The 72,089-nt window shown below is 37.6% G+C and overlaps 1 protein-coding gene and 2 long non-coding RNA genes across 3 annotated transcripts; all 3 read right to left on the bottom strand.

Annotated features, from left to right (window-relative positions):
* Positions 1–38,498: 38,498 nt before the first annotated feature.
* LOC141595402 (uncharacterized) lies at positions 38,499–40,675 on the bottom strand. The gene is made up of 3 exons (XR_012522270.1): positions 40,568–40,675; positions 40,363–40,470; positions 38,499–38,578 (listed from the first exon to the last, which is right to left on the bottom strand). It is a non-coding gene; the product is annotated as an uncharacterized LOC141595402 (long non-coding RNA).
* A 5,750-nt stretch (positions 40,676–46,425) lies between these two features.
* LOC141595397 (uncharacterized) lies at positions 46,426–48,596 on the bottom strand. The gene is made up of 3 exons (XR_012522269.1): positions 48,489–48,596; positions 48,284–48,391; positions 46,426–46,505 (listed from the first exon to the last, which is right to left on the bottom strand). It is a non-coding gene; the product is annotated as an uncharacterized LOC141595397 (long non-coding RNA).
* A 5,016-nt stretch (positions 48,597–53,612) lies between these two features.
* On the bottom strand, positions 53,613–68,380 carry LOC141597100 (cytochrome P450 CYP72A219-like). Its single transcript, XM_074417449.1, has 5 exons — positions 68,052–68,380; positions 66,743–66,951; positions 61,223–61,473; positions 59,743–60,124; positions 53,613–54,417 (listed from the first exon to the last, which is right to left on the bottom strand). Exons 1-5 carry the CDS (start codon positions 68,320–68,322, stop codon positions 54,079–54,081), a joined length of 1,452 nt encoding a protein of 483 aa, XP_074273550.1. The 5' UTR covers positions 68,323–68,380; the 3' UTR covers positions 53,613–54,078.
* Positions 68,381–72,089: the final 3,709 nt, after the last annotated feature.

The raw sequence follows: 72,089 nt of genomic DNA, 5'->3' as shown, positions 1-72,089 counted from the left end.
TGCCCTTTCATGTCTTTGGATTTGACAATCATATCGTCGACGTATACTTCTACCTCTTTATGCATCATGTCATGAAGCAAGGTGGTTGTAGTTCGTTGATATGTAGCTCCCGCATTGATGAGCCCAAATTGTATAACTGTATAGCAATATGTGCCCCATTGAGTAACGAAAGTTGTCTTATGCATGTCTTCTATGGCCATTTTGATTTGATTATACCCTGTATACCCATCCATGAAGGACAACAATGCATGATCTGCTGTATTATCTACCAATATGTCGATGTGTGGTAGAGGGAAGTCGTCCTTGGGACTTGATTTGTTTAAATCTCTGAAATCAACACAAACCCGGATTCTCCCATCCTTTTTGGGTACGGGGACTATGTTAGCAACCCAGTCTGAATACTCGGAAACTTTGATGAACCCGGCTTTGAATTGTTTATCGACTTCTTCTTTGATTTTAAGAGTCCATTCGGTCCTCATCCTACGAAGCTTCTGTTTTACAGGTTTGAAACCTGGTTTGATTTGAATTATGTGTTCTGCAATATCCCTGTCGATTCCTGGCATGTCTTTGTAGGACCAAGCGAAAACGTCCTTGAACTCGTGTAGGATGTCGATGAAATTGGTCCTTTGAGTTGGGTTTAAGGTCGTCCATATCCTAAGTTCCTGGGGTTCTAGTTCGGTTCCTACGTTGATGGGTTCGGTGCTCTCTATAACTGGTGCCCTTCCCCCTCTTGTAATATTTCTTTAACTATGTAGGGAGGTAATTCGACTGAGTCTGGGTCAGGTTCATCCTCATTATCATCGTAAATAGAATTGCATTTAGAATAACACAAAGAGTAAGCAGAATCTGATTTATTCATATTAAATTTTGAAAAGAGTTGAAACAAAGAAGCCATCTGTTCAAAGAGTCGGTGGCGGTAAAGGGACATTTCTTTGGGACATTTCCCAAGCTACTGTTACTACTCGACGCTATGCTAGGAGAAACAAGGGGATTGGGAGTGACGACAGGAGGAGACTCTCTAGCGACTTCTCTAGACTCAGACTCTGATTCCGACTCCGACTCCGACTCTGACTCGAATTCGTTGTCTTCAGGCTCTCCTTTGAACATCTCTCCTTCTCCAGTGGTGACTTTGAAGAGCTTTCCTTGGTTGTTCGTCCACTTGATCGACTTTATCCATCCTTTCTGCTGATTTGAACTGGCTTTGGTGATCAATGATGTGGGGTTGAAATGGTCATCTTAAAGTATCATGGTAATGATCTCATCCTGTGCCGCTCTAACGGATCGGTCATCTCCAAACAGAAGGCTAACAGCCTGTTCGTCTAAACAAGGTGTTTGACGAGTTTTGACGGTAGGAACCGTTTTTGAAGGGATGAAGTAGCAATCGTGGAAGACCTCGATTCCAGCAAGTTGCATTCCCTTATAGTGCCAAGGTTCAGGCAACCCGTGAAAGTACTCCTGACTCCTTTCTCTGACGAAGTATCCATTTAGGGTAGGGAGGTAGGATCGCATTTGGATTCCTTTGTTCTTACGGTTTTGGAATTGAGTGAGCATTTCCAAAGCTTCTTCTTTTGTGGGTTTGTATGCCAATCCTAGTGGTATCCTTTTAGAGTTTCCTTCTTTGTAAGGTGCAAAGGTATTCTTTTTGGCAGGATTCAATGGCATTCCTTGGAAGTATCCCTGGGATTTGAGTATGTGGTTGACCACTAAATTGGAGTATGGGTTGAAGTATAGAGGTGCCAGTTCGCTCTCTACAAGGTTTATGCTCTGAAAGCCCCCAAGCTCATATACTGGATCTGTGACTACTTGGTTGCTTGACATTTTCTCTATTACAGCCTTGATAGGTGACGAAGTGATCGTCACTATTTTGCCATCTAGCGGAATCTTAATCTTCTGGTGCAAGGTGGATGTTACTGCTTTGGAAGCGTGAATCCAAGGCCTTCCCAGAAGTATATTGAATGATGCTTCGATATCCACTATTTGAAAATTAACCTTTCGCTCAATTGGTCCTGTGGCTATAGTGAGGTTGATTAGCCCTACTACTTTATGTCGTGTTCCATCGTATGCTCGAACACCTTGGTTGGTAGGAGTCCAATCTGATTCTTTCATGCCTAGCTTGTATGATGTCTTTAGTGGTATGCCATTAACTGCAGAGCCATCATCCACCAAAGTCATTGGCACGTTCTTCTTTATGCATGTGACTGTAATGTATAGAGCGAGGTTATGACTAGCGCCGAAGGGAGGCAAATCCTCATCTGAAAAAGTAACTGGGTTACTTAGTTTAACTGAATCTTGGAAGACCAAGTTGACTACATCTTCAGGTGTAGAGTTGTGCGCTACATTCAATTTAGCCAATGCTTGCAGTAAAGCTTGGCGGTGGGGAAACGAACTCGCAAGTAGTTGCCAGACTGAAAGATCAGCCTTTGTCTTCTGCAGTTGTTTTAGCATGTGGTCAGTAGATGTATCTTCGCCGTCATTTGGGGTGATGACATTGGCGTTAGGAACTGGACCATTAGTTGTGGGACCATTCTGAGAAACATTTTGATATGGACGTCCTGAACGAGTAAGGTGGTCTATATCTTGATCTTCGCTAACCTTGACTATATCCTCACTAACCTTGACTAGATAGTGTTCTGTGAGGTATTCATCTTCATCGTCATCGGCCCATATTCCGTTGAATATATTTAGCTCTCTCAACCTGATGATCTCGGTTTCTAGACTGATTATTTGCTCGACTAGATTGTCAACTACCATGATTACCTCTTGCATTGTAGACTCTCGAGATAGACTTGGAGTTAGTGACGTATTTCCCCTAGGTATGGTGCTTGGATTGCATAGGGATGCCACTACATCTTCCAATTCTGCAACTTGCTTACTCACACTCCTCGCCCATGCGATGAAATCAGCAATAGTAGGAGAAATGGTGGAATATCTCTCTTCTTCTTCAAGAGCATGAATTTCATCTTCGATTGGAGAAATGAGGTGTGAACAATACAAGGTGGATTCTTCATCTCTAATCATCAGAACTCCAAGAGAATTCTGAGTATTGTTAGGCTTACCTCCAGGAGGTATAAGTAAGCGACCATCTTCGATCATATTCTGAAGGACATGTTTCAGTTTGAAGCATTTCTTTGTATCGTGTCCTTTGCCTCTATGATATTCGCAGTATGCATTTTCGTCCCAAAATTTAGATCTCTTTTCTGGGTCAGGTGTAGGTCCTATGGGTTGGAGCTTACCTTGTTTCATCAATCTCTTCAGAGCGTTGGAGTATGAATCTCCAATGTTCGTGAACTTCCTCTGTGGGTTATTCTTCTTAGATGATTCGACAAGGTTAACCTCATCAGTCTTGCTAGTAGAGCCATAAGAACGACTCGTCGAGCCTTGATATCCACGACCCACCGTCTTGGACAAGAGTCCTTTACAGATGTCATCTTCAATTCTTGTCCCTAGTACAGTCAGATCTTTGAAGGACTTTATGTTTTGGTACCTCAAATGGTTTGCATAAATAGGCCTCAGGTTATCCACAAACTTTTCCACAAGAGTAGCTTCATCTGGATGTTCAACAAGTTGTGTGCTAGTCTTCCTACACCTAGTTAGGAAGTCGGTGAAGCCTTCTTTTTCATTTTGGGTAAGAACCTCTAAAGTAAGCATGTTGACTTGGATTTCAGCATTATCCGCGTATTGTTTAGTGAACTCAATTGCAGCATCATCCAAAGTGGCAATCTTCTTGTGCTCCAAAGAGTAGAACCATTGCTTAGGAATGGTGTCGAGAGATGAAGGAAAGATCCTTAAGAACATCTCAGGTTTGATGCCTTTGATAGACATGTAGTCTTTGAAAGTGCGAATGTGGTTCAAAGGGTTTTCATGCCCCTTGAACTTCGGGATGTCAGTCATGTTAAAGTTGGTTGGCAATTGAGCATTCACGGCCTCATACTTGCGATTATTCTCCCTGTAGATGTCATCTCCCTTGAGGTACATTAGTTGCTCCTCCAAGTATTGGAGTCGCTTTTTAGCTTCAGTAGGACCTATTGACGGGTTGGTTTCTTGTTGTCCAACAAAGGGTGGAAGGTTATCATGCACGATCTCGCTAGGAATACCGTTTTCTGCAGGAGGGAGCCTAGTTTCTACAGCAACGATTCGGCCTTCAATAGCGTTGAGGCGATCATAAGCTTGGTCTTGGCTTGTTTGGAGACGGTCGAGCGCAGCTAGGATTTGATCATTACCATTTTGGGGTTGACCACTAACACTTGTGGTACTAGTTCCAGGCATCTTGGAAACTGGATAAGAGATCGACAACGGATCAAAACGCGATCGACCATTCTAGCACACTTACTCAAAGAAACGACTCAACTTGTGAAGTGGGAGTGTGCCACTGTGTGTGTGCCACTGTGTTAAGTGAGGTTTGAAAATGACAAAGTCTTGAAATGTTTGTCCTAGGCAACTGTAGTGTAGTTGTAGGAGTGCTGACTCGAAGTGAGGTTTTGAAATGGGTTTTGAGGCCCGAATTTTGACTAGAGTTTCAACTCATTTTGCGCTAATTTTTAGGCATTTCGAAAATGTTTAGATTTTAAAACGGTTTTTGATTTTACAGAAATTTCGTCATGGTTTGTTTACAAAATGGTGATTACATATGATGCAAGCATTCATACAGGCATTATAACGGTATGCTGAGTGCATTTAGAAAGGTTTTGGCTTAAAAGGTGGGTTGCCATACCAAGCAATCAAACCCTGGTCTGTGGAGAGGTCCGTGCCAAACATGAGTAAGGCCGGTTCCTAATCCATTTCCTCGAGTAGTGAAAGCCATTGATACAAACAGGAGTATGCACCACGGTATGGTTGACGTCAATCGATATCTATCCTTAGGCCCAGATAAGAATTTGGACCGTCCAGACGGGACGATTAGTCAAATGGGTTGGGTTGGGCCTAGGAAGGCCGAATAAAATGACCTAAGAAGGTCGAGTAATGAAAACTGACAACTGTCTCGTATAAACTATTCCCTAACCTTGTTCAAGTTTCAGCTTGGCAACACGTAAGTGTGTATTCCCCAGCGGAGTTGCCAAACTGTGGACATGGGCCACGGGGGCGCTTGGGAACAAGCGTTTGCATTTGTGGAGTCGCCACCAATGTTTATGGGAAATTGGAACCGTTCGAATACCTCGTGTCATGTCAAGACACAAAGTAGTGACATGAACACTAAGAACTCGTACCCTTAACATTCTATGTCTAGAATGACTCTCGTTGATGCCAATGAACACGGATGTTCACAGAGATCTGGAGTAAGGGGGTGAGGGTACGTATTAGGAAGCTCTTTAATCGAACACCTAATCCCGCCCGCCTCGATAGCGGCCTCTACTAATGATTAGGGAAGTTATTCATACATGATATGTCGTCGATTATATGCATGCAATGCAACATCCAAAGTTTTGATCCTAACATGTGAAGATTAACTAAGTCGGTGAACAAATAATTAGTATTTATTAATGTCGAATTAGGGTTTAGAATTAATTACATGTGAAGAGCAAGTAAATAAATCATCCATGATAAAATAAAATAAATAAATAAATTACGATAATTAAAAGTTACAATAAATTACAACGAATTAGATTGATTTCCGTAAAAAATATACTTAAGACGGACAATTTGAGAAAATGAAAGGATAATAAATATAGACAGATTAGTAGGTGATATTACGGCTAATAGTCGATTAATTACGTAATTAAGGGATTAGGGTCAAAGCAAGAACGGAAGTTCAGGGGCAGAAATCACCCAGGAACAGGCGCATCATTGCTGCGTCTCTTGGAAGAGGCGCAGTGGTCACTGCGTCTGTTCCTGAGGTGAGTTCTGGCTGTGAAGTCAGAATTGCGGTTTGTTAATGTTCGTTGGCAATTTTAATGGTTGATTATTGATATTTGACTCGGATGAAAGTGATTTAGCGTATTATTAACATGTGAAACCGTCATAAAAGCAATAAAACGAATTAAAATGGGTTAAAACGAATTAAAAAACGAATTAAAACGAATTATGTCAAACTAGGTTAAATTTATGAATACGGAAACAAACTTGAAAGAACTAGATAAACTGGAAATAAACGGTAAAAATATGTACAAAGGCAAACCTCAGAAACTTGATATGAACAAATCGAGTCTCTAAAAATCCGGGTTTGATTTAATGGCGAAAACCTGCAAATATCGATTATAAGGGATTTAAACCGTAAATAAAACATGATAATTATTAAGAATATGTATTAAAGATTATTATGTATGGAGAAAAGAGACGAAAATAAGAAAGAGAAGCAAAAGGGACGAGCTAACAGAGAACCGAGGAAGAACAAGAGAAGCAGGAACTGCGGCAGCCTCTGGAAGAGGCGCAGCAGATGCTGCGTTTCTTCTCAACGTCTGCCCACTGTTAATCCGTAAAAACAGTTTAATGAAAGGGTTTTAGAAATCGGTTTTAAGCATGCTTTTGACGTAAATCTTACATTAATTACTACAATAAATAAAATACAATAAAAGGATGGGATTTACACCCTGAGACTTACATGTTTGACGAAACGAGATTAACTAAGTTAACATATAGTGATTGCTCGACTCGAATGTATGTAGAAAGTGCCCTCGTTAGAGGATTTAGATTAAGTTGATTGATGAGTAGTGGTCAAATTGGTCGGTCATGCAACGTGACTGGAACTCAAAATGATCTGAGCTTACGTGGTCGATTGATCAAGCATGTAGGCGTCGAAAGCTTAGAGTGTGGTCTTAGAATGCAAAGGGAGAAGAGAGAAGGGCGGACACTCGCGTGAAAAATATGTGGAACGAAGGTCCCTATTTATACTAAAAAATATGGAGAGTTATGGAATGACTCAAACTTTGGAAACAAATCACGGAAAAATCTGAAAACACGCAGAAAAGGGCTGGGGAAGAGGCGCAGCAGCTGCTACGATCCTTCGAAGAGGCGCAGCATCTGCTGCGTCATTTCCCAGATGTTTCCTCCTGCGGAAGAAAGAATTCCGCGTTTCTTTTAGGGAATTGCGGTGGATCTCAACTTCCTTATTCTTTAAAATAAGATTTTCGGGATATATTTTACCAAAAGATATAAAATTAATTTATCAAATAAATATCCGGAATATTCCGACTCGGCATTTTGAACGGTTTCTTAGAAAATGAAGCGGTTTTTGACCCGGACTCCAAATGAACTCTAGTCACTATCAAAACGACCGTATTGGCGCGTAAATGACGACCAAGGGGTAGACACAAGTATTTGAGCTATCACTTGACGATAAACTTACGGACGATCATAAATCGTTCCGTGTACCAAACATGCGGCCCAATCATCACTGGGTGGTTGGCGGGAGGTGCAGAAATGAGGTATCTACACTAATGCAATATGCTGCTATTAACAACATATTCAAAAACAGTATATTCCGACCAATATGCTATCAGAATACGCCATTTACCAAACACATGAAAATAGTAAATTGCTTGGTCAAACTACTAACTAGCCGGAATCTACTAATTTTGCTCAATATGTTGTTTACTAAATAGGGCCGTAATACTTCGGTTTTCTAAGTCTGTTAGTCGGCCGAATATGGCTTACTCGGCCGAGTAATGCGTCGTGTGTTTCTGGTCAAGTTACTATCCAGGAATACTCGGCCGAGTAAACTCTATACTTGACCGAGTACCCGGTCTGTTACGGGCTATTTCCGCGATTTTGATTAAAATGATTAGAGATTATATATAAGTCGGTTGTCAGTTTCTAAAATCATTTCTTCCAAAACCTAAACTAAGTTTCATTCTCCTCTAATAATCTTCATCAATTCCAAGGCAAAGGTCGTCGATTGTGGGTTCTAGCATCTTATTTCGTGTCAATCGCCGTAGTAAGTGTCTTATCCTTGTCGATCTATTGTTCTTATAAGTTAGCAAACCCTAGTTTGGGTTAATTTGGGGGTTTAGGGTTTTGGTCATCGCATGTGTTATTGATTGTTGATTATCGTTGTTGTAGGTGATGATGTGTTACTCGTTGTGCATTTGTATGATTGGCTGCGGCATAATAGATTACGAGAAGGTAGGGTTTTTATACTCGGTTTACTGCTTAATTGATTTAAGATTGTGTGGTAATTGTTTGTACTATTGATATTGTGATTATCTGCTGTTGTTGGATTTGGAGGTTGGTGTTGGTGTTAAGATGGTTGTTGGTGATGTTCGCGAGGTGCGTCCTCGGCTGAGTGGAGTCACTTGCGGGAGTGGCTTCACGCCCTAGTTTCGCCCTCTGTGGAACCCGCCACATTAGGGGATGTGCACATTAATGAACATGGTTATCGCTCGTTGATGAGCGGGGCTTAGGTGAGTACGGCTACGGTCCCCCACTGGCAGGGCTACACACTTTAGTATGTAGTCAGTTACGTGATGGGATTGGGAGTTGGAGGTGGATTGTGAACAGTTGTTTACCTTTATCGTAGTTGTCTTATTTTGATTATGCAGTGAACTGACCCTGTTGTTGTTTTGTAAAATCTGTGTTGATCCATTCGGGGATGGTGAACAGATTGTGACAGGTGATGATGGTCTTTAGCTTGGGGGACGAGATGGGGAGTCATCACTTCGAGTCTAGCATCCGTTGTCACTAGTTTAGCTGTTTAGCTTTCAGTTGTTTGAGTAGTAGTAAACATTTCTTTAGTTTGGTTTTTGGAACTATGTAAACTTTAACTTATACACTTTAATAAATGTTTTGGAATGGTTTCTTTTGATATACTATCCTCGGGCAACCGAGATGGTAACAGTCTCACATTCTAGGGTGGTCATTGGTAAGGCGCCTTGGTATGTGGGGGTGTTACAAGGGCCTTAATCTAAATAATCCATTTGCCACCTATAAACATAAGTCAGAAGACACTAATTCATCTATTTTCCAACAACGATTAACGTACATAAAATCTAGAAGCTTTGGCAAGAGGATGGAGATGGATTGGAAAGAGAAGTAGCTCAATGAAGTTTGATGGTTTGTAAATTTCCCAATCTGATTTTGTTGTTAATTTGGGGATTGTTTTCTGAGATAGGTTTTGTTCTGAGATTGGGCTCTGTTTTGCTCGTTTTTGCTTTGTTTGCGCCTCGCTTGTATAAGGGACCGGTATTAGTCTCGTGTGGATTAGGCATGGAAAATAAAAGGGCGCCACCGGGTGACACCCAATTTGGGCGCCACCCTCTCACATGGGGTGAGTGGGGACCCCTTGAATAAAGAATGGTTATGAGAGGGTGGCACCCAATTTGGGCGTCACCCGGTGGCACCCTATCACTATCCATTAGACATTGCTTTGGGCGATAATTCATGTATGCTTACGATTTCTTTTGATATACGCATATACTTAAATTTTATCAAAAAAAAAAAAAGAGTAAAGAAAGCCTTTAAAGTTCTTAATCAAAATCTCTAATTTTTTGTTTTGTTCTAAGTTACTTTATTACTAATTACCCTCATAAAATTTATGTTTAATAGTTTAACTTAAGGGTTTTTTGTTAGAATGTACCTAATATTACCATTATTATTTTTTTGCCCAAAAGTACCTAAAGTTTATATGTCATTTGTTAACAGGTACCAATTAATGTTTTACGTCAAAAAAAAAGTTAATTTTGGGGTTGGACTTGGCAGAAAATGTGCTTTATTTTATTCTCTCCTTAAATCCCTTTCTTTAAGTGATTTAATCACATAATTTAAATCTAGTAATAAGAGTTGATATATAAGATATGTTTGTCTAAAAAGTAGCGCAGGCACATCCAGAACATTTGAAGCAAAAGGAGACTAGAAGACCGCTTGGTATAACCGTTCTTATCTCTTTTACTATTCTTTTCCTTTATCGTTGTATATATGGAGGAGGAAGGGATTTTGCGGCTGAGGATGTTCCCTTGAGGAACTGTTGGTTGTGTGTCGATGTGCTGCTAGGATTTAGACATTTGTTGCACTTTTCCATTCATGTTATTTCCATTTCTCGCATGCATTCGTTTCACATGTATATATGTGTTGTATTTCTTTCTTGTTGCATTGAGTTTATATATAAATTTTTGAACAAAATTGGTCTAGGAGGGGAGTATGATACTCTCTATGATGATATTGTCTTGGCCGTGTCTTCCCCCTCCTAGTGGCTTGCACCTTGTGACCTCCTTGTTAGGGTATTTGCTTGCAAATACCCAGGAAATGAGGCTTGACCGGGGAGTATTGACCACCCTGTGAGACCAAAGACTATAGTCTAGGCCTAGATTTCGACATAGCTACTTACATGTGAGATTTAGAGCCTTTTTGGGACCGGTACATCTATACCCGATCTCCCTTAGGTTGTGAGTAGGCTCCTTGCGTGACATGTCACATCACGACGCATAAGCATGGCGTCCTTTCCTTTTTGACCATGAGATGTTCATTTTTGTGCATAACTTGAAACAATTCGTTGCATATCATTTTTGAGCCTCACATTGCCAAATAAGCCTAATTTTCGACCCTTTAGACTAGGACCGATTTTGTTTACCCTTTTTGAGTCTTAACCCTCCATTTGGCATCCACAAAACCCACTACATACCATAAATAACCTTCCTTGATCAAGAAAGTTTTCAACATGTTGTCGGTTGTATGAAGAAGGGCACTTGAGTCCTAGTTGATGAGTTCTAGCTAAGCTCATTTGAGTCGGAATAATGGTTTTTATTTGGTTTGTTTTGAATAATGAGGTTTTGAAAAAAGAAAAAGAAAAAGAAAATAGAAAAGAACAAAAATCACTTCCCATGTACTTGTATTATGTATGATTTGAAAAAGCCATGAAACACTCCTTAGTCGTCATTAAGGGAGTAGAAAAAGGCGTTGCGAAATAAAGGGGCATATGATGTTTTTCCAAAGTGAGTCGGGTTTACACAATTTTTGCTTGGTTTGGAAAACCAATTTTTTTTGTTAGGGTGTAGACGTTGCTCATTTGTTGTTATAAGTTGGGAGAAATGGAATTTTGGCAACTTCTTGATTTGTAGCTCCACTTTATCCAATATGGTGTTTGCACCAATCCCGTTTCGGCCCATCACCTAGCCCCATTACAGCCCTTGTTTCATTTTATGCACATTTCCGTTTTTGCATCTCATATATGGTCATGTAGGAGGAAATTCCACGTTAGATTGCAGGCATGTCTCACGAGTCGAGTAGTTGAGTGATTTTGGTTACTTTTGGGTACAAAAATCACCCGTTCTTCAAATGAGTGACAAGTGAAAACCGTGAGGAGTCGGTAGTCTAGGTCCTTTTAGTCATGGGTCAACTTGGTCGAATCTTGAGTGTGTCATGTAAATCTTGAAGGTTAGGCTTTGTCTCCCCCTTTCCCGCCTTTGAATTTGTTTCCTAGGCATTTGGTCGTCACATGTAGGTTGCTTGAGCCATCACTAGGGGGTTGACACCCCGCTAAGACTATGAGACAATATCTCCCGACAGAAACCTTTAGTTTTAAAAACAAAACCCTCCGCTTAGATGAGGGAAGCGGTTGACGTTTTGATTGATGCATCCTATGCTTGATTATGTGCTTGAATGTTGGATGCATCGCCATTTTGGCAAGAGCGACTTGCGTTGCAAGAAGGCACTCTACCTCATAAGTGTCTCGTTGTGAGTTGAAGGGACGAAGGAGGCCCGTTAATTGCCTTCCATCGGATATTATTAGTATAGTTAGACTATAGTTAAATAAGGGTCTCATTTTTGCTCACTTACTTACTCGGGGACGAGTAATGATCAAGTGTGGGGAGGTTTGATATATGATTTATTTACACCATTTCTCCTCTTTATTCTCATGCATTTTGACTCCGTTTGAGTCGCTTTTGTGTATCTTACCTTGCATTTTGTACCCCGATTCCCTAGTCTATGATATCACGTCTGTCTTGCAGGATTTGGGGCAAAAATAGAGGAATCGGAGCAAGGGAGACAGTTCGAGAAGCTAAGCATGAAGAGAAGAGGAGGGAAGGCTGAGAATAGGTTCCCAGCCGGTAGGCCAGCAGCCGGTCAGCCGGTTGGGACTCCCCCTATATACTTGGGCAAGAAAAAAGGTGGAAAGTTACAGCGAACTCCTAGCCGGGCGGGCCACCGATAGCCGGCTGGGAGTGCAAGAAGAGGGACGAAAGTGAAGAAAAGAGTGAATAATCACAACGAACTCCCCGCCGGTGAACCACCGGCAGCCGGTCCACCAGCCAAGCACACTTGATGACTTGATTTCTCCCAAATTCTTACAGAGAACTCCCAGCCGGGCAGACCACCGGCGGTCGGTCCACCGGCTGGGAGTCCCCTTCCGCATTTTGACTTTGCTTTTAATTTCCAACCTAATTTCCCTGTAAACTATAAATACCCCCTCCCTTAATCATTTGGACACACAACCCTAGATCTGAAATTATTTCCCTTATTTATGCAAACTCTCTTAAGCAAGCCTTAATCTTTCCTTAATCAAACCTTAATTACTTGATAAATTAGCTTAGAATTAGTTATTATCAATTGTTTACATTTAGTATTGGGTTGTAAATTGAAGATTGGTAAAGGTTATTTTTCTATTTAATCCAAGATTGCAACTTTGTCTTCAATTTGGTATAATTCTTCTCTTATTATTGTTCATCTTTCTATTGTTTACATTTTAAGTTACTTTATTAGTTTATCTTACAAACATGATTTCCTCTACTTGTTTCATGCCAAAGTCTCCATCTTTCGTGTTTATTGTTACAAGTACGTGTGAGTAGTGTCTTGCTAGGATGGAGGGGGATCGCTTGTAGAAAAGTGGGGGAGGATTAAGACATAGGAAGAATGAAACTATTGAGTTTATGTTTGTTGATTTTATCATGCACACAAGGTGTTTGTGAGAATGCTTGAGTGAGAATTTGGGCATTTAATTTATCTTTCTACTTGTTGGGTAAGAGCTTAACTAGTAATTAGGAAATACATGTTAAAATCAAGTTGGGTTAATTAAGTGAGGGCTTAATCAATCTTATTTTAGGGGTTAGTCTCACATCGAGAGATTGAGTCTTCCTCTTGCATATGCTCTTGGCTTTACCTTTCTATGCTCTTGTCCCCCTTCCCTATATGAGTGAACCCGATATCCTAGTTCTCTTAATCATTGTCTTTTACCATCTTAAGCATTTGGTTGTTTTTCCTATTGTTTTAGTCTAGTTTCTTAGTTAGCTTAAATCAACCCACTTCCTATTCTCGAACTAAACTAGTAGTTTAAACAAACAATCTTAGAGCCATAATTCTGTCTCTTGTATTCGAGCTTTACAAGCTATATCGTTCATTCGTACACTTGCGGAGCTAATACAAATAAAAAGCACAACAAACCCTCATTCTAGGTTTACTCCAAATGATGAATATCTGAACACACATGGAAAATCTGAACGCATGAGAAGTGTGGCAGATGGTATAAAGGATGTAAATAAATGCTATTTACCTAAAATACATAAGAAATATGTAGGATCCTTAAATAATGTGTTAGTTGAGGTTATAGAGACTTCATGTTTATCTGCTAGTTAATAGCAAGAAATAAATTTTAGGTGAAAGAGAAGTTGTGTGTGTTGGGTATTAGCAGTGACTCGACTTCTCTACTCCGTGGGAATGTGATTGAGAATCTTAATAACTTCAGGATTGTGATTATAGCAAGAGATTGATTGATGGTTTGTCAATCGTCTCTAGAAGGAATTGGTCAAAACTCAGTAAGAATGTTACTTTATATGCATTTATTTTTAGGGTTATTTCATGAGAATGATCCAACCTAAGCCTCCTCTTCTCATATTAATCCCAACTAACATTTAACTGAGAATAATCCTATCTATTATACCATTTAACTTACAATGAACTCATGGAAGGGAAACCTGGACAACCGGTTTCCCTTGACCTTAATTAGTCAATTTGAACTTTGACTCTTCAATATTCATCCTTTTATCTCACCAAACACCAAAACCAAAAACCAAAAACCAGACCTCCCAAACCACCTCCATCACAAATCTCCTCATCTCCTCTGCCCACCCCGCCGTACACCCACCACCGAACTGATTCCCCATCGCCCATCTTCTGCCGCTGATTGCAGGTTATGTCAGAAGCGATTCACCACTTATAGTAACCCAACAATCTCCCCCAATTATCCCCCAAATCAAACAAAACCACCCAACCCACCTAATCGAATGCATTCACACCACCAAAAATGGAGGCAGACTACTACAACATTCTGAAAGTAAACCGAACCGCGGTCGGGTGAAGTTCTGCCGCGCACGGTGGTGCCAGTGGGTGGAGGAGTCATGGTGGCAGAGTATTATTTCGGTTTAAGCCTCAAGATGCGTCATTCGATTTCCACTCTCCATCAACAGACCTCCGTCGTTCTACTTCTCTAACCACCACTTATCTCCCCCGCCATCCTTCTCTATCCAAAGGTGGAGTCTCTTTCACACGAACTCCATTTTTCGCTGACCGAGACGATACTATTCGGTGACAATAATCCCGATAAAAATCAGAATGTGGAGGAAAGGGTTGACAATAGTAGTAAGGGGAAGTGGTAGGGTCATCATAAGGTTGAGCGGTAGAGGAGGAGTGGTGACGGTTGGTTTAGTGGTGTTAAACGGAGTCTTTATCATGATGATGTTGATAATGATTATTAAGGAAATAGAAGAATTAAAGAAGGAAGCAGGGAAAATAGAAAAAAAAGAAAAAAAAATGGCCCCACTCCATGACCTATTGAAAAATCGGTTATATCAGGTCAATTGTGGGATGAGTTCATTGTAAGTTAAATGGTGTAATAGGTAGGATTATTCTCAGTTAAACATTAGTTGGGATTAATATGAGAAGAGTGGGCTTAGGTTGGATTATTCTCATGAAAAAACCCTTATTTTTATTATAGTATATGGTTTCAAAGCAATTATCCAGGTTGAATGGTTGCATTATGAGGCCGGAAATAATCCTAAAGAAAATAACCAAGAATGTCCAATTAAGGCTTGTGGAGTTCATATTTGATACAATTTCGAACAGGGATACGGAGTGGGTCAAAACAATTGTTTTCTTGTAGTCAAAGAGTCTTTATTTCGAGGAGTTGTTTGTATGGAAGTGAGTAGGTTGTAATAGTGCGTGATTAATGAAATTTCTTACATTTCAACAAAAAAAAGAACACGTTAGAGAGGCTTGGAAATACGATTTTCATGAGCATTATAGGCTCTTAACACAGGAAAATGCTAAAGTTTTCACAAATATTGTGAGATCAATCGCTGACAACCTTAAGGATAATCAACCAAGGGAGTTAGAAATGGTGTTATAAGAGATGAAAAATTTCTCAACTCTACTCATAAGACTTTATCAAAAGATATAACCCAAGAGGTCATAAGCCATTTAGAACTATTAATTATTAAACATAATAGCTTGAATGAGTGTTTATGTAAGTTGTTGGATGATGGGTTCTAAGAAGTGAACGTTATGATTAATAAAGAAAGTATTAAGGGCTTGTCTAGAACTATTCATAATGGTTTTAGTGAGCCTATATCAAGGGACCCTTAACCTACTCATTCGAGAGTATTTGAGGCACCATACATGCATTCCGGCATCAGAAACCAGATGTATGAGCATGGTGAGTCATCAAGGCCTTTGGATAATAGTCAAAGTGCTTATGGTTATCAGCGCTGTGTATTGAAGATCGAGGTGTTAAGGGAGTAAATCCTTACAATGGTACTTGATCACCAGGGCCAACGATTGATGCCATTAGGAAGTCACCTAATAGTCAAGGTGGGTATCCTACACGAACGCTAACCCTGAAATGAGGAATGAGGGGCTTGAGGTTATTCGTCAAGGGATAACTGCGCTTAACCTGCACCATTTATGAACGATTGGATGGAAATTATAGGTGGACCTCAGAGCCTTAAAATTTCAGACATCATTCGAATGTTGGTAATGATGCTGGATTTAGCGATCCATATATCAATGGGCAAAACCTTAACTAGGCAGGCCTTAACAATCCCTATGCCATAGTAGGAGGCCGGAAACCATTTAACCAATTTTCCTAGGTCAAAATCTTGATCAAGGACAAGCCTATAACGCTGTTTCAATGATATTTATGGCGCAGGTTGAACATATGATAGAAAATTATATGAACGCTGGAAATCATAGGAAAAGGATTCATAGTGAGAAGCCTTATCCTCAATGGGTTGATAGATAATATCCATACTTACTAGGTTATATATAAGAATCCAGATTTTACCTTACTTTATGTGGATGGAAAAGTGTCAACCATGGAACATCTTACTCGTTTCACTAGTCAATGTAGAGAGGCTGTAAACAATGACTATTTAAAATTAAGATTAATTCTTAGTTATTTAACTAAGACAACGTTTAGTTGGTATGTCCATCTAGCGCCAATTCTATTCAAGATTGGAAAATAATGAAGAGTCAGTTCCACAACCACTTTACAAGAATTGATCCCGATATCACTATAAGTGATCTAACCAGAATTCAACAAAAAGCATGAGACCCTATAAATAATATTTTTTTATCTAGTTTTAAAAACTTTAAGATTAGTTGTCACTTCAATTTATTAAAAGGAAAATTCATAAGAATTGCTCAAGATGGATTGATCATTCCCTTTAGGAAACGGTCAATGGAATTAGTTTTAGGAATTTCATGGAACTAACTAAGTTATTTAGTAAGTCTGAATAAGTGTTTAGCGAAGAAAGACAACAAAAAACATAGATCATTCAATTATGTTAATATTGAACAAGAGGAGGAATTGTGTGAGTTTAACATAGCAGAAATTCCTAAAAGTCCTTTGTTTCAATGTATCCCACTAGATAAGAAATAAATTTATGCCTGTGGGGACTTGAAAAACACTAATAAAAGACTTTAACCTTTGACATAGCAAAGGGGAAGACATCTTTAGGCATTTATATGCAAACGATATTATAAGGGTTAATGAAATCATAAGATTTCTTTTGTACTAGAGATTAAAGGGAAAACGTTCTATATTTATGGCATTATACTAGATCTCATTCCACAACCAACTGTTTTGTATTTAGAAATGTCTTGCAAGACCTGATTGATTCTGGTCAGATCTTGTTTGTTAATGGAGAGAGTGTGAAAATAGAGAGGATGATCCATCCTTTCTCAGTATTAAACTTTGGATGCAATATGTTTGATATTAATGTCTTAAGTTATTAACTGAAGCTTAAATTTTTAAGAGGAAAGAGCGCATCGCTGATAGACAAGCACATGTTAGTCTTCCCAAAGATTGACAACAAATAATTGAAAGGCGTCCGTGTGTGGCATATGAAAGAACTTTATACCACCAATAAGTGTCAGACATTTAGGGCTTTTGTGGCCAATCAAGTTCAAAAGGGCAAGATAACCTTGCTTCCAGCAGACGGAGAATCGATGGATTTGGTAGGAGAAAGAAAGATTCAAGAGGGTGTAAAGGGAAGCCTATCAAAGAAGAAAAAGCCTAGACTTCTAAGACTTATAAAGAAGTCTTACTCGCTCATTGATTGATGTAGTTACTTGTTTGTGTGTGTCTTTAAGCTATTTTTAACTTGTTGACATGTGATGATACATATGATATTAATTGTCGGTCATATTGAGGAGCAGAGTTCCATTTCAGGTTAGCTTGATGCAGTGTTGAGGTTGCGGGTTGCGGGTTGCTTAGCTTGCTCAGGAAGGGGAGATCGAGATGACTTGCAATAATGTATCACCACTTAGTTTGACTTTATTATTGAGGTTTAGTTGATGAGTACATTCGATAAACATCTGACTTCCCCTATTTTAAATCAATCTGTTTTGTGTTTTTTTGAAAGAATTTGTAATTTGGTCTTTATTTAACTATTACCTAAGTTATGTTTTATCAATTTGGTATGTACTACCATGGGTTACTCCGTGATGATAACACGTCTTTTTATTCGCAAGTGCCATTTTAAGACTATTGAATAAATGAGTGTATGACAAGTAATGTAAAAAGAGCAAATTTTGAGTGATTTCTTTTTCATTTTAGGTGTTGATAAGAGCTTCAAAAAGTTATTATTTCATCTTACGTCATTAGTGGCTACATTGAAAGGTCAAAATTGATCCTTATCATGCGAATGAGAGCAACTACATCTTATGAGCATGACTGGTAAATAGGTGTACACGGCTTAGTGAGCTGGCTAGTAGTTAGTTACAATTAGTCAACTTGTATATAAACCTTGTGTTTTTTCACTCCTAACTTATCAATACAATAACAAACTTTATTTACCTTTTGTGTTTCCCTCCTCTATATTCTTCTTATACTCTGATAACTCAAGCTTCTTTACACCTTCATCAATGGCGGATCACTACATTTCATATGGTATCAGTCGCTAAGGCAACACGATCCTTCGGCTTTTCCTTCATTTATTTACATTTCTGGTGATCGTAATCTGGTTATTGGTGATCTTTCTCAAGTTTTTTTTCTCGCGTTTATTTTGCGATTATTTCTCTAATTGTTGAGGTAAATAGATCCTTTTCTGTTAATCGCTTCCACATATCTTCTTCAACACGTTCTTCCGCATCTTCTAGTACAAGTTATTCCTTCAATTACGTCTGGTCATTTTGCTTCGATTCTTGCTATTTTTATTAAAATCTTGCTATTTCAATGGCGATTGATTCTGAGAAATTTAATGCTACAACTCCTTCTGCTTATGCTTGTTTTGATGATCCTCTATACTTGAGTAATAATGAGTTAACTTCACTTTCTCTTGTTTCTACCAAATTTGATGGAACTAAATTCTTATCCTGGAAACGTGAAGCATATCTCACTTTAATTGCCAAAAATAAAGAAGGTTTTGTAGACGGTACTTGTAAAATGCCTCCTATTACTGATTCCAATCATCATGAGTGGATTATATATGATTACATGGTGTTAAAGTGGATTTCTAATTCACTAACTCCAGAAATTAAAGAAACTGTTGAATATGCTACATCTGCTAAGGAAATTTGGTCTGATTTGCTGGAACGTTATGGTCAAATGAATAACATTGACGTTTATCAGCTACGTACGGAATTATCTGGTATTTCACAAGACAATTCACCTGTAATAGAGTATTATAGCAAGTTAAAGCATACTTGGAAGACTCTTGATAGTGTTGATCCCATTTCTATGTGTACTTGTGGAGCTATGATTGCTTGTACTTGTCATCTTCTCAAGCGCTTGTTTTTTTAGGGAAACTCAGACCAAATTAATCCAGTATCTCATGAGATTAAATAGGGGTTATGAGACTGTCAAGACCAATGTCCTTTCCATGGAGCCCCTCCCTCCTCTCAATAAGGCTTATGCTCTGTTGCAGCAGGTTGAAAAGCAAAAGCAAGTAGTTGATGTTATTGATGTTCTGGTAGAAGCTAATGCTTATGCTTCTGCTAGACAACCTGATCTTAGACAAGGTCATTTTAAAAAGGCTAAGATTGAAGATAATACAACTCAGACTGTTGTCAAAAATTTTTCTCATTGTAAGAAAGAGGGTCATCTTGTAGAAAACTGTCATAGACTTATGACATGTAGTCATTGTGGAAAGAAAGGTCATATTAAGGATTATTGCTTTGATCTTAGAGCCCTCAACAATGCTGAGTATGGTGCTCAGTTCAATAGTACTGCTCCAGTTAGCAACTTCTTACAGACCATCAAATACATATTACCAGAATGGCAAGAATGTTTACAGACGTGCAGAATACAATGCAGATGTTATACAAGATGACTATTCTCCTTTGGATTTTAATGATGAAGGTTCAAAACCTGTTGCAGATGCCAATCATTACACTGACATTCCTTCCACTTCAAATTTTGGAGCTTCTTCTCTTTCTTCTAATCTTGATCCTGCATTGGTGCAAGGCATTGTTCACTCAATATGTCAGTAGATCTTAAAAGTTATGCCTGATCATTCTGCAAATACATCTTTGAACCTACTTCTCATGTTAATACTGTTCATACTCAGACTAATATGCTCACTTGGATTGTTGACACTGGGGCAAGTAATCATATGACTTCCAATGAATGTCTTTTATATGATGCTAGACTTTTTCATTATCCAGTGCATATTAGACTTCCAGATGGGATAATTAAAATTGTCCATAAAGCTGGTAAATTGAGATTAAATGCACATATAATTTTGCATAATGTTCTCATTGTTCCTGATTTTACAAAAAATCTACATTCTGTTGGGAAATTACTTGAAACTACAAAACTTTTAGTATATTTTACTGAAAATGCTTGCTATTTTCAGGACCTTTCAAGTAAGGTTAATCATGCTGAGGTAAGAAAGATAGCTGGCTTATATAGACTAATCATTTGTCCTGAAGATCTTAAGCACTATAATAAGAGTTGTGTTAGTACCACTGTTGTTTCTAGTTTCTCATGTAATGCAAATAAGACTAGTGTTGAATTGTTACATGTTAGGCTAGGTCATACTTCCAAAGACAAATTATGCAATGTAACAGAATTTCATATCATTTCTATGAAAGATTTTTTTTGTGAAACCGGTGCTTTGGCTAAACATCACATGCTTACCTTTCCTAGGAGTTCATCACATGCTTCTCAATATTTTGATCTTGTTCATATGGATCTTTGGGGTCCTTATAGGATTCCTAGTATCAATGGTGCTGAGCATTTTTTAACCATAGTTGATGATTGTTCAAGATGTACTTGGACATATTTGATGCAAAATAAACAGCAAGCTTATGGCATAATTTCTGGTTTTCTGAAATTTGTTCAAACCCAATTTAAGACTTGCATCAAAGTTATCAGAAGTGATCATGGGTCTGAATTTGTTAAAGATATTTGTGGGGCACTATTTGTTGAGAAGGGTATCATACATTAAATAAGTGTGGTGGGAAGGCCACAACAGAATGGTAGAGTTGAGAGGAAGCACAAACATTTGATTGAAACTGCTAGAGCATTAAGGATTCATGCTGGTTTGCCTATAAAATTCTGGGAAGACTTTATTTTGACAGCAATTTTTCTTATTAACAAAATGCCCACATTTATTCTTCATTGGAAATCTCCCTTTGAGGATTTACTCAAAGAAAAACCATCTTATGCTGATTTAAGAGTGTTTGGTTCTCTGTGTTAGGCTTCACAACTTGTCACTTTCAGAGATAAATTTGGTCCAAAAGCTAGGAGATGTTGATGGAAGGTCTCGTCGTGTCTCCCAATGAAACACATTTATATTCTCAACAAACAACTAGTTAGTGGTTAAGTCGAGGTCGATCCATGGGACGGTGTGCTTTGGGTTCTAAGTCTATCTATCTCAATTTATGCTAGTGTCACAATTGATTTGGGTTTGTAGTTGTGTTCTAGACTAATGCAAGCAATAAAGTAAAACAAGCAATAAAAGAAAGGATGTAAACAAATGACTAAAAGTACTAGGATATCATGGGTTCATATGGGATTCATGGGAGTTGATTATACAAACATGTTCTCAATTATGTAGTAAGCACTTATTGTTGTGATGGCATCGAGTTAGTGTATATCTTACAATCCCTAAGAAGGTTTGGGTCCCGGAGCCGAATCGATTAGATTGTACAATACCTACAAGTCGACTTAGTCCTTCCTATTCAACTATATGCATGGTCTAATGAGACTCAAGTTGCTTTATATGCTTACAAGCGTCATTGAAGAGGTAAAAACAAGGATTCATAGGCTCGCATTTCATCAAACATAACATGTGCATAAGTTGAAATCACAACAAGCAAGCAAATTAATTATGAAGACATATTAGATTAAGTATGAATCAACCCCATGTTGGTTTCCCTTAATTGCCCATTAATTCTAGCTAAAGAACTACTCACTCATTATCATGGGAAATATGTCATCAATGGTGTCAATCATCACAACAAGTATAAACATGATTAAAGAATGAGGAAATAAACAATAAAGAGTAAGGAGTAAAGGAATATACCAAACTTAAGATGATCCAAACAATAAAGCACAGAATAATAGAAGAAAACTTGATTGATTGATGAAGAGTTGTCAATTCTCCAATAATAACCCAATAGTCTTCAATTACCCAATAATAATAAATTTGAACAATGATTGAGGAAAGATTAATGTGGAATAATTGAGATTAATCTATTATAATCTACTCCTAATCTAATCTAAGAGAACTTGATTTATTCTAAGGGAACTTGGTCCTTTTGATTATTACAATTGGAGTATATATAGTAGTACATCATTAGGTTAAACAAGGGTAGATTAGTAAATAACAATGCTTAAGTGTTGAGTAGGGAATTGCAAGTCCCGAGGGAAATGCGCATATCATGTTGCTACTCCTACCACGATCCGCTCGGATCAGCTTGGAGCACGGCCAGTCTGTGAAGGAATCCGCTCGGATTGGCATCGGGACACCCGGATCATAGCGTTCTGAGACGCCCGTCTTGGGAGGAAGACGCTCGGATCATGGGGTTCTGAGACGCCCGTCTTGGGAGCAAGACGCTCGGATCACTGGGCAGAGTGATTCTCTTTTTTAATGTCTAACAATCCGCTCGTCTTTCAGGGGAGACGCTCGTCTAGGGACGCTCTTCTTGAGTCTCAGGACGCGCGGATTGGCGGACAGCTTGTCTATTTAAGCTCGGATTGTAAAACGGACGTCATTTTCTCATCCGGGCTCCTATTGGAGTTATTCAAAAGCCTAGACCACTTGATTTTTTGACGCCGTTTCATCTAGCATACTTTCAGAGCTAAAGGATTAACTCTTGGTTTGGTTCCGAGCAATTTCTTCTTGTAATGGCTTCCTTCTCGTCATCCTTGCTTTTTAGCCTATGATCCTTCTATATACTCTTTATTCCTACATCCTTGGTCATCATTCTTGCCTTCTCTTCATACTAGTCCATCCAAGATCGTCAACAAGCTTCCAAATATGCACGGGAGATGGGAATTCCGCCTCATTATCTCCTTTCCTATAAGACATATAAAATGCACTAGGAAAGCAAAATAGGAAGGAATTGACGGATAAAATGTCCATGAAATGCTATATTAGTATGCAAAATAGGTTCAATTAGGGGACTAAATGTGCCCGATTAAGAGTCAAATCAAACATCCCCAAACCGAACCTTTACTCGTCCCGAGTAAAGAGGTGACTAGAACTAGACCTTTATTTAAACTATCCTAGTAATATAACCGATGTGAGACAATTAGCGGGTCTCACTCCGCCCCTTCAACTCACAATAAGACATCCATGAGGTAAGGTGCCTTCTTGCAAGGCAAGATGAGGCTTGCCAAAATGGCGATACATCCAAGCATTAAGCACACAAAACAAGTAATGGATGCATCTTACAAAAGAATAGCCACTTTCCTCATCTAAGTGGCGGAACTCATCTGCAAGGGAAGCAATTTAAGGGTACACACTCCATTGTAGATATCATTTCTCTAAGCTACTAAGTCTAAGAGGATACCAACAAATCACCTCCAAGTTGTGTCAAACTAGGGTACCTTTGTCCACAATTGCTAAATGCTTTTGTAAAGAGTAGGCTCCCTATGGTGTTAGAAACACTGTAGGATCGCAGAATTCCCCCTCTTGCCTAGACAAGAAGAAGGGTCGTCCCCTCTCCACCATGTAACAAATAAGATCAATGGATAAAAGGGACCAAGATGTTTTTGAGTTTCACATTGGTAGTTTGCTTTTTGATTTGTTTTCTCCCCAATTTCTTGTGGCATTGAACTTTTTGAGAACATTTCTTTGCCATTTTTTATGTTTGGCAATTTCATACTTGGCAATTTCTTTTGCATTCTTTTTGAATATTTTCAAAGTCACCCTATTTTGTAGCAAGGGTACTTTTATTGAAGCATAGGAGTCTATTTTTGCTCCTCTTTTCATTTGATGCATTTTGCAAACATTTGACTTTGATTTTGGTACTTGAACTCAATTTGGAGATTTTTGTGCCCATTCCCTTTTTGTTGACAAAATATGATGATAGAAGTGTTAGAACGGTTGCATGGCTTCAAAGGTCACCTTGGAATAAACGGTAGCCAAGGAGTTATCACACCACAAGATACTCTTGACTAGACCTTAGTTCATGGGTCAAAAGATACTAGTATGACACATCCTAGGGTGTCTTGACGGTATTCTAGCAAACAAAGTCTCAAGGAGAAAAATTATCTACAAGGGCGTTATATACACTTGTCAAGCTTCCCAAATAGGCATTTTCACAAAACTTTTCTAACCATGCAACTACATGCCATGATGCAACTAACATATATACAACTCTAATGCATATGCTTCTATCAACTATTATGCCATATAATCTAAATGCAAAACTCCTAACAACATATTGGCTCATACCGCATCAATCAAAAGATAACCACATTGTCATTAACATATAAAAAGGAGGAAGGAGATTTGGAAAGATCATACCATGCGACCTTCTATTTCCTTCATGCCTCGAATGTGGCGTAGTCGACCCAATGTGATAAGAGTGTGAAAAAATAAACAAATATATACAATATATACAATTCTACACTATAAAGGAAAGAACATGTTTTTGGAATTTTTAAATTTTCAAATTTTTATGGATTTTGTTTTTATGAAATTAAAGAACATATTTTTGAGATTTTTCAAAAAATTTCAATTTTTATGTATTTTGGAATATAAATTCTCATCCCCCACTTTATTTTGGACATTGTCCTCAATGTACATGTAGGAGTAGGAATAAAAATGAAATACATGTTTTTGGATTTTTAAAGTTTTATGGAAATTGAAGTACAAATGCAATGATATGATATGAATGATTGCATGCTCTAACTAAATGCAATTCTATATGACATATATAACAAATGAAAGCAATCTAAACTATACTAAATGATGTATGTTTTCACCTATGATCAAACCTCCCCAAACCGATTTAAACACTATTTCTAGTGTAGAAAAGAATAGGATTGGTCATTAGTGACTAAGCATGAATGCAACTAACTATATGCAACTAACTATATGAATCATTTGAGATATATTACAATGCAACTATACTATGTGAACTAACTAATGTAAATGCAATATGAAATATAATACAAATGCAAGCTAAATGTATATGTATACAACTAAATGCAAGTGTAAATATAATGCAAAGTCAAAGTAAAGGGTATCTTACAAATGGTGGTTTGAGGGAGGACTCCACCAAACTCATTCCTTGTTGCCATGGTTATTGATGTTGTCCATGTTGCTCAATGCTCTCAATAATCGGTCAAAGGCTTGAGCACAATCTTCAAATAAGCATGAATACGGTTTGTTCCAATTCAATATGAAGCTTGGCCAAGGTAGCTTGCCACTTACTCTCTCATTCACCTTTCCCTTAGCACTTGAGCCATTGCAATGCTTCAAACCAACAAGCCCATGATTCTTGTCAACATAAGGTTTGAAGTGTGGTTCATATTCGTCCGGAGACTTCCACTCACCAACTTCTTCTTCAATTTTGATGATGATGATAGCATTTGGATTTATCAATCCTTCAAGAGTAGAAGGAGAATTCTCATGGCATTGATGACGGGGTACCTTTGGAGTTGAAATTGTGGGTGCCAAATCTCCACAAGTAAGTTCATTCGCAAGTTTGTTCTTGTGCTTTTCCACCACGTACCCTTTATATGATGATTTGACTTTTTGGAGAAGGTCCACCATATCATCTCCAACAATCATAGGTTCCATGGTGGGTGCGAAAAGGTCTTCATGGTCAATAGGAAAGAGACATTCATCTTCCTCATGGAAGCATACCTCAAACTTCTCAAGGATGGGGTCCTCAAGTAGGGCAATATCACAACTCCATTCCTCTTCTTCATTCCATAAGTCCTTGCAAGACACATATTCCGCATAAGCTCCTTCCTTAGGCTTGTCATCATCGCTATCTTCATACGAATCATAGATAGGGGCTTTATTCTTCTTCATTAACTCTTTCTCTAACACCTTAATGTCTACATCAAAAGTCACACCCTCATACTCACAAAGGCTAAGAGTATTTGGTTTACTCAACCTCATATCTTCCTCATCAAATACCACACTTTCATACTCACAAGAGCTCAAGGAGATTGGCTCTTCCCACTTCACATCTTCTTCATCAAAGGTAACTCCTTCAAACTCGCATTCATGATCAATGTCTAAGGAATGGTGAGGAGTAGTTACTTGGGCTTCTTTCAATTTGGCAATTTGAATTGCCAACTCCTCACCATGGGTAACAATGCTTTGAAGAACATTGTCTCTATTTTGGCTCTCCTCTAACACTTGTTTGAAGAAATTTTGTTGATCTCCCATCATTTGGAGAACCATACTTTGAATGTCAAATTCATGCTCATCTTCTTGTTGTGGGTGGGTGTGAAAGTGGTTGTATTGTGGTATTTAGAATTGGTCGCAAAGTGAATTTTGGGTGGGTGGTTGTTGTGGATAATGGGTGTGGTGATTTTGGTGGGAAAATTTGGGGTAGTATTTAGGATTTTCATTGTATGAATTGTAAGGTAGGTTTGTGTTGACTTGCTCCTCAAACTCCCCATACCCATAGTCATACTCAAAAGATCCAACATATACACCATATGTCAAGTCTTGAGCCATCATAGCTAAGACAAGGAAACAACTACAAGCATGGAAACTACACAAAAACGGTAAGAACAGTCCTTGAGGAACAAGTTACTCAAGGTTAAAGCAAAATTGAAATAGATAAACAAGTAAGAACATAATCACATAACACCGTCCCCGGCAACGGCGCCATTTTGATGGAAGGTATCGTCGTGTCTCCCAATCAAACACATTTATATTCTCAACAAACAACTAGTTAGTGGTTAAGTCGAGGTCGATCCATGGGACGGTGTACTTTGGGTTCTAAGTCTATCTATCTCAATTTATGCTAGTGTCACAATTGATTTGGGTTTGTAGTTGTGTTCTAGACTAATGCAAGCAATAAAGTAAAACAAGCAATAAAAGAAATGATGTAAACAAATGACTAAAAGCACTAGGATATCATGGGTTCACATGGGATTCATGGGAGTTGATTATACAAACATGTTCTCAATTATGTAGCAAGCACTTATTGTTGTAATGGGATCGACTTAGTGTATATCTTACAATCCCTAAGAAGGTTTGGGTCCCGGAGCCGAATCAATTAGATTGTACAACACCTACAAGTCAACTTAGTCCTTCCTATTCAACTATATGCATGGTCTAATGAGACTCGAGTTGGTTTATATGCTTACAAGCCTCATTGAAGAGGTAGGTGATGGGTAAAAAATGCAAGGATTCATAGGCTCGCATTTCATCAAACATAACATGTGCATAAGTTGAAATCACAACAAGCAAGCAAATTAATTACGAAGACATATTAGATTAAGTATGAATCAACCCCATGTTGGTTTCCCTTCATTGCCCATTAATCCTAGCTAAAGAACTACTCACTCATTATCATGGGAAACATGTCATCAATGGTGTCAATCATCACAACAAGTATAAACATGATTAAAGAATGAGGAAATAAACAATAAAGAGTAAGGAGTAAAGGAATATACCAAACTTAAGATGATCCAAACAATAAAGCAAAGAATAATAGAAGAAAACTTCGTTGATTGATGAAGAGTTGTCAATTCTCCAATAATAACCCAATAGTCTTCAATTACCCAATAATAATAAACTTGAACAATGATTGAGGAAAGATTAATGTGGAATGATTGAGATTAATCTATTCTAATCTACTCCTAATCTAATCTAAGAGAACTTGATTTATTCTAAGGGAACTTGGTCCTTTTGATTATTACAATTGGAGTATATATCGTAGTACATCATTAGGTTAAACAAGGGTAGATTAGTAAATAACAATGCTTAAGTGTTGAGTAGAGAATTTCAAGTCCCGAGGGAAATGCGCATATCACTTTGCTACTCCTACCACGAGCCGCTCGGATCAGCTTGGAGCACGGCCAGTCTGTGAAGGAATCCGCTCGGATTGGCATCGGGACGCCCGGATCATAGCGTTCTGAGACGCCCGTCTTGGGAGCAAGACACTCGGATCACTGGGCAGAGTGCTTCTCTTTTTTAATGTCTAACAATCCGCTCGTCTTGCAGGGGAGACGCTCGTCTTGGGTCTGGGGACGCTCGTCTTGAGTCTCGGGACGCGCGGATTGGCGGACAGCTTGTCTATTTGAGCTCGGATTGTAAAACGGACGGCATTTCCTCATCCAGACTCCTATTAGAGTTATTTAAAAGCCTAGACCACTTGATTTTTCGACGCCGTTTCATATAGCATACTTTCAGAGCCAAAGGAGCAACTCTTGGTTTGGTTCCGAGCAATTTCTTCTTGTAATGTCTTCCTTCTCGTCATCCTTGCTTTTTAGCCTATGATCCTTCTATATATACTCTTTATTCCTACATCCTTGGTCATCATTCTTCCCTCCTCTTCATACTAGTCCATCCAAGATCATCAACAAGCTTCCAAATATGCACGGGAGATGGGAATTCCGCCTCATTATCTCCTTTCTTATAAGACATATAAAATGCACTAGGAAAGCAAAATAGGAAGGAACTGACGGATAAAATGGCCATGAAATGCTATATTAGTATGCAAAATAGGTTCAATTAGGGGACTAAATGTGCGCAATTAATAGTCACATCAGATGTATATTCATAGGCGACCCCTATGGGAGACGGGTTATAAGCTCTATGACTTAGACAATCACAATGTCTTTCTTAGTAAAGATGTGTTTTTTAGAGATATTTCCTTTCCTTTCAAGGATTCTCAAGTTGTTATTCCTCCTGAGACAGATACTGATTCAGGGTGTGTTAACCCTGCAACTTTATCCTGGTCTCCTTTTCAAGAATTTTAACAACAAAATTCTACAAATACTATGCCATAATATAAATAACCATTATCCATCCATTTCTAATAATAATAACTCCTCTTTTATTTAACATAATAATAATATCTCAACTGATACAATTTCTACATCTATTCCACACAATATTGTTGTTCCAGGCTCGGAACTTTCTATTTCTTCTTCTGATGGTTCAGTTTCATCTGACTCTATTAGCCATCTTCTGCATGTAAGACAAGCAGTCAGGCCAAGGCAATCCTCTGTAAGAATGAATGGATATGAGTGTCCTAAGAATTTGTTGAAGTATGTTATTCCTACAGAAACAACCAGCAAGACATCGTCAGCTTCCTTTAATGCTATTGTTTTGCAGAGTCTTTCAGAATATGATGAGGGTTATATAACATCATTGAACAATGTTTTCAACACCTTAGAACCATCAACCTATGAGCAAGCAAGCACTGCACCACAATGGACAGATGCTATGCAACAAGAGATACAAGCTCTTGAGAGAAATCATACTTGGGATCTTGTCCCCTTATCTTATGGTCACAAAGCCATAGGTTCCAAGTGGGTGTTCAAGGTGAAGCACATGGCTGATGGTAGCATTGAAAGGTACAAGGCAATACTAGTTGCCAAAGGGTTTAATCAAGTAAAAGATAAAGATTACAAGCATAATTTTTCACCTGTTGCTAAATTCACCACAGTGTGACCTGCATTAGCTATTGTAGCAGCAAAAGGATGGCCCTTGTACCAATTGGATATTAACAATGCTTTTCTGCATAATTATCTTGAGGAAGAGGTGTATATGAGGCCACCTGCAGGGTACATAAGGCATCAGATGGATTAGTATGCAAACTCAAAAAATTCATTTATGGGCCTAAACAAGTCTCTAGACAATTGAATATTGAACTTACAAAATTTTTAAAGCAACTGGGTTTCATTCAGTCTAGAGAGGATTATTCTATGTTTGTCAAGCAATATCATGGTTCCTTCTTGGTTGCTCTAATTTATGTTGATGATATACTCCTTACAGAAGATGATTCTCAAGGGATTTTATCAACCAAGCAGCAACTGGATCAAAAATTCACTATCAAAGATTTAGGACATATGAGGTATTTTCTAGGCCTCGAAGTGGCTAGGAATTCAACTGGGTTTCTGCTTAATCAACGCAAGTATGTTCTAGACATTATCAAAGACATGAAGATGGAAGATTGCATTATCTCAGACTTTCTTTTACCCAAAGGATTGAAACTCTATACTGATCATGGTGACATTTTGGACATGCCTGACCAATACAAAAGATTAGTTGGGCGTCTACTCTATCTAAATCTCATCAGGCCTGATCTTTCTTATGTTGTACAACACCTTAGTCAGTTTTTAAGTTAACACAAGGAACCACATATGCAAGCTGCCATTCATGTTGTTAAATATCTTAGAGGAGCTATAAATGCAGGATTGTTTTATCCTAAAAATAGATCACTTGATCTTACTGCTTATAGTGATGCAAATTGGGGAGCCTGCAGTTTTACTTGTAAATCCTTGAGTAGCTTCTGTGTTCTATTGGGTGACTCAGTGATCTCTTGGAAAACAAAGAAACAAAAACAGTTAGCAAGAGTACATCTGAGGCAGATTATAGGAGTATGTCACATACTTCCAGTGAGCTTGTTTGGCTTGCTGCTTTATTAAAGGAATTACAGATACAACCTAAACTATCTATTCCTTTGCTATGTGATAACAATGTTGTTGTTCATATATCAGAGAATCCTGTTTTCCATGAAAAGATGAAGCATCAGAATATTGATTGCCATTTTGTTCGTGACAAGCTTGAAGAAGGTTTATTGGAACCTAGACATGTTAGAACATGTTTACAACTAACATATTTGATGACAAAGCCTCTAGGTTCTCAACAACACCATTTCTTAGCTTCCAAGCTTAGACTGGTTTTCAACCCATGTCCAGCTTGAAGGGGGTATATGAGCATGATTGGTAAATAGGTGTTGTACACGGATTAGTGAGCTGGCAAATAGTTAGTTACAATTAGTCAACTTGTATATAAACTTTGTATTTCTTCACTCCTAACTTTTCAATACAATAACAAACTTTATTTACCTTTTGTGTTTCTCTCTCTATATTCTTCTTATACTCTAATAATTCAAGCTTCTTTACACCTTCATCAATGACGGATCACTACATTTCATACATCTCTTCAACAATGGCAATAAAATGAAAAAGAAAAAAAAAAAAGTAACCCGCTTATGCTAACATTTGATTAATATAATAAACACGACAATGAGGGTAATCTGTCTTATTGTCTATATTGGGTTCTTTTTTGTTAGTGGAGTTACAGTACAAGCATCATTAGCAATGACGTGTCTGTAATTTTGAATTTCCAACTTCTATATTATCATTTTGAGTACAAGTTTGATATCGACCTAAAACAATAAAAAAGTTCTAAGTCTTTACACAATGAGAAAAAAGATTCCTTAGTAATGAAGAGTTTAGGTAATAGCTTGGGACATAGATGGCTGGGTGAATTGCAAGAATAATGAGATAATATAAGGGTTTTTTTGTCAAACACAACCTTTAAAAAAAAATCTTCTAAACACCACCTTTTAAAAAAAAGTTTGTAAAACACAACCTTTAATAATTTTTTTTTGTCAAACACGACTTTTTGGCCGAAGAACTCAACATTTTGCAATGGGGTAACCTTTCAGTCGATATTTGAGATAGAAAACGATGCCGGTTTGAGGTGTTCTTGGACTCGTTGGAAAGGTGGAAATACAAGCTTTTCAGGGGTTATCAACACGATGGTCAAAGGTGACCTTATGTAGGGTCTATTGATGTGTAAAATAAGGCTGGTCGGAGAGAGTAGCAGGTGGTCGCGGGTTTTTAGTGGGTCTTTTAATGAGGTTATGATGCTTTGTTTGGTCTGAAATTCGGTATGTAGGTAGAGGGGAGTGCAAGGTAGGTCTTAGTTGTGTTGTTTGTGGTGGTTGTTGGTTGCAAGTGGTGCTTTAAGGGGAGTTAAATTGAAGGTAAAAAACAATTAGAAGAATGTCAAAGTAGGATTTTTTTCGTGGGTCAATTCACTCACCTCAAACCACCACTTTCAACCAACAACCATCAAAAGCAACACAACTACGACCTACCTTACACTCCCCTCTACCTACATAAAAAATTTTATACCAAACAAAACACCCTAACCCCATTTAAAGACCCACGAAAAACCTTATGACCACTCGCTTTACATCTAGCCTCTTCGACAAGCCTTACTTTACACATCAATAAACTCCACATAAGGCCACATTTGACCATCGTGTTGATAACCCCTGAAAAGCTTGTATTTCCATCTTTCCAACGAGTCCAAGAACACCTCAAACCGACATCGTTTGCTATCTCAAACATCGACTGAAAGTTCACTACTACAAAATGAAGCTATGGCAACACTAGGAATTTGTTGCTTATTCCCTTAAAAATGTTGCATTAAGGTTTAAGCAACATTTTAGCGAGTGTTGCTTAAAGTCATGTTGCCTTAGCCAATTGCAACATTTTGAGCAACACTTTTCAGTCAAATGCAACATTAAACAAAAGTGTTGCAACTATTAAATGTATGCAACGTTTTTTTTAAGAAGCAAATGCAACACTAAAATGTAAAAGATGCAACACTAAAATGTAAAAGATGCAACACTACAACGCCAAAAATGCAACACTATTTTCACCTTATTTCAATTTTGGCAACACAATTACCTACATATATGCAACACTCTTTATTCCCTCCATAGACTTGAATGCATCACTTTTTTCTATCAAATGCAACACTTTATGTGCTACAACAAATAATCCGTATTCAAATTGGTGTCATTTTTAACGTGTACAACAAAAACTAATGTTTTCCAACATTGAAATGGTTTGCTTCAAAGAGCATATCATTGAAGAGTTCAAAATTGACAATATCCGTTATTACATCGCCAAAATAGTAATTAATCATAGTACATACAATCCAAAAATGTTTCTAGGTAATAGTTCATTCTTATATGACCAAGTACAAAATATAAATAAGTGAGTTCATTGCGCAACTTTTGTTATCAATGCGATCTTCCTCCAAAATCCATATTCTCCCATACATGAAACCCAACCTGTGACAATAAACAATTTCTAAATCAGTTCAAAGAGAAAATATCCTAAAATCTTTAAACACTTACTGACAAAAACCATTAACATTGCATCTGATATCAACAAAAATTCCTCAGTTCACAAGTACTATTACTATTACTATCTGAATTTCTTGCAGAGTTCCTGATTCTTATGGGTCAAGCTCAATCAAAGAAGAAATATAAGAAGAAGAACATGGGATGGCAGAAGTTTGAGGCTTAGTGGAACAATTTCACCAAAAAAATTATGGGTGCTGCCTGGAAGCTTACATGTGAACAAAAACCTTCATCAATACTTTCTTATATGCACGATGCTTACCTAAAGCGAATGTCTTACAGCGATGTCTAGTCACCTGGTATACCTACTTGATGCGTCAGTTTGTGCCAAATTAGTGAACGTGGGTTAATGATATGACTGTCACTAATCCAACTGTAATGCAAATAAGTACAACAAGGCGTGCACCAGCCCACCAAAAGGAAGGTTCCACTCTACTGCCAGCACTGAAATAGCCGTTACAGCAGCATATGGAATTTAGTATAAAGGAAAGATTATGTTGAAGGTTCCTTGCAACATCATACAATGCTTGTTAGCTGATCAATGATGTTTGTCATATGTGGCTGGAAGTTTTAAGTTTCACTTGTTTTTCCCCAAAATTCAGGGCTAAAGAATTAGAGGACCTAAAATCTGTTGCCGCTGAGGTCATAGAGCTGAAAGATTATGTTGAATGGTTCATATCAAGATCTCAACACAATGTGGATGATATCTTAGAACCGGACTATTATTCTGAGTGGTTTTCCACATTAGACCCCGTAGCTAAGGCGAATGTGATCTTATATCCGTCCTACTATTCTACATGGTTCAACTATAGGGTGAAACGCAGAGGTGAACCACGTACTGTGTATGAGATGGAGACTAACAAACATAAGAACAAGATATATGGTGAGCTTGCTTTGGCACATTTCAACAAGACTCGTGCCAAAAGAGTGAGGTTTTCTCAGAACCCTATCATTTCTCTATCTCTGCTACTCAATAATCTTTTCATATTCTCATGAATTCCATTTTTTACTTGTCAAGTACTCTATCTGCTCGTGCTACATTTTAACCTCTTATCAGAAATGATACAATGATCAAGAAATCACACAAACACCAAATGAGAATAAAATAAAGGAAAGGAGCAGTAAACCATACCTTTTAAGAGAAGTATTTTGCAGCAACATCAAAAGGTAGCTTGTCGAGTAACTTTCGCAAAACTTGTTCAGTCATACTATCCCTTTCTTTCTGAAGTTCTCTTTGCATATTTTCCCTTTCCTTCTCGATTTCTCTTTGCATATTTTCTAACACCATCTTCTTCTTTATATGATCTTCATCCAACTCTTTTCGCATGTCATCAACTATATTTGCTTTCACCGACTCTAATATTTATCCAGGAACAATATAAGGCATTGTCGCACCATCCACCTTGTTTAACTTTTTATTACAAACACCCCTGCCATATAATCGACGGCGTCCATACTTTTCCTTACCCATGACACCCATGAAGGCATCTGAAGGACCACTTCCGTCGTCCGGAACTACATAATTTTTCATGTTTTCCTGCAATTAGAATTTAACAAGTCAATAGTAACTTCAAATACAAATGGGTATGAATGTAGCATAAATAGTATTGGCTTACAATCTTTTTTTCAGTATCCTCAAAAGAATCCGCATATTTCTTTCCGTCATTTCTTTTCCGAGTACGCTCAAACAATTTTGCAAGACAAGGGGGTTCCTTATTTGGATCCTCATTTTTCTGCACATATGTAATATCAATCAAAACCTTGAACAATTTTATCAGTTTAATGGATTAAAGATTATTGACAAAGAATTTCACCATTTCCTCTCGTATTACAGCAAAGCTTTTTGGACCAGCTGTGTGCATATTTTTTACGACCATACGACGATCCCTATTGCGAGAGCAACGAATCTGCACATTACAAAAATATAACTATGTTAACTAGGAAAAAAAAAAGAGAATATATATTTGTCATAAAAAAGGACTGTTTTTTTTTTAAACAAGACCTTCTGTGACACCCTTAAATCTAGCCTTAATTATATACGTAAATTCTACATAAAAACTGGTAGGATATGTTTGTAAATGGTTTATCAACTTGTTTACATGTTACACTACATGTTACATTAATTTTGACGATTCGTGGCTGGGAGGACTCGAAGTTACTCCCCACTGAATTGTGGCTTTCGTGTTTGTATAAAATGCGATTGACAGGTTGTTGATGCTTAGTTGGGGTCACAGACGGGCTAGTGAGCAAGGAACCTTGGACCTAGTTTTGGCTATTCTATTAGTTAACCTTTTACACTTTTGGTTTGTATATAATTTGAAGGGACATATGTCTCCCTTGTATCAGAGCCGGGGCCTGTGCCGGTGGGCAGCGAGGACGCTGCCTTCTCCTTTGGGGAGGAGGGATGGTGACCATCCCACATCGGTAGAAGAGGGGAACGAAGCATGGTTTATAATCATGTGGCTACCTCTTCCTAGTGTGACGCGTTTTAAAGCCGTGAGGGGGTTGTGTCTCCCAGAGCGGACAATATCACGCTAGCAGGTTACCTTGGGCTGTTACACCTTCTCAGATTTCTTTTTCCACTTGGCAAGTAGTTTTATGAAGTCCTCATCAGGAACTGTTTTGGATCTGTGAAGCCACCTACTCTTGTCGTCCTTAAAAGCGTAGTAATGTTTTCTCTTGAAACGACATTTATGGATTCTCCATGCATCTCTAATAGTTTTCATCACCCAATCCTTACCTTCTTCGGGTACTGCGTACTTCAGCTAGATAATTGAGCAAAACATTAGTCTTTATATATACCATCAGCCCATGTTCAGAACAAAATATATGACATAACTAAAAATAATTGCAACAAGAATAATTTCATAGATGTACATACCAACACATATTGCCACATTTTTTCTTTATTAGGAACCTTTCTCCAAGAGTCAAAGACTAACGGTAGAAAGCTATAGTCACGTCCTATTGTCCCCAAGAAACGAGAAAACTCGCCTACAGTATCTGAGTTCTCAGTGATTGGACCAATAGGCTGCCCAAACTCGTTTAAGATTATTGCTTTGTGTTTCTCTGATGGCCGCGTGTGTATATGGTGTAACTTTGTTGGACCTCTTTTTTTTTTCTTGCAAAATAGCTAATTACAAGTGAAAATAAGTATAATAATGCAATATATTAGAAAGAAAAATTTAATTCAAAAGCAAATGAGTTACCATCTAACTCAAGATCTCTACTAGTTAAGTTTATTTGTTCACTTTCCTCGTCGGTATATTCTTCATCAGAGTGTGTTTCAGGCATAGAAAAACTGTCCAAATCTTCATCCTCACTATCACGTGACTTTTCTCCATCAAAATCAGTAGGGATATCTCCAATGAAACCAATTTCTCCCTCGTATTGAGTGGCATGACGAGTCTGGAAGTGATCCTTATGTGGAACTTGAACAATATTATGTAAAACTTATTATACCGCTGCTAAGACAATTGAAAATAAAATCTAAAATACAATGTGTGTATAGTAAAATCAGGTACATACCTTCTGATCTGAGTAAGATATCATCTTCATTGACATGACTATCAACATCAATATTCAAATTTGTTTTGAGGTAGTACTCATGTTCGGGTGCTATATGTTACATTATTTGATTTACTAAGATGGTCAGTGATTAGCTCATTTTCTCCTTGTGACTGTTTCTTCTGCAAGATCAAGTCCACCATAGTCATCTTCCCATCTTTTTTTGATCTTGATTCACTTTCAGGAATTGACACTTTGTCTAAGTGTGTCTCCAGTTCAGGCTCATGTCGTATATGTTTGGATACATCTTGATGGTTCATTCCTAGTCCCAAATCTAATCCTTGTCTGGATAAGTTATTGTATTTCTTGATGTTCTCGGTGCAATAAATCGCACATGTCGTCGACCACCGACTCGTGGAACTGTATGTGTATATGCAAAACCAAGTTAAAATTTGATATTATCTCGTGAACCATAAAGTAGCAAATACATTCAAAAACTGAAATTGTAAGAGAAAAAAAAGAACATAACCTTTCTGGGAAGTTTATAACTAATAGAGTCATTTTCTTCGTCACTTCCAAAGAGCATTATCGGGAATATAATCTGCATCTCTCTCATTTGTACTTCTTGCATTACCCCTTTCTTTCCTTTTCTTGCCCCCGACTACTCCCCACTAAACTTGAGAACGAATTGGCAATATTAAGTAACCCACACTCTTTCAGTTTAGCATTATTACGGTCGATCCTAGCCTTTCGGATTCTCTCATAATCGTTCAATCCATCAGCTTTTTCCATTTCAATCATGTAAATAAAAGAAACTAGGGAACAATATATATCACAAATATATAAGAAGGAATGAAATTTAGCAAGATAAAATTTTATAACTAACCAAATATATAAATTAGTCTTAAAAATGAATCCTACAACATGAACACATCAAAGTTTTAGAATAACACAACTAAAATAAGAGTAAAATACTTCAAACAAAGAAAAATCAAATATAAGTTAACACGGAATCAAAATAATACTACGCATCATTCATCTCTATTGTGTTCTTCATCTTCATCTGCTTCCATCCAATCCCATAATGTATCATCACGATCAGAGATATCATCATCAAAGTTATTAGTGTGTGTCAACACCGTATTTGCATCAGCAAAGGCGTGGTCAATGTCTTTCCTAGACAATACGATATCATCATCGACGATTCTGTGCATCGAATGCATAGATTCATTCTGTTTCACTCAAATGTGATACAGTCCAAAGATTTTCACTGTCAAAATCATAGACATCTCTTGGAACTCTAGTCATTACATAATGAAGCCCATCTATAACAGGATCTGCCACATAAAATACCTGATTCACTTGGGATGGCATGACAAAAGGATCATCGACCGAACAAAATTTGTTCACATTTACACAGATCATGCCATATTCATCTTTCTCGACATGATACCACTCACAGGGAAACAAAACCACACTAAACTGTGACCAATAATTGAGCACAATTATTTCTATAATCGCACCGTAATAGGTTACCTCGCCATCAATAGGATTTTGGTCTTTAGAACTAGAAAAACTAGAAGTTAAAGCTGATAGAGTTACACCACTATTTTGTGTCTTGCAACGAGCATCCCGAGTTTTAGTGTAAAACTCATAACCATTGGCGTAATATCCTTTATACCTCTTGGCTGTAGGACTAGGCCCTTTTGCGAGCCAAAATATTTTTTCAGGCACAGTTTCTGTGACACCCTTAAATCTAGCCTTAATTATATACGTAAATTCTACAGAAAAACTGGTAGGATATGTTTGTAAATGGTTCAACTAGTCCAAAAACCTGCAATTTCAAAAAATTTTCTAACTAAACCATTCACAACCAATTCCAACTCAAGAAGAGTGTCATAACCCTGCAACAGCTGATAAACTAACTTACATATATAACTAAAGACGCGGAAATATTTGGATACAAACCAAAAATAAAAAGGGAGACATATGTCCCTTCAAATTATATACAAACCAAAAGTGTAAAAAGGTTGACTAATAAAATAGCCAAAACTAGGTCCAAGGTTCCTTGCTCACTAGCCGTCCGTGACCCCAACTAAGCATCAACAACCTGTCAATCGCATTTTATACAAACACGAAAGCCACAATTCAGTGGGGAGTAACTTCGAGTCCTCCCAGCCACGAATCGTCAAAATTAATGTAACATGTAATAAAACATGTAAGCAATATGATAAACAATGTAATTATCATGTAATTCGACTGTGACCCCTAAACCGACCACTAATCTATCATGTGAATCATATCACTCAAATAGGAATCCAAACTTTATCAACTGTAACCGGCTTACATCTCACCTATTACAGTTCATAAAATCACCATACAAGAAAGGGCAATATAACAAAGACAGGCATAAGTTCTTAGTCCCGTCAATAGTCACTTTGTAACTCAAGTCTATACCACGAGGTAGGGAAGGTAATCGAACCGGTATCTTGGCTCAGCGGTTACTATTAAGAAAACATGGCCAAGAGACAACACAACCCTAGCCTAAAATCTGCGCAGACCTAGACATGCGGATACACACCACCGCACCCAAGACTCACAACTTTTTTTTAAAACAGAGTGAAGTGAGTACCCTAAGGACACCACCGAAGGGTCGGCTAGTACTTAAGCTGACCCCATACTATCAAAATTAGTACCTGAGGTCATGCCCCAACTTGGATAAACATCCACTAGTCAGGAACACAAAGGCTATCAAGCAGTGAACATATACTCGTCAGAGACTATAAAGACCTATCTATGATGAAGGCCGAAATACTCACCTAGGACCTAGTCACGCCTAGTCCCGACTTGAATATTTTAGCCCACACCACCCAAGACTCACCACACAAGTCAAGTAAGACACCCACTTAACCTTAAGAGGGCAAAAAGTCCTACTTACCAACATAAATTCTAATATTCTATCATGTGAAAGGCTATATAAATGTCTATTTACAGCATACAATCCAACAGTTCCTCAATAAGAGTTCAATACTAACTTCCAATTCTAGCAATTATAACAATATAAAAGGCTTTAGGGGAAACTAGGGCCATTTCTACAAAATAAGAAGCTATTAAAATTCAACTAACTAAATAAGAAGCTATTTAAATTCAATTAACTACACATGTGAAATAGACATATAATAAATGGCCTAAAACAAGAAAAAGGCCGATTATCTAATTCATTCAACCGAATTTTTACCCGCAATCCCAGCCCTGCGACAGGTACGGGTCAAATTGCGGCTGACCAATCACTCAATTAATCGACATCGCATCGATCAAAGGGACTAAGGCTCGGTTTTCAGACAATCAACAAAACATTACAATTATAGCTATAAAATTCATTTTGAGCCTATTAATTACAAATTTCCTTTTGTAAATTATCCTAACATGTGATAATTGTCAATATAACATAATTTTTCTACCCTTAGCATAAATTTTAGCTACTTTTATGATTCTCTTAACAAATTTAACCATGTATACTCATTCTAATTATATCCATGATGAACCTAAAATGACGGACAAAGCATGGAAAACCGCGAAACAAGCAACGGACCGACCCGGGCCAACCCCAAGACCGGACGGGGCTGCCGTGGGCCTGCCGGTTGCCGCAGGAGCTCGCCGCCGCACCATTTCTTCTCTTTTTTTTTTTCATTTTTATACATTATAAGACCGTCTGAAAATTAATTAATCGTCCCCAATTCAACTTTGATAATTTAAACTACCAAAAGGCACAAATTAAGCTTGCATGCAACTAAGTTTAACATGTGAAAATTACTACCCAAACAAAAATTCACCAAACATACAAAAATCAAAAACATGTGACGATCTTTCGTCGAGTAACTCGAAATATGTTACCTTAAGCTAGAAAATGAGCAATTAGTCCTCAAAACCGAAACCCTAACCACAACTAACCGCTATCCTCTACAATATACGAGTCCCCGAACTCGTCTTCCAATCCTTCACCTAAATAAACAATTAAAACACAATAATTAATCAAAAATACCGAATTTCCGAAAATTGGTCTTAAAATAACTTAATGAAAATTGAAATTAGAACATACTAAGTCGTAGATCGTGGCGAGGGGATTCCGGAAAGGTAAATTTCGCGAAAAACGGACAAGAAACGAAGGATTTATGACGATTTTGAGCTTGAATGTGAAAATGGTGTTTGATTTTGGGTTTTTAGAGGATGAACAATAAAAATTTCAGAAAAAGAAAGGAAAGGGGAGGGGGAGGAGCCGGGTAAGGGAAGAAAGGAAGGGGGAAGTCGGGATTTTTAGTCGGGATTTACGAGTCGGGTTTGACTTGTCTTGATAATAATTAAATCCGTAAGTCAAACGCAAATTCCGTCAAGTCCAAAGTTTTTAAACACGAGACTACAATAAAATTGAGTATTCATACGACCCATTTCCAATTTCGTTTACCCAACGTTCAAACGAATTGTCATTTTCCCCCCGATACGTCCTTATTTCGAAACAAAAGATTTTACATGGTTTAAACTATTTTTAAACATCTCGAAACTATCAAAATAAATACTTTTCTTCAAAATATAATAAAATTATATTTCTTTAAATTATTTTTACTTTAAATACTTAATTATCACTTTTATTTTGATTAATAAATTATTTCTGAAATATATTAACGGTCCGAAATTTACGGGGCGTTACAATCACCCCTCCTTTTAAAAAGTTTCGTCCTCGAAACTTAGAAGGAGAAATTATAGTTATATGAAAATATAGATATCTTTTTAATGAAACGGTGATACTCTTGTTGATCAGACAAGAACATCCATATTCATATCAAGATATAAAAATACTTCTTCACCAATAAATGAGAAAACCCATTATTGGGACGTCACCAACAACGAGATTTAACATTCACTAATGTTAAAACCATTGAAAATCATAAAAGCATTTTCAAACTTTCAGTTTAATATTCTATAGTAAGAGTACTATCTTTACTAAATATGATTATACAAAGCTTAGAAACTCGGAAAAAGAGTAAGAAAAAGAATACCTTACGAGAATAATTCAGGATATTTAGCTAACATAGAAGCTTCAGTTTCCCAAGTCTCTTCTTCGACATTTCCACAACGCCAAAGAACACGGACTAGAGGTACAACTTTGCTCCTAAGTTGCTTGTTGGCTTTATCAAGAATCCGAATTGGCCTTTCTTCAACCACCAAGTTAGGCTCCAATTCAAGAATTTCTTCTTGGATTAAATGGCTAGGGTCACTAATATACTTCCTCAATTGAGAAACATGGAAGACATTATGAACCTTGCTCAGATTTGGAGGCAATTCTAAACGGTAAGCAACTGAACCAATCTTTTCAATCACCTGAAAAGGTCCAATATATTTAGGGCTCAGCTTCCCTTTAATGCCAAACCGTTTCACCCCTTTCATAGGTGACACTTTAAGAAATACTTGATCATCAACCTCAAAGGAAAGTGGTCGATTTACGGACATCAAAGATATGATTTTTGACGGTCCTGAGCGGCTTTCATCCGCTCCCGAATAACCTTAACTTGTTCAATGGACTCTGTCACCAAATCAGGTCCTAACATTGGAACATTTTGGATTTGATCCCAACAGACAGGAGTACGGCATTTTCTACCATACAGAGCTTCATATGGTGCCATTTTAATGGAAGCTTGATAGCTGTTGTTGTAAGAGAATTCAACCAAAGGTAAACATTTCTCCCAAGAAGTTTTAAAATCTAAAGCACAGGCACGAAGAAGATCCTCTAAAGTTTGAATTGTTCTCTTAGTTTGACCATCAGTGGCGGCATGAAAAGCAGTGCTCATTAATAGTTTACTACCCAAGGCCTCCGTAATGCAAATTTAAACGAGAACAAAATCGAGGATCTCGATATGAAACTATATCTTTAGGAACCCCATGATAGCGTACTACTTCATTCACATAGGCACCAGCTAGAACTTCTAAACCTCAGGTCTCTCTAATGGGAATAAACCGAGCACTCTTAGTCAATCGGTCCACAACCACCCAAACAAAGATTCTTCCCGGTGGAAGTCCCGGGTAAGGCCATCACAAAGTCCATGGAAATAGATTCCCATTTCCAAAGAGGAACATCCAAGGGTTGAAGTAAATCCCCGGGCTTTTGATGTTCTATCTTTACTTTCTGGCAGGTGAGGCATTTCTTCGACATACTCCATAACTTCAATTTTCATCCTAGGCCACCCAGTGCAGTCTCAAATCTTTGTACATTTTGGTACCTCCCGGATGAATGGAGTAAGGAGAAAGGTGTGCTTCATCAAGAACTCTTTTTCTCAAATCAAATGCACTCTAACATAGATTCTACCATGATAACGGAGATACCCATCATCATCAATCCTACAATCCTTAGCTTGCCCAAGTTGAATTTTAGCTCGAATGGATATGAAAGTAGGATCATTGGGAAGGCAAGTACGGATCTCACGGTGGAAGTCAGGTTCAGCTGACATGGCATCAAGATGATGAGAGCCCCTTTTTACAAGGCTTACTCCCAATTTTTGAAGTTCTAAAGCAAGTTCAGGAGGTAAGTCCCGAAAAGAATTCAAAGAATGACAGGATTTTCTGCTAAGAGCATCAGCCACCACATTTGCTTTTCCTTCATGATAAATTAGATTGGCATCATAGTCATTCACCAATTCTAACCATCTTCTTTGTCTCATGTTCAGCTCTTTTTGGGTAAAGAGATATTTGTGCTCTTGTGGTCGGTATAGATGTTGCAATGGACTCCAATGAGGTAGTGTCTCCAAATCTTCAAAGCATGTACTACCGCAGCTAATTCAAGATCATGAGTCGGGTAGTTAACTTCATGAACTCTAAGCTGTCGAGAGGCATAAGCAATGACTTTCCCATTTTGCATCAAGACACAACCTAAACCATGCTTAGAGGCATCACAGTAAACATCAAAGTCCACTCCTTCTTCAGGTAAGGTCAACACCGGAGCGGTAGTCAACCTCTTTTTCAATTCCTGGAAGGCATTTTCACATTCTTCAGACCACACAAACTTAGACTCTTTCTTCAACAACTGAGTCATCGGCCTAGCAATCTTTGAAAAATCCTTCACAAATCGCCGATAGTAACCCGCCAAGCCTAGGAAACTACGGATTTCCGAAACATTGGTTGGACTTTTCCAATCAACAACGGCTTCAATTTTGGCAGGATCAACCATAACACCCTCTTTTGAAATGACATGCCCAAGGAAGGTCACTTTAGGTAACCAGAATTCACATTTAGAGAATTTAGCATACCATTTTTCACGGCGCAAAATCTCCAAAATAGCACGAAGGTGTTGGACATGTTCTTCTTCAGATTTAGAATAGATCAAGATGTCATCAATGAACACCACAACGCATTTGTCAAGGTGTTCTCTGAAAGTACGGTTCATCTGATCCATGAATACAGCTGGAGCATTGGTCAAACCAAATGGCATCACCGTAAACTCGAAATGACCATACCTCGATCAAGGCGTTTTAGGAATGTCACTTCTCGGACTGGAATTTAATGATAGCCCGAACGAAGATCAATTTTAGAAAAAGTAGAAGCACCACGGAGCTGATCGAAAAGATCATCAATTCTAGGAAGAGGATATTTATTCTTGATAGTAACTCGGTTAAGCTCACGATAATCTATGCATAATCTCATAGATCCATCCTTCTTTCTTACAAAGAGAACAGGAGCACCCCAAGGTGAAAAGCTAGGTTGAATAAAACCTTTAGCAATCAAATCATCCAGCTGAGTCTTCAGCTCTTTCATTTCAGACGGTGCCAGCCTATAAGGAGCTTTAGCAATAGGGCCGGTACCAGGAATAAGATCAATGGCAAATTCAACTTCCCTTTCAGGAGGAATTCCCGGTAGCTCATCAGGAAAAACATCGGGAAATTCACATACTACAGGAATGTTCTCTTTAGGAGGCAGAGAAGAAGAATCAGAAGTAGTCACCATACACAAAAAAGCTTGATGACCCTTTTTCATTGCATTGACAAACTTCATAGCAGAAATTAATTTAGTACCGGTTTGTCTTTTAACCATTTGATAAGACACACGGTGACCTGAAGGGTTTGTAAGAATTATTTTCTGGTCTCGACATTCAAATCGAGCATAATGAGTATGTAACCAATCCATGCCCAAAATGACATCAAATTCTTCAAGTGGAAATTGGAAAAGATTTCTTTGGAAATATAGATCCCACAATAGAAATAGGAACTTTAGGATAGATTTTTGAGCGGAAAAGACATCACCAGAGGGTAAAGATATAGATGTGCTTTCTTCTTGTGATGATTCAAGTGATAATTTATTGGAAAGTTTTATTGAAATAAAAGATAAAGAGGCACCCGTATCAAATAGTACCAAACAAGGAGCATCAAAAATAGAAAATGTACCGGTAATGATATCAGGATGTGCCTCAGCTTCAGCTCGGCTCATAACAAAGATACGGCCCTTCGGCCTCACAGGCCTCACTGGCACGACAGGAGTGGTAGGAGCCATCACCTTCCTCTCCGGGCAAACATTAGCCTTGTGACCCGGTTTGTTACAAGTAAAGCATATGATAGGGTCAATGAAGCATTTAGGGGTGTCTTTGGTTTCTTTAGCTTATAGCACAATCGGTCTCTAATACCTTTATTATCACTAACTTGTTTGAAGATTGACCGCCCGGTTAGCTTGAACATTAGAAACAAATCTCCTCTTGTTTGGGTCGAGGAGATGAAATGAACTGGGTGAAGGAGTAAAGGGCCTAGAAGAGGGATACAAAGGCCTCTTGCCAAGACTAGAACTAGTTGCACGAGCTTCATTTTCAATTTCTTTCAATGAATTCTCGGCCCATAAAGCATCATTATAAATGGAAACAAAGCTAGTGGAATCCCGACGGACCATGCTTTTGATCTTAGGGGAGAGCTTTTCAAGATAAAAGAAAGCTTTTTCATTGTCATCCTTCACTAATCTAGTGGCATAATGAGCCAACTCATTGAATTTATCAGTGAAGGTCTGAACTGGAAGGCTTCCTTGCTTCAACTCCATAAATCCCTTCAACTTTTGTTGCTTCAGCTCTTGAGGATAGAAACGGGCCTCCACTAACTCCTTGAAACGTACCCAATCAAATCCTGGTTTCACCAAACGGTAGGCGATCATGGACCACCACCGGTCCGCTTCTCGTACAAGGAAATGAGAGGTTAGCTTCACCTTATGTTCCTCCTTGACATCATACAACGTAAAGCTTTTCTCCAACTCCCGAAACCACCCTGTAAGAGCAGCTGGATCAATCTCTCCACCATAAGTGGGAGTGTTGATTCGGGTCAGGTGATTAGCCACCGGGTATAGGTGCCAGGAGTACCTCGGTTGGCGGAGGAAGAGGAGCTTTGATTTCGTTGATTTTGTTGATTTTGGAGAATTTGAGTAAGAACTAATAAGATAGCATCATCAATGTCTCTCCTTGGCGGAGCCATCTTAAAAAGAAGAAAATTCATTAGTACCTATCAATTAGCAATCAATAACAGACTACCACATAAAATCCTAATTCTACCCATCCTACCCTTCTCTCAAGTTTATTATTTAGAGGTCAAGTGATTTCTAAGTGGGGTGCACAAACGTGCGTCGAGAGCAATAGGCTCTGATACCAACTGTGACACCCTTAAATCTAGCCTTAATTATATACGTAAATTCTCTGAGTAAAAAAGCTGGTAGGATATGTTTGTAAATGGTTCAACTAGTCCAAAAACCTGCAATTTCAAAAAAAATTCTAACTAAACCATTCACAACCAATTCCAACTCAAGAAGAGTGTCATAACCCTGCAACAGCTGATAAACTAACTTACATATATAACTAAAGACGCGGAAATATATGGATACAAACCAAAAATAAAAAGGGAGACATATGTCCCTTCAAATTATATACAAACCAAAAGTGTAAAAAGGTTGACTAATAAAATAGCCAAAACTAGGTCCAAGGTTCCTTGCTCACTAGCCGTCCGTGACCCCAACTAAGCATCAACAACCTGTCAATCGCATTTTATACAAACACGAAAGCCACAATTCAGTGGGGAGTAACTTCGAGTCCTCCCAGCCACGAATCGTCAAAATTAATGTAACATGTAATAAAACATGTAAGCAATATGATAAACAATGTAATTATCATGTAATTCTGACCTATGACCCCTAAACTGACCACTAATCTATCATGTGAATCATATCACTCAAATAGGAATCCAAACTTTATCAATCAGAACCGGCTTACATCTCACCTATTACGTTCATAAAATCACCATACAAGAAAGGGCAATATAACAAAGACAGGCATAAGTTCTTAGTCTCGTCAATAGTCACTTTGTAACTCAAGTCTATACCACGAGGTAGGGAAGGTAATCGAACCGGTATCTTGGCTCAGCGGTTACTATTAAGAAAACATGGCCAAGAGACAACACAACCCTAGCCTAAAATCTGCTTGAGACCTAGACATGCGGATACACACCACCGCACCCAAGACTCACAACTTTTTTTTTAAAACAAAGTGAAGTGAGTACCCTAAGGACACCACCGAAGGGTCGGCTAGTACTTAAGCTGACCCCATACTATCAAAATTAGTACCTGAGGTCATGCCCCAACTTGGATAAACATCCACTAGTCAGGAACACAAAGGCTATCAAGCAGTGAACATATACTCGTCAGAGACTATAAAGACCTATCTATGATGAAGGCCGAAATACTCACCTAGGACCTAGTCACAGCTAGTCCCAGCTTGAATATTTTAGCCCACACCACCCAAGACTCACCACACAAGTCAAGTAAGACACCCACTTAACCTTAAGAGGGCAAAAAGTCCTACTTACCAACATAAATTCTAATATTCTATCATGTGAAAGGCTATATAAATGTATATTTACAGCATACAATCCAACAGTTCCTCAATAAGAGTTCAATACTAACTTCCAATTCTAGCAATTATAACAATATAAAAGGCTTTAGGGGAAACTAGGGCCATTTCTACAAAATAAGAAGCTATTAAAATTCAACTAACTAAATAAGAAGCTATTTAAATTCAATTAACTACACATGTGAAATAGAGATATAATAAATGGCCTAAAACAAGAAAAAGGCCGATTATCTAATTCATTCAACCGAATTTTTACCCGCAACTGACCCTGCGGACAGTGCGGGTCAAATTGCGGTGACCAATCACTCAATTAATCGACATCGCATCACCAAAGGGACTAAGGCTCGGTTTTAGACAATCAACAAAACATTACAATTATAGCTATAAAATTCATTTTGAGCCTATTAATTACAAATTTCCTTTTGTAAATTATCCTAACATGTGATAATTGTCAATATAACATAATTTTTCTACCCTTAGCATAACTTTTAGCTACTTTTATGATTCTCTTAACAAATTTAACCATGTATACTCATTCTAATTATATCCATGATGAACCTAAAATGACGGACAAAGCATGGAAAACCGCGAAACAAGCAACGGACCGACCCGGGCCAACCCCAAGACCGGCCGGGGCTGCCGTGGGCCTGCCGGCTGCTGCCGGCCCGCTGCCGCACCATTTCTTCTCTTTTTTTTTCATTTTTATACATTATAAGACCGTCTGAAAATTAATTAATCGTCCCCAATTCAACTTTGATAATTTAAACTACCAAAAGGCACAAATTAAGCTTGCATGCAACTAAGTTTAACATGTGAAAATTACTACCCAAACAAAAATTCACCAAACATACAAAAATCAAAAACATGTGACGATCTTTCGTCGAGTAACTCGAAATATGTTACCTTAAGCTAGAAAATGAGCAATTAGTCCTCAAAACCGAAACCCTAACCACAACTAACCGCTATCCTCTACAATATACGAGTCCCCGAACTCGTCTTCCAATCCTTCACCTAAATAAACAATTAAAACACAATAATTAATCAAAAATACCGAATTTCCGAAAATTGGTCTTAAAATAACTTAATGAAAATTGAAATTAGAACATACTAAGTCGTAGATCGTGGCGAGGGGATTCCGGAAAGGTAAATTTCGCGAAAAACGGACAAGAAACGAAGGATTTATGACGATTTTGAGCTTGAATGTGAAAATGGTGTTTGATTTTGGGTTTTTAGAGGATGAACAATAAAAATTTCAGAAAAAGAAAGGAAAGGGGAGGGGGAGGAGCCGGGTAAGGGAAGAAAGGAAGGGGGAAGTCGGGATTTTTAGTCGGGATTTACGAGTCGGGTTTGACTTGTCTTGATAATAATTAAATCCGTAAGTCAAACGCAAATTCCGTCAAGTCCAAAGTTTTTAAACACGAGACTACAATAAAATTGAGTATTCATACGACCCATTTCCAATTTCGTTTACCCAACGTTCAAACGAATTGTCATTTTCCCCCCGATACGTCCTTATTTCGAAACAAAAGATTTTACACGGTTTAAACTATTTTTAAACATCTCGAAACTATCAAAATAAATACTTTTCTTCAAAATATAATAAAATTATATTTCTTTAAATTATTTTTACTTTAAATACTTAATTATCACTTTTATTTTGATTAATAAATTATTTCTGAAATATATTAACGGTCCGAAATTTACGGGGCGTTACAGTTTCATTAACTACTTTTTCTTTCAACCAGTTGGCAAAGTCATGGCTATGGTTTTGAGCACGTTTCCATTTGCTTTTCTTTCGCTCAGAGTTCACAAAGGCTTCGTGTTCTCTGGGGAACAATTATAAACACAACATTAACGGTTAAAAAAACATGTTTTTTCAATTTTTAATTTAATTCACTAACAAGATTGATAAAAGTTACTTACTTTATATATTGATCCACCTCATTACTGTCTGTATTAAAAAGGGCATAACGATGTGCTTGTTCACAGACCTTTGGACTTAATGTAAACAACTTTCCAACTCTCTGCCTTTTCCCTCCCAAAGGATGACCAACATTAGAAAAGAAAGCATTGTCTAAATCTTTAACATCATTAGCTGACAATTCATTACCGCCTTTTGTCCCCACTCCTTCATTCATGTATCGAGAGCAGAAGTTCATACATTCCTCAATTAAATACCCTTCTGCAATAGATCCTTCAGGACGACCTTTATTTCGTACATAAGATTTCAACTTGCATAAATATCTTTCAATGAAAAACATCCCTCTTCCATGCACAGGACCCCCAAGCCTAATTTCCTCCACTAAATGAATCGGCAGATGCACCATTATGTCAAAGAAGCTTGGCAGAAAAAAAATTTCAAGCTCACACAATATTTCAACAATTTCAGTTTGCAAGTAGTCAAGGTCTTTAGGTGTAAAAACCTTACTATACAATTTTCGAAAGAAATTGCCCAGTCTAATCAAAGGAATGGACACATGTTTTGGAAGGGTTCTCCGCACAGCAACTTGTAATAAATAGTGCAGGATTATATGAGCATCATGGCTCTTATATCCGGACACTTTCTTTTGCACGCAGTTTACACACCGTGAAATATTAGATGCAAAACCATAAGGCAATTTTCTTTGATTTCAATACACACAGTAAAAATATCTTTTTCTTTTGGAGACATAGAGTAACAAGCTTTTTGGAAAATAACCTTCTTTTTATCATGTGAAAGTTGAGGATGCAAGTCTTCTTTAATTCCCATATCTAAAATGTCAAACCGAGCATTTGCATGATCTTTACTCTTTCCAACAATATCAAGTAAAGTTCCTAGCACATTGTCAAATACATTTTTTTCAATATGCATTACATCAAGATTATGTCGACACACATTATGTCTCCAAAGATGGCAAATCAAAAAATATGGACTTTTTCTTCCAAGGGGAATCATTGTTTTTTGGTTTCTTTTGTTTTTTTCCGAAAGAGTTCACAAAACCAGATACCTCGTCTAACACATCACACCCAGTTAAGGGTTTAGGTGGAAGTCTTAACTCAACCTTACCATTGAATAACCTCTTGTTTCGCCGCCATGAATGTTCAAGATCTAGAAATTTGCGGCCACCCATGTAACACATTTTTCTGCTATGTTTTAAATAACATGAATCAGTTTCATGATTACAACTAGGGCACGCAAACTTACCCTTTGTTTTCCATCCCGACAACATTGAATATCCGGGAAAATCACTTATTGTCCAAGCCAATGCAGCATGCAATGTAAATGTTTCGTCCTTAGATTTATCATACGTTTGAACCCCTACAGTCCAAAGATCCTTTAGCTCCTCAACCAGGGGTTGCAGGTATACGTCGATGTTATTACCCGGGACCCTCAAGGTCCTGGAATGAGTAATGATAACATAAAATACTCTGGTTTCATAAACATCCATGGTGGCAAATTATAATTGATTAACACAACAGGCCATGTACTGTGAGCAACACTCATTGTCCTAAATGGATTAAATCCGTCGGAAGCTAAACCTAACCTCACATTTCTAGGTTCACTAGCAAATGAGGGGTATAGAGAATCAAACTTTTGCCAAGCTAGCCCATCCGCGGGGTGTCGTAAATACCCATCTTTTGGACGTTCATCGGCATGCCAAGTCATAAATTCTGCAGTTTTTGAACACATATATACTCGTTGTAATCTAGGTTTTAGTGGAAAATACCACAAAACCTTTGCTGGAATTTTTCGAGTCTTTTTTTGAGATTGATTTTCTTCACATGGTTTCCACTTAGAGGTATGACATTCAAGACACTCATGCCTTGCTCATTCTCTTTCCAAAATAGCATACAATCATTAGGACATGCATATATTTTAATATAGTGAAGTCCTAAGTCCTTAACAATGTTTCTAGATTCAGTATTGTTAAGAGGAATCTTTGCCTCTGGAACCATTTCCTTCAAAAGTTCTAGAAGATCATTAAATGCGACATTGCTAATTCCATGAAGGGTCTTAAACAAAAGCAATCGTATCAAGAAAGAGAGTTTAGAAAATCTTTACGACCGAGGTATAACTCTTGTCGTTTGCCATCCTCGACCAACTTATAAAACTTTATAGCTTCATCATTTAGACCATCTTCTACCCCAGTAGATCCCTCAAACCCATTTCTAAATGTGTCATTTAACAATTCATCAGTATTGTCCATAAAACTCACCCCTTCATCTAGTTTTTCAATGAAAGGTTGAGTTTGCAATGGTTCCTCACCATGGAAGATCCACTCATCATAATTTTCAACAAAACCAAATGCTTTTAGATGATCAAAGACCTCATCTCTCCGTAACGAATGAGCGATTTTTGCATCGCTTACATGGACATCTAATCTGACCTCCTACAACAACCTTAGAAAATGATGCGTTTAGAAACTCAATGACCCCATTTTCATACTCGGGCAATCGCCTAGGTAAATGCATCCAACTTCTATCTGTCCTCATCACTTTATGGCTGGAATAATATTTGAAACGGGAATAAATTATTTATAAATAATGATAAACTCAAGTAAAAACTACTCCTTTATGTGTATCTCAATTAAAAAATACTCCTTTATGATCAATTAGCCGAATTCAATTATTTGTTCAATCAAGCTCATACTACAGGCACTTCATTCATTCTGTTTACAGTGAACAGAGATAATTTTGACAGGACTAAAATTAATTTGCATCAACCATTATACAAGTCATAATCACAACCTTTATGATCAATTAGTCGAATTCAATTATTTGTTTCAATCAAGCTCATACTACAAGCACTTCATTCATTCTGTTTACAGTGAACATAGATAATTTTGACAGGATTAAAACTCATTTGCATCAACTATTATACAAGTCATAATCAAAAAATTACAAATTATACAATCAATAGAAGACCGTCTTACAATGTAACACCGTCTTATACAATCAATTTCACAAAAGAAGACAATCGCACACAATTATTCATCCAAGGAATTTTGAAATCAAATATCAACTCATATAATTCAACAATTTATAAGAAACAATTAGGCTTCCAATTAAATATCGTAATTCAATGTGAATATCATATATCATACCAATCAACACAACTGAAAACCCAATTCGATCAAAGACAAATTATAAAGAACAGATTCGATAAAAAAATTGAATATTCTTTGAAATTACCTGAGATAAAGCCGATTAGAGACTATGAAGGAATCTCCACCAATTGAATTGAATCAGCGTGCTGTGTATAGAGGGTATATGTCTTTGATCGAATTAAACCTAGAATTTGAATCAGCGTGATGTGTTTTGATGAGGGTATATGTGACGATTGGTTTAGAAGATGACAGTGTTATTTTTTTATTTTTTTCATTTGGCCGCCAAAAATTTCCGCCAACATTTGAGGTAAATGCAACGCTTTTTTGTTTTTTGTTTTTTTGTTTTTTTTTTTATTGAAGAAAATACTACAATTATGTAAAAGTGTTGCGGTAGACTATATTATGCAACGTTTCTTAAAAAAGTGTTGCAATCCTACCTATTTTGTCTAAGATGCAACAATTTACAAAAATGTTGCAAGTCAAGTGTTGCTATCGCTTCATTTTGTAGTAGTGGTTACCCCATTGTAAATATTGAGTCCTTTAGGCAAAAAGTCGTGTTTGACAAAAAAAAAATTACTGTATTAAAGGTTGAGTTTTACAAACTTTTTTTTTAAAGGTGGTGTTTGGAAGATTTTTTTTTTAAAGGTTTTGTTTGACAAAAACCCACAATATAATAATGTTTAGTGGATTAATAAATTTAAATAGTGGAGAAAAATATTAGATGTTGGAAAATGGAGATGGTTAAAAAAGATTTGTAGAAGACATGAAAAGAATGGAGATGGTTAAAAGAGAATGATAAAGGACATAAACAGAATAGAAAGGGGTAAGGGGTCGTTTGGTGCATAACGGAAAATCGCAATGTCAGAAAAGTTCAAGTTACTCTGATCTATTTCATGTGAACTTGAAAACGTTGTCTTGTTGCATGTGGAAATTATTGTTCGTTCCATAGGTCTTCCACTTTCTAAGGGGACTAGGTAAGTAACTTCCTCATTTTTGAAGGAATTAGAGTTCTTAAGAAGTTTCAATTCTTGTGAATTGAGGCAATTAAACAACTCAATACTTTTACATGTTCCATTAATTACAATTCATGTTTTTTTATAGGTAGGCAAACAAGTCCTAAGAAAACACATTAAAATGTTTTGCAATAAAAATAAAACATTAATCAGTATAATCGTCACCTATACGACGATAAATATTATTCTCAATACGCCTCAGATGATATATTTACAAATATAATCATATCAATGTTCAAACCTATTGTATTAAACATTTCTAATTAAATGCTAGAGACTTTATAGAGTATCAACAAGTCTCTCTTGTGACGGCATATCTATCACAAACTTGCGACGCGTTAAGTACTACGCGCATGTGAGTAGATAAGACAAAACAGATTGCTACTCTCTAGGTAATTTGCTTTTGTCTTATTGTTCACATGAGTAGTACTCAATCCGTCACGAGCTTCCGACGAATATGCCTGTCACAAATGAGAATTTGTGATGGAGTATAACTCAATAACCATGTAACTTAGATCTTGTTTAAAATAAGAGGTGCACCAAATTGAGGCACCATACCTACAATTGGTATAGGGGAATGGGTATAGGATGGAGATAATTAAAAAGTGAATCGTTGAAGAATTTTTGCCAAGGCAAGTTTGGCTTCTAAAAGTGCAAAGTTTTGTCCAATACATACTCTGGGCCCACCACCAAAAGGCATAAAAGATCCCGGGACATTAGAAGCACTTGATACTCCTTTTGCAAATCTTGATGGATTAAATTCATTCACATCATCACCCCAATTTTTTGGGTCTCTATGCACTAGAAGTGTTGGGATGTTTACCTCCATTTCATGTAATAGTGAAATGCTCTTTAATTTTGTATCTTGGGCTATTACTCGAGAAAGATCTGGAACTGGAGGGTAGAATCTTAATGTTTCATGTAGTATCATGTTCACCTGCATGCATAAATTGAGTACACTTTTTAAGAATAATACTTCAAATGTATGTGAAAACAACTATTTATTTTCATGTATATATTATCAAAATAAAAACGGAGGAGCATGTACGAAGTATTTCACAATTAAAGTTAGCGAAAATATTGTAACTATAGAGTTAATACACATGTCAAACATGTAAAATCATACTCCAAGGCCGGATTTATCTTTTTCCGCTTACGTTTTACACATAGTTCAATGTATGAATAAAATATAAGAACAAAGTTACCCTTATTTTTTCTTTGTTGGAATGTGACTTGATAGTCGCATCTGGAATTATGTTGGAGTAGGATGAATATCGATGAAGGAAGACGGAGTTGGGCCAAGTGACTTGCTTGGACTTTTTCGGGTTGATTTGTTTTATGGCAGTTTTCTTAATAGTTTCCTATTCCCTTTTGTATTAGGTTAATTTGTGGGTTTACTATATAAACACCCACAATTACCTATCTTAGGTTTAAGGAGAGAAAAGAGAGCTAAAACACAGTGAGTTTTCTAGAGAGGCAGTTCTTGAAAAACTCGGAAGTTCATCGTTGTATCTGTATTTCTCCATACATAGTGAAATTGATCCCTTGCCCCTGTGGACGTAGCTATCACCTTGATAGTGAACCACGTAAATCTTTGTGTTCAATCTTTATTGCTTTTGTTATCGTTTACACGACGCTTCCGCACAACAAGTGGCACCAGAGCCAGGTTCGTGATCCAGAGGGGAGACGATGACTGAATCAACGATGAGGGTTGAAAAGTTTACTGGGAAGAATTCATTCACGCTATGGCAGATAAAGATGAGTGCTTTGTTGAAACAACAAGGAATTTGGAAACCGCTCTCAAAGAAGAAGAGCGAGGCTGATGCTGCATCGGGCGCACCTTCGGATGCCGAAGTGCTTATGGAGGAAAAGGCTCATTCCACCATCTTGTTGAGCCTCGCAGACGATATAATCGCAGAGGTTGTGGAACAAACAACGGCGCTAGGATTATGGAAGAAATTGGAGGCGTTATACATGACAAAATCGCTTACAAATAAACTTCTGTTGAAAAAACGTTTGTTTGCCCTAAGAATGCAAGGAGGTACGTCACTTAGAGATCATCTTGAAAAGTTTAACACTGTATTATTAGAACTGCGTAATATAGATGTTAAAGTAGAAGATGAGGATGCTGCATTGTTACTGCTGGTTTCTTTGCCAGATAGTTTTGAGAATTTTGTTGAAACTTTTGTGGTGGGTAGAGAAACGGTGACCCTAGAAGAAGTGAAGTCAGCACTTCATTCTAGGGAGTTGCGTCAAAAGGCAACGGCAGACGTTGGTGACAGTTCAGGTTCGGGATTGGTGGCTAAGTCGAATAAAAAGTGGTCAGGAAAGGGAAAGGCCAAGTCTTCTCAAGTAAGTACTAGCACTGATTCAGGTCCTATAATTTGTTACAAATGTAAAGAACCAGGGCATAAGCGTTTTCAATGTCCTCTGTTAAAGGGCAAGAATAATGCTGCGGCAGTTGTACAAAGTAAGGCGAAAGACTACGATTCTGAAGGGGACTACGCTCTTACAGTGGGTGATACATGCTCTAAGGATCGTTGGATTCTTGATTCGGGTTGCTCTTATCACATGTGTCGTCATAGAAATTGGTTCTATACTTATGAGTCATTTGATGGTGGTCACGTTGTCGTTGGCAACAACGCTACTTGTAAGGTGATTGGTATTGGATCAATTAGGATTCGGACGGGTGAAGGAAAAATTCGTACTTTGCACAAAGTTCGTCATGTTCCAGAATTGGGTAAAAACTTGTTATCACTTGGTGTCTTAGATGATAAGGGATTTCGGTTTTCAGGCTCTAAAGGGGAATTGACGATCTGGAGTGGTTCTGACTTGGTACTTCGAGGTATCAAGATAGACACCTTGTATGTTTTTCTGAGGTGAGACGCCGATTAGTTCGCGGATTGTGCATCAAGAAATTACATTGAGATGACCAAGTTATGGCACCAAAGACTTGGTCATATGAGTAATAGAGGGATGCAGCTGTTGTCAAATAGAAATCTTCTGGAGGGTGCTAAGGTGAAGAACCTAGAGTTTTGTGAGCATTGCGTGTTTGGTAAGAAACACAGGTCGAAATTTAGCAAGGGTGCTCATACTACTAGAGAAATTCTGGATTACATCCATTCAGATTGCTGGGGGCCTTCTCGTGTAGAGGGACTTGGAGGAATTAACTACTTTGTTACATTTATTGATGATTTTTCCAGGTACACGTGGTTGGTGTTATTGAAACACAAGGATGAGGCTTTCAAGGCTTTCACGCAATGGAAAGCTTTGGTGGAAAACCAGAAAGATAAGAAGATTAAGAAGCTACGAACTGACAACGGGATGGAGTTTTGTTCAAACAAGTTCGATGAGTTCTGTAAAGATGAGGGTATTGGAAGGCATCATACCGTCCGGAAAACACCACAGCAGAACGGTGTTGCAGAGCGCATGAACCAGACCTTGCTAGAGAGAGTTCGATGCATGCTCTCAAATGCAAGTGTAGCTAGAAGATATTGGCCTGAAGCTGTGAAAACAGCTTGTTACTTGATCAATCGAGGGCCTCATATGGGAGTTGACTGCAAAATCCCGTATGAGCTATGGAGCGGTAGTGATCGAGGAGGATGCCGAGCCAGTAACTCCTAGACCTGAGGTTAATCCAGCTGAGGAGGAGGAAGAACCGCAGGAGGAGGCATCTAGTGAGCAAAGTCCAATTCCTGAAATACCTAAACGTGTATCAAGGAAGCCGAATAGGCTCATTGAGGAGATGTCCGGTCGAAAAGTCGGCCAAAACCACTTTGCTGAGGATATGATAGGTTATGCTTTACAGGTAGCGGATATAATAGAGTCACATGAGCCTATGTCCTACAGGGAAGCTGTTACTTGCGACGAGTCTGTGCAATGGCTTGCCGCAATGGGTGAGGAGATTGAATCTCTTCACAAAAATGGAACTTGGGATCTTGTGCCAGCACCGAAAGGAGAAAGTTAATTGGTTGCAAGTGGGTGTTCAAGCGTAAGGAAGGAACTTCGAGAGGTCGAGATGGTTAGGTACAAAGCGCGGCTAGTTGCAAAAGGCTTGATCGGTGGAAGGAGTCGATTATATGGAGATTTTCTCTCCGTTGTTCTAAGCACACCTCTATTCGCGTGTTACTAGCAATAGTGGCACATTTTGATCTTGAGCTTGAGCAACTTGATGTCAAGACAACTTTCCTACATGGAGAGTTGGAGGAGGATATTCTAATGAAAACGACCAGAGGGGTTCGAGATTCCAGGGAAGGAACATCATGCGTGCAAATTGAAAAAGTCCTTGTATGGACTAAAACAATCTCCGAGGCAATGGTACAAGAGATTTGACACTTTCATGGTTGAGCATGGGTATGATAGAAATCCATACGATTGTTGTGTTTATCACAATAAGCTTCTTTGTGGTCTATGACCTATCTATTGTTATATGTGGATGACATGCTAGTTGCTGCGAAGTGTAAATCTGATATTGACTGATTGAAGGCTATGCTCAGATCGGAGTTTGATATGAAGGATCTTGGAGTTGCAAAGAAAATCTTAGGCATGGAGATATTAAGGGACCGTTCAAAGAAGAAGCTTTTCTTATCTCAGAAAAGTTATGTAGAGAAGTTGCTTGGTCGTTTCGGGATGAGCCAAGCGAAGGCCTTGAACACTCCTTATGCAGTTGGTAAGCTTACAGTTTCTTCTGCACCTCAAAGTGACGATGAGAAGTCTTATATGTCGATGGTTCCGTATGCTAGTGCAGTAGGAAGTTTGATGTATGCTATGGTTTGTACTAGGTAGGATATTGCACATCTTTGTAAGTGTTGTTAGCAGGTTTATGGCTCAACCACGGGAAGGAGCACTGGTTAGCGGTTAAGCGTATTTTCCGCTATTTGAGGGGAACGACAGATATTGGTCTCATATACGGGAATGATACAAATTGCTTGGTAGCGAGTTATTTGATTCGATTATCTTCTTTGATGTAGATAGCAGGAGGTCCGTAACCTTAGGGTATGTGTTTACTCTTGGTGGATCGCTTGTCGGTTGGAAGTCTACGCTTCAATCTTCTCGTGACTTTGTCAACCACGGAGGCGAGTATATGGCTTTTGATCGCAGCGGCCAAGGAGGCAATATGGTTAAAGGGGCTTGTGAGTTTGCTGGGTTTACATCATGATAATGCTGTTGTGTTTTGTGATAGTTTAAGCGCTATTTGCTTGGCAAAGGATCAGGTGCATCATGATCGAACCAAGCACATTGATGTCAGGTATCATTTCTTGCGTACTGAGAAAAGGATAGTAGTAAAGAAGGTAGGAACAGCTGACAATCCCGCGGATTGCTTTACTAAGCCGGTTCCGTTCAGTAAGTTCAAACATTGCTTGGACTTATTGAACATGACAGATATGTCTAGTCCCTTAGGGAGTTGAGCTCAAGGTGGAGTTCTTTGAGCAACCTTTGTCCGGGTTTAGAGGATGGAAGACCCGGTCAGGGGGTATAACGGATGCAGACCCAATCCAGGGTATAGAGGATGTGTAGATTCGGGTTCGAAGTCTATGGTGTTCTAGTTGTGTGCACAATAGCTAGAATGGTGGAGGGGGCAAGATGATTGGAGTTCGTTGCTAAATGCGAGATCCAAGTCAAGGTGGAGAATTGTTGGAATGTGACTTGATAGTCACATCTGGAATTATGTTGGAGTAGGATGAATATCGATGAAGGAAGACGGAGTTGGGCCAAGTGACTTGCTTGGACTTTTTCGGGTTGATTTGTTTTATGGCAGTTTTCTTAATAGTTTCCTATTCCCTTTTGTATTAGGTTAATTTGTGGGTTTACTATATAAACACCCACAATTACCTATCTTAGGTTTAAGGAGAGAAAAGAGAGCTAAAACACAGTGAGTTTTCTAGAGAGGCAGTTCTTGAAAAACTCGGAAGTTCATCGTTGTATCTGTATTTCTCCATACATAGTGAAATTGATCCCTTGCCCCTGTGGACGTAGCTATCACCTTGATAGTGAACCACGTAAATCTTTGTGTTCAATCTTTATTGCTTTTGTTATCGTTTACACGACGCTTCCGCACAACATTCTTATTTTTCAAGGCCTAGTTGCATGAGTTCTGTAACGGCTTTTTAATAATAATATTACAACTTGCAAGATAACAAATTGAGTTGAACATCCATAATAAAAAAACGTAAAGATTTAACTATGATTGACAGAACATTATATATATATATTTTTAAAGACAAAATATATATATTTGAAACCAAAAGGAAGTGTAACTTACTATCTTTAGAGAAGTAAGGCCTTCAAAATCAGGAATCTTGTCTTTTGCAAAGTGTTGTAGGACTTCCTCCCTTGCTTTAGTTTGCCAATCTTGATGTTGGGTTAGCAACACCAACGTCCAAGTTAACAAAGACGCAGTTGTGTCCTTTCCCGCCAAAAGAAATAAACGACATTCCGCAATAAGCTCTTCCATGGAAAGCCCTAGTCCATTTTCTTCTATATCTTTTTCATTTGACTCTAACATTATGCTTAGCAAGTCATCTTTCGATGTGTTATCCCCTCCTTTTATTGTTCTTTTCTTATTATCTACTAACCTCTTCACTAACTCTTTAGTTTCTTGGTCTAGTTTCTTTATTTTTCGGTTGACTGTAGTGGGAAGATACCTGAGTTTATAACACAAAAGTACATGTTATTAGACATTTCTAAAATAAAAAGGTAAATAATATTTGTCTGGTATGTTTAATATGGTTGACAAAATAATGGACATTCGTCATATATAACTAAATATGATATTTTTTTAAGGGTTTTTTTGTCAGAAACTACCTTTTATTTATGGTCATTTGTGAACAACTACCTTTCATTTTATTTTTGGCTTTTAACTACCTTTAATTTTTTCATTTTGCGAAAGACTACCAAAAATCCACTTCCGGCGAAAAAAAGTCACTTTCCGGCATTGACTTGCTCTTTTCTCCCTTTTTCAGACATATTACCCATATTTCTGCCTTTGTTCACCCAACAAAATCCGAAAAAGCTCCTCCATGCCCAACACCTTATAAAACTTTGTTCAAAGCAATACCAACGCATCAACCATCTAAATCTCCATCTCCATCTCCGTCGTCACCTTTACTACCACTTTCACCTCCACCTTTACATTTCAACAACCTTATAGACTACTCATGATTCATCAACCTACTGTCCATCTAAGTCATATTAAAGTACCTTATTTCTCTCTTCATGGTAAGATGGTGGGTATACAAAAACTAATGAGATAGTAACCCACAAGTGATCCTAAGAGTTAATCCATGATTATTTTCGAATAGTTAACACTAGGAGTTAATTTTGCCTACAAGGCCATAATAGATCATTATTGTTGAAGAATTATTTACCATGCTAAGATTAATATCAATGATGATTTTGTTTTGGTGATTATAACTTTGATTCTGGTAAGAGATAGACAAATTGAGGTGATTAATATTGGGTTTAATCAATCTTTATCATCGATTATTGGGGTTATGAAGTAAAGAGTTAGATTCAACATGAAATGGTAAGTCAACAGCCTGGAAAAGTCGACTTCTTTTCACTAGGAAGTGGATTTTTGGTAGTCTTTCGCAAAATGAAGCAATGAAAGGTAGTTGAAAGCCAAAAATAAAATAAAAGGTAGTTGTTCACAAATGACCCTAAATAAAAGGTAATTTCTGACAAAAAACCTTTTTTTAATAAAAAATAGTTGACTTTTTTCAAGTAATTACAAATAAACGTACCTCCAACCTGGTATATGGTTGTGGATGGACCGCATAACTTGAAACTTGAGACATAAACTTTCATGTTCAAGTTCGAACAACCTCTTACCTTCTTCATAAGAGCTACCGAAAGCTGTTCTAGCGATAACATCACCGGCCATACTACTCAAAGAAGAATAGACATCTACCTCAATAACCTCTTTTCCTTGTATCATTTCTTCCCATTTACATAACATAGTGTCAACACTTACCTCCATCAAAGGCAACATGTTCTGCATTCGTGAAATGATAATAAATAATGAAAATGTTGGATGATCAAATTAAACTACCTATGAAAAACATTTCCAAAACAAAAATGTAAAGAAATGAATGAGATATTTTAAAAATAAAACGGGACAGAGTGTATCTTTTGTTGTAAATGTTGCCTATAAAACTCACTCAAAGTCAAACAAACATATGCTCTAATGCAAATTGATAGTAGAAAAATGTTTTTTTGAGAAAGTAAGTTTACAGTTATGGAGTATATATGTGGTGCATAAACTCTTTTGGGTTATATAGTCCAACTAGTAAGTTTGAGGAGTCTAAACGAATAAAACAACTAGAGTTACGTCTTAGTTATGGAACATATATTTGTATTGTGTTTATTCGAGAAACTTTAAAAATGACCAAAAGTGACAAATTTGTAAAAAAGGTTAGAGTAAATTAGAAACTATTTCTTTTTATATACTCCCTCCTATTCTAAATAACTCTCCCTATTTTCTTTTTCGTCTATTCACAATATTCTCCTTATTTCCTTATTTGACAAACTTTCATACTTATTTTAATCACTTCACCCCACAACAATACCCCATAATATTCATACTTTATCTTATTTTAATCACCTTATCTCACTACAATACTTATTTTAATCACCTTACCCCACAACAATAATTATTTTAATCACACAATAGCTTCCCTCTCTCCAATCTCCTACCCCACTACAATACTTTACTATATAATACTCCCCTCCCTTAATTCTCGTGCCCTCCATGAAAGGGGAGGGTTATTAAGAGCATCCGCAAAGGTGAGGCTCCCCATATTTTCTCTTTCATTTTCTTATTCGTCCACTTCATTTTCCGCTAACTTTTACATTTACCCTCCCAATTTATACTCCCTCCATTCAACTCCACTTTACATGTTTGCTTTATCATATTTGTCAACGCGATTTTTACGCGGTAAATATCTTTAGCTACGTATTTGCAAAAATTATAAAAGTTAGATATTTTTAATGTAATCTTAAAGACGAATCAAATAAGATCCCACATGAATATATTTTAACTTATGTATCGAGAGAAAATTGAAGTTGAATGCCCGCTTGTGAATAGTGTGCAAAAGAGAAACATGTAAAGTGGAATTGAATGGAGAGAGTATCTACATCTATACAACAATAGGGTTCCCCAACACACACCCAAATATATGGGAACCTCCCCAAAAGAACACTTTTTATCCTTCTTATTTTTTTGGGGACCTCCTCTATAAATGGTGGAGCCTCTAATTAAGGGAAAGTGTGTGCAATAATGAGGCTCCTCATTTGAGGAGAGAGAGATGACATATGGGGGAGGCATTTCCCCACCTTTGCGGATGCTCTAAGAATAGGAGGGGGTACTAGTTTTATAAAATAACTCACAGTTATAACTTTTTTCTAAATTACTCTATTGAGATGTATTTTTATCAAAAATTGCTTCAAACTCCAAATTAAGTCACTTATTCTGTCTGTTTATGATTTTATTACGTTTGTGGCTTAGCCAATTTATACCATGAAAGATATAACAATGGATAATAAGTTCAAAAACAGACGGAATAAGTCACCTAATCTGAAGTTTTGAAGCATTTTTTTAATAAAAGTTAATCTTAAAGAAATAATTTTAAAAAAATTTATAAAAAGAATTATTTTAGAAAACTAGTATGAAAAATGGAGTTATGGTTAATTGATAAATAAGGTTATGAAGTTGTGTAATTCCCATCTTTTGGTTAAACGAGCATGAACTTGAATATGATAATGTTGTTATCACATAATGTGATGCTAGGTAGCACGGACACTCCTCCTAAGTAGTCGTCCCGTGTTCGACACCGTGTCCGACATTCGGACACCCGACACTCGTCGGACACCTGCCTAAACATGTTATAGTCTAGACGAGCAATAAAATGTCAAAAGAGATTGATTAGAAGATAGGTTTGACTGAAAAATGAGAATTAGTTATAGTCAAGGTCAAAGTTTACCTTCACTTATTTAAATTTGATATCAAATACATTAAAAAAATAAAATCATTCGTTATTTATAACCATAAATATATATTTTATTAAATTTAAATAGCGTGTCCCGTGTCCCAAATTTCATGGGATGCCGTATCACGTGTCCGTGTCGTATCCGTGTCCGTGTCCGTTTTGGTGCTACCTAGATGTGATGTGTTTGATAAACTTGATATATGTTACTCCCTCTTATTCTATACGATCTTTCTAGGTTGCACGGACACTCCTCCTAATCGGCGTTCCCGTGTCGGACACGACACTCGTCGGACACACGTCAAAACGTGTCGGACACTTGTAAAGCCGTGTCTAACTTTCATCTTTTATTTCGGCACGTGTCCGACACGTGTCAATGGTATTTTGAGCCGTGTCCATGGTATTTGGACACACCTGGCCTCCAAACGGAATCAAGTTGAATTTAAGTTAAATGGCGAGAGTTGTTATATGGTTAAATTTGGTGGGGAAATAAGTTGAATTGGAGACAAATGATGTTATTTAGACTAATGAGATGTCGAAATAGATTGATTATAAGTTGGTTTTGGTTTTGGAAATGAGAATGAGTTATAATTAACGTACGTTTTACTTTCACTTATTTAAATTTAATATTCAATACTTTTTCAAAAATAAACTCACACATATGTAACTATAGAATATATATTTTATTAAATTAAAATGTCGTGTCCCGTGTCCTAAATTTCATGAGATGTCGTGTCACGTGTCCGTGTCGTGTCCGCGTCCGTTTTGGTGCAACCTAGCGATCTTTCATATTGATTCTGGATCAATATTTAATGAAGTGGTAATGTGTGGAGGAAAATGAAAGTATGGAAGAGAATGTAGGGTTACATGTTATATTAACCACAAATGATAGACAAATAAGGAAAGTGGAAGATCTTTGTGAATTTTCCAGTTTAAAAATTGTGGAAAATGTTAGTGAATAGGAGGGAGTATATGTTAACATTATAATTTGCATCACAAAGGACGGTGGACCGTTGCGTTTTTCTTTCCACAAAATTTCATTATACACAGTACATATCCGTATATAACTAAAAACGGGCCAAACAAAATACCACATTCCTAATAAGACAAGCAACAAGTGGGGTGGTGGGGCAAAAAATGTCACCACTTTCAAACTATTTGACCCGTTTTTAACTATAGACGGATATATCCGTCTATAGCAAGACTAGCTGTTTTCTTTCCATTTCCAAGGGTGGGGCAACTCATTTTTACTGTCTAATAAAGCGATGTCGCGAAAGTATATGAGAATACGCAACATGTTATTTCAGATGGGCACTTTTTCCGTCTGAAATAAGACGGATAAAATGTTGTCATTTTTAATAAAATGTAAGCAGTGAATCTACAAAATGTTATCACTAGAGGTGTCACTTTTTACCCTGAAAATAGTGGGAAAAATAATGGTAACATGTTATCAGAAAAATACAAACATTTTAGTGTCAAATGATAACATGTTGTCCGTCTTATTTCAGACCAAAAGCAATGGTCTGAAGCAAGACGCACTGATGAGAATAAGAAGGATATTGAGATTAGACCGGGTAAAAGCAACCCGATTTGAAAAGCCTGATTCGAGACTTGAAGTGACCCGAACTACATCACCCAAATATGATCCGAAAATCCGAATTGACCCGACCCGAACATGACCCGAGTTTTTTTGACCCGTAACTGACCCGACCCGAAAATGACTCGATCCGAAACCAACAAACCCGAAATTGATCCGACAAAATATAACTCTAATTGAACCGAAAAGACTTGAAATTGATATTTCCCTATTATTTATTGACCCGGAAATGACCCGACCCGTTTGACACGAAACAGACCCGACCAACAAACCCGAAATAGACCCGGAACCCGAAATGACCCGCCCCGACCCGAAATCAATTAGAGACCCAAACTAACGCGACCCGAATTGCCCCGACCTAAATCCGACCCATTGACCCGTTTTGCCATGTCTAAATTTGAAATCCTTCTTGTAAAGATTTTTGTGCTGCTAAAGTTAGCATGAGGAATGAGTTTTAAGCTTGTTGATGGGTGAATTGTGATAAACACCCGTGTTAGAGGTATTTAAGTTTAATGGGTCAAATAACGAAGTCAAAATGAGCTCAATTGGTTGTAACATTTTACCATTTCTCTTAGTCGCCGTAATACAAATAATACATCAAATTAGAGAAATGAGTTTTAATATCAGGAGTAAATTGCACATATAAAAATATTTTAGTGTAAATATCTACATCTTAAATGTTTGGGGACAATTTACTACTGTCCCGAAAATCAGCTTGTCTCATTGAAGACGAGCACTATTCGTCACAAGCTGAAGACAGATAATGTCCCTCTCACAATATCACAAGTGGAAAGGGAAGTGGAGTGCTCCTTTTAACTCCCACTTAATTTGCCACTTGCATATTGTGAGAGGGACACTATCCGTTTTCAGCTTGTGACAGATAGTGTCCGTCTTTAATGAGAATTTGTGCCCGAAAATTAATCAAGTACACCGAGAACAAGAATTAGCCGGTATGAATGACAACTACCGAACAATATTCGGGATGTTAACTATTGGACAGTTTGGACCATCCGAGGAAACAAACCATAATTTCACTCTCAATTATATTGAATATATGTAGGTGGTGCTGCCCCTACAACAAATTGATGGGTACCTATATTATACAATTAAAGTATTGATATTTAACTGCATAATATTATGATTTTGTCCTCTAATTCAACATCATTTTCTTATTTTCATTCCAGTAGGTCTCATGAGAGACCGTCTCCCACTAATTTAGTGGGAGACATAATAGGAAAAAAAGAAATTCGATGGGTCCCTCACCCCATCATGTGAGAGGTCTCTCAATAACGCTATTGAGAGACCGTCTCTCCGGAGTTTCTGTGTTTTCATTTTAGGTTATCCCAATTCTATAACCTTTTTGTATTTCCAAAATTATCCTTATTTTAGATATTCCTAGAATTGTTGGTTACTTTTTCACGCAAACCATTAATTCTGCGTTAGAATCATTCCACGTGTATATACTATATTTTAATATTGACTTAGCAGATGTCAAATAACTTAATCGGTAAAATTATGAGAGGTGAATGACCTGGGTTCAATTACCATTAGTATCAAAATCGTCCTTTATATCACTCCCATTAGACGAAAAAAAAATATTGACTCAAAGTGAAGGTAGCATATTAATTCAATTCGGATTTCGATCATATGAGATAGTCCGTATTTCGTAACGAAGGACGTACCTTTAGTTTGTCCATATGAAAGGCAGGGTTAATTATTTTCCTAACTTTTGCCCAATCTTCACCATCACGCAATACTAGTCCAAAACTTGAACGTGTTCCTGGAGGTTGCTTACGAAACACGTCATATTTCATAAATATTTCTCTGATAAATTCCGGCTTCATTATGTTGACTTTAGGTTTCCTCCCGTACCACACAAACGAATTCTCACCTGCGTACATGAAAATCGTTCAACTAAATACTCGTCTGTTTCTTAATAAGTAATCCCTTCATTTCGAAATACTTAACTCTCTCTTTAATTTCTCAGAAAATGTGTGATTAAATATCATGAAATGCATACTCACCTAATAAAAACATTTCATAATGAAATTAAGTGTATACAATTATGTATACCGAAACAATAGAGCGTAGGGTCAAGATTATTGTAATTACTATATTTCTTTTTCGTATGGGGTGTAAAAGACGTATAATTCTCAAAGTAAATGAACTTGACAATAAAAAACGTCTATTGTCTGGAGAACTGTGGGGTTTTGAGATCCCACAGCCCTAAAGGTAGGAATATCAGGGTCGTTTGATTCCATGCTTAGAAATGGAATGAATTGCAATGAGAAATCATAGTAGTATGGGGTTCCAATTCCATACCTTTCAAAACATGTATGGTTCATTAGAAAAATAAACATAAGGAATGGAGATTGAATCCATGGGGAGGACTGAGGAGGTGAATATGGGATTCCAAGGGATTGAGATGGGATGAGAATCCTGATGGATTCTAACTCCATTCCAAAATACCCCAACCAAATACTAGAATTATTAGAATTCATTTCATTGCATTTCAAACCTTCCAACCAAACACCATAGTCAGGGCCGTCTTTGGACCGTGCGGCCGTCTTGGTACAGTATTGGCCAATTTTTGGGTCGATAAATCAAAGTAAAAGAAATAATAAATAAATGCAATACACTAAATATTCAATGAATGATAGTGTCTTGGTGGTTAGTAATTGAGTTTCTATACATATGGTCTCAAGTTCAAGGCTTGGTAGCTACATTTATAGACTTTTTTATCCTTCTTTTTTAAAATTCTATTTCTTAAAATGTTATATAGGGCCCATATCTAGAGTTCGCACAAGGCCCCCCAAAACCCCGAGACGGCCCTGACCATACTCCCTTTGTACGGATCATTTGTTTAAATACGAAGTAATTAAAAAGCAGAGAGAATAATTTTTACAATTTTAGACCGTGCTAGTTTTTAGGATTTTAGGAATATGGAAATAGAGTAGTAGATACTCGTAATAAGTAGAAGAAAGGGAATACCATGTTGATTGACCGTTTGTTGCAAAAACGGCGCGAGACGAGATGGAAGGTCATGGGACAAAAACGACATGGGTTTGGAGAGGGCAGATTGTGTCATCTGGGTGATCTCGGCCAGATCGCCGTTGATCCGACGGTAGGAATTGCCTCCAAAGCCTTGTTTTCTTAGGAAATGTTCCAACTTTTTTGGCCTTAGCCATAGGGAATCAATGAAATGCCATGCGAGAAATGTTATGGCTATTAGAGAAAGGGCAGTCCAAACTAAGATGAGCATTATGGTTATTTTTTGGTGGAAATAGTATGGACTATTCTTTGTATGTGATGCCTAAGATTTCCTTTTATAAGCTACTCTGTATTAAGTCATTATAGATTGACAACCTTTTAGGAGTTAGGTTGAAGCAGTCTCCTCAATAGCAATCTTTTGGAGTATTTATGACATGAGTTTATGCTTTTTAAACTTTGAACCTGTCATTTTTGGGTGGAGTATTTAGGACATGAGTTCATACTTTCTAGACTTTGAGTCTGTCACTTTCGGGTGACTTACCTGATATACGTGGTTTGCAGACTATCAGGTATACCCGAGGATTTGCCGAGTGCGCACCGAAGGTAGCGTCTACGGGTTCCTCGTAACCCAAAAAAAAAAAAAATACTTCCTTCGTCTCGGTCAATTGTTGTCCTTTGGTTTTGTCACAAAGACCAAGGAAAGAGGAGGAGACCAATTAATAGATGACAAGTGAAACAAATTGAGTGTGAATGATCAAATTGTTCATCAAGTTCATTCTTAAAATAGAAAGGATTACAGTTGACTGAGACACCTTAAAATGGAAAAGAATTACAAGTGATCGGGATAGAGGATATACTTACTTGGTTCCCTGCTCTGTTCGAACTACCTCTTTTTAGCATTTAAATTTTATTTTATAGGAAATATCACTACGCCAAATATGGCAATCAATAAGGAGCGTATCACAACGGTTTAATGCATTTAACCGTTTTCCAAATTTTGGCGGAAACCTAGACCGCGATAATGCGAATAACGGTTTCCCACGAAAACCGTTGTTATTATAATGTGACAACGGCTACTTAACAAACCGTTATCAAAAACGTTTTACGGTTTCCAAAAGCTCGTTATAAAATCGCTCTTATCAACTATTGTTAGACAACCGTTACCAGTTTAAGAAAACGGCATTTCGAAAACCGTTACTAAATTAGCACCATCAACGGTTTGTGGTACCCGTTGTTATGTTATAGATATGACTTTCCTGTAACCGTTATCATTTTCAATTATGAAAGAACGGTTTTTCAATTCAACCGTTGTCACTATTTCATTAGATATCTCAGTTTGACCACTGCATGCAAAACTTTATCAGAACTTTAATAAATATTCAGTTTGACCAATAATATTCAATTTGACCAAAATAATTCTATAAATATGTCTTTTAGGTGAAAATCTAAATTATCAAACATTTACTCTTTAATTTCTCTCTAAAAAAAATATGGCTGGTGTATCGGAGCTACAATCACGTAATCGTTACGCACATCCTTTTACTTGCATTCTCCATAATCTCCCAGTTCGTTATGATGGGAATGGAAAGGGTTTAAACCCTAATTTTTGGTGGTTGAGGCAAATGCTTCATGACTCCGGTTTCACTGCGGTTAAAAAAGTGTACCATGTGTCTACAAACAAGCAAGGTTTTATAGGCTTCACTTTTATCGAGTTTGACGAAGCCAACTGCCATGATAGTTTTCGTCAGGCAAGAACATTAGGGGCTAGATTTGCGGAGAAAGATGCGGGGAAAGAGGACTTTTATTCGGATGCTAAACAAAAGGGCCCTTTTTCTATGGGTTGCGACCCATGTTGATCATCGTCTGCTGACACATTACAGGAGGCATCACATTCCTGTCAACGTGCCTATGTCATGGGAGAAAGAGGCCATTCCACATTGCGTTGCCACGATGATGAACAGTCGATCTACGACTTGATCTATGCCGAAATTGGGCATGAAGACTATCCTAATTCTTCATCAGATTCTAATTAAGTCTTTATTTATTATCTGACATTATGAGTTGTATTTTGATTATGGTGGTTATTTGAATTAAAGTTTAATTATTTATGTTATTTGTTACTACGTTTTAATCAAGTCCTTACACTCAAATGCAATCCACCAAAAAAAATATTATAATGACTAACTTTCTACTTATAATAATAAAAAAGAATGGAAACGGCATAATAAGATAATAAGAATTGGAACCGTTATAATAATAAGACAAAATGATAACGGTTTTTTGTTAAGCCGTTATCATATTATATATATCAACAACGGTTATTTTAAAGCCGTTGTCATATTACAACAATTAACAACGGTGTTTCTTATAACTGTTGTCATATTACAACAGTTTGTGATTTTAGTTTACCAATGGCATGCCCTATTATTATTGGTTGTTTGACCATTATTCACCTCATGCATACTTGCACAATTACAACTGTACTTATAAGAACCGTCTTAGATTATGCAACTCTAAAAATAAATGAAATTTCAAAGGTATTAATAATAGAATGACTGATGGTGAACAAGTCATCTTTGCCGACGTCGCCGTCATTAATCTTTATAGCTTAAAAAAGGTAATCTCATTTTCATAGCTACTGGCTTATATATGGGTCGTACTTGGATGATTGATGGTGAAATTGGTGATCCCATTTATAATGATGAAATTGCTGAATTTTACAATTTCGTTAGTGAAAATTTCATCTCAACTCATCAATCCCCTGCCCTTGTAATAGATGTGGTAATATTAGGGTTTTGCCTATCCCAGATGTCAAAATACACTTAGAAAAGAATAGTTTCAGTAGAGATTATAGACGTTGGATTTTTCATGGAGAATTAGAGGATGAGGATGGGGAATCTGATGTAGAGGTAAATAATCATACACTGACAGCCGCCTTTGCTTTAGATATAGGGGATGGGGCATATGATGTGTGTGTAAACAATCGTTCACCTACACCTGAAGTTGTTTTAGGTAAGAAGTTTGCTGAAGATGATGGATTCGATGATTTTGAAGCTACCGGTGACAGGGAAATAAATGCTGATGATTTAATTGAGAAGTTGAGTCAATCTGAAGTGCCTTTATTTACTGATTGTAAGAAGTATACCAAATTGTCCGCGGTGGTAAAGTTATATAACTTGAAGGGGGCAAATGGGTGGAGTGATAAGAGTTTTACGGATCTTCTAGCTTTGCTATGTGACATGCTTCATGACGGTAATGTTCTTCCGAGTCGGACATATGAGGCTGAAAAAATGATTAGAGAATTGGGCATGGAATATGAGAAAATACATGCTTGTCCCAATGACTGCATATTGTACCGAAAGATTATGAGAAATTATCATATTGTCCATGTTTGCTCGTATGGCGTTATAAGACTAAGGAAGGGATCCCAGCTAAGGTGTTGTGGTATTTTCCAATAATACCAAGATTCATAAGGATTTATTTGAATGAAGAAGATGCAAAAATGTTGACTTGGCATAATAGTGGAAGGATTGAAGATGGAAATTTAAGACACCCAGCGGATGGTCAACAGTGGAAAGAGTTTGACGCTAAATATCCTGACTTCGCCAAAGAAGCAAGGAACTTGCGTCTAGCGCTCTCCACAGATGGAATGAACCCTCATGCAAACATGAGTACTTAACACATTACCTGGCCAGTTGTGTTGGCCATCTATAATTTGCCCCCATGGGTTTGCATGAAACGGAAGTATCTGATGTTGTCTTTGTTGATATCTGGCCCTCGGCAACCTGGAAATGACATAGATGTGTATTTGGAACCACTTCTAGATGATCTGAAGATTCTGTGGGAAAGAGGGATACCAGTGTTTGATGGTTATAAGAAGAAAAGTTTCAATCTGAGAGCTATGTTATTGTGTACAATAACTGACTTTCCGGCGTACGGCGATCTTTCTGGACATACTGTACATGGGAAAGAGGCTTGACCATTGTGTGTGTGTGTGGGGGGGGGGGGATGTTGAATAAGAATATTCGAAGCATTCTC

This window comes from Silene latifolia, chromosome 8 (genome assembly GCF_048544455.1).
Source record: "Silene latifolia isolate original U9 population chromosome 8, ASM4854445v1, whole genome shotgun sequence".
NCBI lineage: Eukaryota > Viridiplantae > Streptophyta > Magnoliopsida > Caryophyllales > Caryophyllaceae > Silene > Silene latifolia.
This window is presented reverse-complemented; position numbering and strand designations above follow the sequence as displayed.

Excerpts from the sequence above, each read along its gene's own strand:
- LOC141597100 (XM_074417449.1), bottom strand. The coding sequence starts at position 68,322 with ATGCTCATCTTAGTTTGGACTGCCCTTTCTCTAATAGCCATAACATTT. Across the intron at positions 66,952-68,051 it reads ACAAACGGTCAATCAACATG|GTGAGAATTCGTTTGTGTGG; the intron begins GTATTCCCTTTC and ends TCATGTACGCAG. Across the intron at positions 54,418-59,742 it reads GCCTTACTTCTCTAAAGATA|GTGAACATGATACTACATGA; the intron begins GTAAGTTACACT and ends TTATGCATGCAG.